The sequence below is a fragment of the Danio rerio genome, chromosome 19 (assembly GCF_049306965.1).
Source record: "Danio rerio strain Tuebingen ecotype United States chromosome 19, GRCz12tu, whole genome shotgun sequence".
Classification (NCBI taxonomy): Eukaryota; Metazoa; Chordata; class Actinopteri; order Cypriniformes; family Danionidae; genus Danio; species Danio rerio.
Window position 1 is genome coordinate 15223453 of NC_133194.1, and position 72089 is coordinate 15295541.

Sequence of the window (72089 nt, forward strand, 5' to 3'; positions counted from 1 at the left end):
AGGGTGAATAAATGATGACAGGATCTTTCTGTTTAGGATGGACTTTCCCTTAATGCATATTAATTGTAAATAAATCAAAGCAATAATAGTATTTGTAATTTATATTAAAGTGCTTATGGATTATAAAAGGATAATATTTTGGATTTGGAAGTCCCCAACGACAGGCTGATATGCATGCAAGCTCAAAACACTTTAGATGTTTTATAATACACTACCTGACAAAAGTCTTGTTGTCAATCCCAGTTTTAAAAGCAGCAAATAGTAACTTGACTTATTGGAACCCACATGGACTTAACATTCTCTGACTTATCAGTCAAGATTGGTGAAGGATAAATCATGGTTTGGGGTTACATTCAGTATGGGAGCGTGCAAGAGATCTGCAGAGTGGATGTCAACATCAACAGCCCAAGTTATCAAAACATTTGTGCTAGCCATTACGTTACAAACCATAGGAGAAGGAAAATTCTTTAGAGGATAGCGCTCCTCATTCTTCAGCCTCCACATTAAAGTTCCTGAAAGCAAAGAAGGTGAAAGTGTTCTAGGATTGGTCAGCCCAGCCACCAGACATGAACATTATTGAGCATGTCTGGGGTAAGATGGAAGAGGGGGCATTGAAGATGAATCCAAAGAACTAGTCCAGTAAGAATGCTTTTTTTTGTCATTCCATAAGTTAAACAGATGGGAAGTAACAAAGTACAAATACTTCATTACTGTACTTAAGTCGATTTTCCTGGTATCAGTAATTTACTCCACTACTTTTTTTTTCACAAATTTTTACTTTTACTTCTTACATACTTACACAAATATCTGTAAATAACTTAAATAATTTTCTACTCCATACATTTTTTAAACCATGGTCGTTACTTTTGTTTTCAGGTGGCTCGATCTATATTATTTCTTGTCATTGCGCACTATAACTGCATTTTTGATGCAGACAGTCTATCTTTCCTCATTGCGCACCTGCGTGATGCACTGCGCGGCCTTTTCAAGGCTATCACGCATCGTACGTGAAGATCTTCTGAAGATTACAATGAGAAAGGCAAAGATGGCTATGGATATGCAGAATGAAAGGAAAATTTAACATGACTAATGCTGTCCTGTTTACACGTTAATAAGACACCTTTTGCTCATTTGAATCATAGGTAGGCCCGAATTAAGAACTCAGGGGCCCCTGGGCACATTATCTTGTAAGGTCCCCTACCCGGCCGCACCCCTATAGATCATTCATACATTCATTTTCTTTTTGGCTTAGTCCCTTTATTAATCCGGGGTTGCCACAGCGGAATGAACCACCAACTTATCCAGCATGTTTTTACACAGCTGATGCCCTTCCAGCCGTAATTTAGCCTACCCAATTCACCTGTATTGCATGTCTTTGGACTGTGGGGGAAACCGGAGCACCGGAGCTCGAACCAGCGACCTTCTTCCTGTGTGGCGACAGCACTACTTAAAATAAATAATGCAGCGTATACCCCTATAGTTGAATAAAAAAATAAAAATAATATAATCATTTTTAAATAAAATAAATCTATAATTTACATATTTAAATAAATTTGACTTTATATCACATTTGCATTATTTAAAAAAATTCTTTCCTAATAAAAATAAATATATTTCCAATCTAATATGTAATGGGGAGAGAAAAAGAAGCGCAAGTTCAGCAGATGGTGGATTCGAACCGAGGCCCCTGGGCCTGTGCCCATAAGGCCCATTGGTTAATTGAGCCCTGATCACAGGTAAAAAAGAGAGATGCATTCAAGTGCATTCAAGTTCAAATGCTTAAGCCTTTTATCCACTTCTTATCATACTGCACAGGCTTCTCTGGTCTTTCAATCCAATAATATAATATTTAATAAAAAACACACTTAAATAGCGGGTTATGTATGAGAGCTGCTCTATGAAGAGAATAAGCAGCTTTAGCCTGCTTAATGCAAAAAAATAAATAAATAGTTCGCAGTCAAATATGGTAAGTATTTATTTTCGCAAAAGAAAAAATCAGTATATTTTGGACAGAATTCAGTGTATTACAATTATTTTTTAGTGTTTCAACATGGATGTCAGCTGTTGCCTTTGCAGAGATGTAAAGATGCAATCGTCCAAGCTCATGGGAGTCATACACAATATTCATTCTTTCTCCACTGCACCATGACTTTATATTCTATACGCTGCATTATTTATTTTAAGTGACAAGACTTTTGTTTTAGAAGTCAGATCTTACTGTTCTAATTAAATAACTAAAAATCAAGGCATGATCATATTTTATTTTGGTAAAATAAGTGTAATCATCTAGAGGCCTTTACCTTTCATATAAGACACTTCTGATACCAAATGATTAACTAGAAGTCAAGTTATTATTTTTTGTTCCTAAAACTTGGATAGGTGACAAATCTTTTGTCAGGTTGTGTATGTGTTTAATTTTACAAAATTATTTATTTATGTGATACTGATATGCAGTGATTGGTCCGAAGGCCCAGTCTCTTGTGATTGGTCAACTCAAAATTGGTTCACCCAATTAAACTGTAGTTCTCAATGCTTTAAAGTTGGATGTTTTAATTTGCCTAGAGCTGTGCTACACACTGCATTTTGCAAGAACTTAACTCGATTTAGGTTGAGTCAACTAAAAAAACTCTGCACCAAGTTGTCTTACAATTTTAAGTTGAGTCAAATTTTTATTTCACAGTATATGAGCTGTTGGACAACTGGACAAACCAAATAAACTCGGTTTCCTCCAGGTGCTCTGGTTTCCTCAACAGTGTCAAGACAAGAGCTATAGGTGAATTGAATATACTAAACTAGATGTAGTGTATGAGTGTGTGTTTATGTGTGTTTCCCAAAACTGGGTTGCAGCTGGAACTGCATCCGCTGTGTGAAACACAGAGGTCTGCTGTGGCAACCTCTGAAATAGAGACTACGCCAAAGGAAAATGTATGAATGATTATTTAAATGTATTGTTCATGTACTGAAATATGTAGTTAATACAGATGCACCAGCCATTTTGACAAATACTAATAAGTCCACACCGTGGTGCTGAGATTATTTTGTTTACTGAACAATAAATTAAAACAAGACATGCTTTGTTCCCCTTCGGTTGGGGAACTTCAGTGCTATTAAGTGGATTTGATCTTTGAAAATCCACGAAATGGGAGGATTCGGTTCAGAAGCCGCTTGTCTGAAAGAGTATTGAACGGGCCAATGAATGCAATGAATTGGCAGCGTAGGCTTGCACAGGTGTGCTTCATTGCCAATTATCCCAGCATATAAGCACACCTGGAGCGAGCAAACGCCATCCTTTTCGCTTCAGAGACTTTCTGATCGAGTCGATGAGGGTTCCTCCTGCTGTGACCAGCGATTCTGAGCGAACGAGAACATTCTCCCGGTCCAGAGTGTGTACACGCAGTGGCAGACGGTCGAGCTGGGTTTCTCCCTTGCCTGGCGTTCTTTGGGTCCGGTCCTCCAGAGCGGTGCGTATAAAGTTGCAAACTTCACAGAAAGAGCAACACAGTCGTGCAGCATCTTCTCTGCATTTCTGGATACGGTGGTTTCCTGTCCTCGGTTGATGGGCACGGGCATGGGCACTGCGTTACATGCCTGGGGGGTCCAGCATGTTAATGCGCTGCTCGCGGGCAGTTCATGTCCTCATTGCGATGCCATGACTGTTGCGCAGTAAAGATCGTGGCTAGCCTTTGCAAAAGGGCGAACCACCCCAGTTGTCCCCTGCTCTGCAGCGTGCACTCGGGCAGATCTGAGGGTTTCAGCGAGAGATAATCCGTCGCCCACGGGCTCGCGGACCTCCCGCTCCTCTAAGCGCTCCATCCAAGCTTCGGGCGGGGGAAGCGATCCGTCTAACAGATGGTAGCCCTTACGTCCGATGACAACGGAGACCAGACGTCCACCGCGGCATCGGAGGGTGGGCTTTCATTGTCCGATGATGATCCAGACCCGCTCGCCCCCTCCGGGCTGGTGAGCGCTGTCACTACGGATCCTGAAACGGACATGTTAGCCGTGCTTTCCCGGGCTGCTTCGGCCGTGGGTTGGAGATGGTTTATCCCCCAGCTCCGCGGCCGGACCGACTAGAGGGGCGTTCCCTTCTTCCCGGAGGTGCACAGTAGGCTCACGCGGTCTTAAAGAGCACTTTTCTCTGCTCGTGCTGTGTGTCCCTCCACCTTCACCACTCTTGATGGTGGAACAGCCAGGGGGTATGTGGCGATTCCTCAGGTTGAGTGTGCGATGGCGGTCAATCCGCGCGGCGCCTCTTCTTGGCGGGGTCCGCCTCGTCTCCCATCCAAAGCCTGTAAGTTATCTGCCTCCCTCGGAGCTAGAGCTTACATAGCTGCGGGCCAGGCTGCTTCCGCCTTGCATGCGTTAGCCACCTACCAGCGCTACCAAGCGCAGGCGCTGGCCGAGCTGCACGAGGGTGGGTCCAACCCAGGCTTACGAGCTCCGCACCGCCGCCGACTTAGCTCTTCGGACTACTGAGTCCGCTGCGTGTGCGTTGGGGAGGATGATGTCCACATTAGTGATCCAGGAGCGCCACTCCTGGCTGATATGCGCGAAGTCGACAAAGTCCGCTTTCTTGACTACCCCATATTCCAAGCCATGTTTGGCGACACCGTCTGTGAATTCACCCAGGAATTCAAGGCGGTGAGAGAGCAGTTGATGGGTGATGTCTTATCGGCGGTCGGTAGCCCGCTCTGCCCGTCGTGCCATTCATACCTGCTCTTCGCCGAAGGCGCCCGCCTACGAGAGCTGCTCCGCCCCCGCACACGCCTCTGGCGAAGCGAGCACGTCGGGCACCTCGGAAGCAGGCAGCCCCCCCTGCCCAGAACGCCGCTACGTCCGGCAACGGACCGCGAAGCGTCCCTGGGACAGGCCATCTGGAGAAGAGGGAACTTACTCTTTCCCCGCTGAAGGGCGGGGCCCCATTTCCAACGGCACTTTTTATTACCATGAAAACATCATGAAAGAGCACTTTTCCACTTCCCCGGATGTGACAGCCCGAAATCTGCCAGTCTGGGACGCTATGCTTTCTAGCTTGCAGATTCGGTGCGTTTCGCCAGTGGCTCACGAGGGCTGGGAGGACGGTCTCCTTTCTCCCACCCCTCGAGCCTCCCCTCCGGAGCTCGGGTGCGGAGTGAGATCAAATATCTCACCTCCAGCTTTTCCGTGGGACCCGCCTGCTTCCCGGATCAGCACACCCACTCCGCGCTGCCCCACTGCTGGTACGTCATCGATTGTAGCAATGAGTCCATTAGCGAGAGCTCTGCCTGCCTGGTTAGCGCGGGCCAGCTCTTCGCGGTGGCTCATACGCACAATCAGACTCGGCTATGCGGTTAAGTTCGCGAAACGGCTCCCCAAGTCACGGGTGTGTATTCACCAGGGTCAGCCCCCTGTCCGCCCCTGTCTTGCGAGAGGAGATTGCTGTCCTCCTGGCGAAGGATGCAATGGAGCTGCTCCCTCCAGCCGAGATGGAGAGCGGGTTTTACAGCCCACACTTCATCGTGCCCAAAAAGAGCGGTGGGTCAAGGCCAATCCTAGATCTGCGCGTTTTTGAACCGCTGTCTGCACAAACTGCCGTTCAGAATGCTCACGCAGAAGCTCTTCCTCGCCACCGTCAGTTTCTGCGGTTTGCGTTTGAAGGTCGAGCTTGGCAATACAAAGCCCTCCTCTTCGGGCTCTCTCTGTCTCCGCGGGTCCTCACCAAGCCCGCGGAGGGTGCCTTAGCGCCCCTTCGGCTCGCGGGCATCTGCATACTCAGTTTTCTTGACGACTGGCTGATTTTTGCCCTCTCTCGGAGCAATTGATTATGCACAGAGACAAAGTGCTCTGGCACTTCCACCTGTTGGGGTTTCAGGTCAACCGAGAAAAGAGCAAACTCGCCCCCGTGGATTACTCTATATGAGACCACTTCAGCACTGGCTTCACGATCGAGTCCCCAGACGCGCATGGCAGAGTCTCTGTTACTGCGCTGTGTCGCCGCACCCTCAGCCCTTGGAGCGACCCCTCGTTCCTACAGGCCTGGGTGTCTCTAGGACAGGCGTCCAGTCTTGTGCGTTGCGGGCATGCGCCTGCGGACCTGTGGAAAGGTACCCAGTTGCATTGGCATATCGCCTGGAGCTGTTGACAGTGTTCCTCGCTCTCCACCGTTTTTTGCCGGTGCTGGAGCAGCAACACGTGCTGGTCAGGACGGACAGTACGGCGGCAGCGTATATCAGCCGTATGGGGGGTATGCGCTCTCGCCGCATGTCTCAGCTCGCCCGCCGTCTGCTCCTCTGGAGTCATCCGCGGCTGAAATCGCTGCACGCCATTCATATTCAGGCAAGCTCAACCGTGCAGCCGATGCACTCTCACGGCAGCCTTACGTCCTGGAGAATGGAGACTCCACCCCGAGTCTGTTCAGCTGATATGGGCGCGATTCGGGGAAGCCCAGATCAATCTGTTGCTTCGCCCGAGTTCGCTCATTGCCAGTTGTTCTTTCCCTGACCAAGTGCTCTCGGCACGGATGCACTGGCTTACAGCTGGCCTCGGGGCATGCGCAAATACGCGCTTCCCCCAGTGAGCCTGCTCGCGCAGTTACTGTGCAAGGTCAGGGAGGACAAGGAACAGGTTGCTGGTTGCGCCCCTCTGGCTCAACCGGACCTGGATGTCAGAGCTCTCCCTTGCGATAGCCCTCCCCTGGCAGTTCCCTTCGAGAGAGCACCTACTCTCTCAGGGACAGGGCACCATCTGGCACTCTCGCCGATCTTTGGAGGTCCTTAGACGCGAGGAAGACTTATGTAACCTCCGATTGCGGTGGCTATTACCTTCACTCGGGCTAGAGCCCCCTCCCCGAGCGCGCCTATGCCCTGAAGTGGAGTCTGTTCACTGAATGGTGTGTCTCTCGCAGAGAAGACCCCCGTAATTTGCCAGATCAGCGTTGTGCTTTCTTACGCCGAGAGAAGCTGGAGAGCAGGCTGTCGCCCTCCACACTCAAGGTTATGTGGCTGCCATCTCCGCTCTCATGACGCGGTGGCTGGCAGCACCGTGGGAACGCATAACCTCATCATCCGGTTCCTCAGCGCCGCTAAGCGAATAATCCACCCCGCCCCCTCTCATGCCCTCTTAGGATCTCGCCCTCGCTACACAAGTCGCATCAGATCCCTTCGATCCTCGACTCAGTATCTTTTTGTCCCTGAAGACAGCTCTGCTGGTCGCGTTGATATCGATTAGAGGGTCGGGGACCCGGAGGCATTTTTCGGTCAGTGACTCGTGCCTGTAATTGGGCTGGCTTTCTCTCACGTCCTGATATGTGCCCAAGGTTCCTACCACTCCGTTTTAATACTAGGAAGTGAGCCTGCAAGCGCTGCCCTTGGAGGAGGCAGACCCAGCCCTTCTTTATTGTCCAGTTCGCGTTTGCGTATTATCCGTACCGCACTCAGAGTTTAGATCATCTGAGCAGCTCTTCGTCTGTTATGGCGGTCGGCAGCAGGGAAGTGCCGTACCGAAATAAGTTTTCCCACTGGATTGTGGATGCCATTCTCTCGCTTATCAGAGCTGAGGTGAGCCGCGTCCCCCGAGAGTGCGTGAGCACTCCACTCGGAGCTTCGCATCCTCTCGAGCGCGCGCATGCGGCGCCTCTCTAACAGACATCTGTAGAGCTGCGGGCTGGGTGACACCCAACACATTTGCAAGGTTTTACAATCTACGAGTGGAGCCGGTTGCCTCAAGGGTATTAGGTAACCCTTGGTGATTGAGGAGACAATTCGGTAGGGTGTTGAAACACGCTTGCTGCGCCATTCTCCCTAACACGGAGGTGCGTGCGCCTTTTTATCTGTAAGTAAAGTTCCCCGTCAGGTGAGCCCTGCAGATTCCTCCGTGGCCCCCAGCACTGACTCAGCGGAGGATTCACTTGCTGGCCCACTACGTTGTAGGTCTGCCCTCTGGTCAGCTCGCGTTTTGGGTATAGGTGCCTGCTATGCGTGATCCCCACTAGGCGATCCCATATGCTTATTCCGCCACGGTTAAGTCCCCCCCCTGGGCGGACCCGTGTCTTCCCTCTCCACTAACCACTCTTTGCTATGCGTACTCCCCCTTTTTAGGGCTAGTCCATATGTAAATTCTGCCATCTATCCCCCCTTGGGTAACGGATGGCCTCTGCAGCGTCCTCCCTATCGGGATTGCACGCTTCCCAACGTCGTATTAGAATTATCTAGACGCTCACGACTTCCCAAAAAATATATCTAAATCCGTAAGACTTCTGTTGAAGTAGGATAAATTAGGGCCAGGGACACGTTGGAGGACCGCGCCTCCAATGATGTGGGTGCGTCACGCTTGCTTGACTATCCCCTCATCGGGGGCGTTGGTAAGGTGCAGTCATTATGGCGCTTTACATAGTTCTCCCATTTCGTGGATTTTCACAAAGATCAAATCCACTTAATAGCACTGAAGTTCCCCAACAGAAGGGGAACATTCAAGGTTACAGAAGTAACCCTTCGTTCCCCGAGGAGGGGAACGGAAGTGCTATACTCCGTCGCCATAATGACTGTCCCTTAAGGCTGATTTATACTTCTACGTCAAACACCGGCATATGCTACGGCGCTGACGCATAGCCCTTCGCCGTGGCCGTCGCCATCACTGACGTGCACCTCTCAAAAATTGTAACTACACGTCGCAACAACACGTAGCGCAAGCTCTGTGATTGGTCGGCTTGCTAGCAACGACGAGTCTGGGCGGGACCGAGAGCCGCGCGAATGGCGCGAGCGATTGTTTACAAGTGTGGAGTCCCGTGAAGGAGCTCCGGATGGAAAGTTTTGTTCTGTGTTTACCTCATGGTTAAAGTTGTTGCACGTCTGCCGGTTCCTGCCTCAAAATGAGCGAGTTTGAGTCACTTGTACATCCAGGAAGTGTTCAGAATAGCAAAACAGAAGCGAAGAAACTCAACACAGAGGAAAATTTACACCCCACTGCCCACTAGCGTTTCGGAAGTGTTAATGCAGACCAACAGAGACAGCGCACAGAAGTATAAATGCACAGCTGTGCGCGTTGCATGCGCCGTGAGTTGCGCCAGTCACTTGACGCAGAAGTATAAACCAGGCTTTAGCTGTTTGAAAGTCTCTTCAGCTTAAAAGGATGGCGTTTGCTCGCTCCAGGTGTGCTTATATGCTGGGATAATTGGCAATGAAGCACACCTGTGCAAGCTTACGCTGCCAATTCATTGCATTCATTGGCCCGTTCAATACTCTTTCAGACAAGCGGCTTCTGAACCGAATCCTCCCATTTCGTGGATTTTCACAAAGATAAAATCCACTTAATAGCACTTCCGTTCCCCTCCTCGGGGAACGAAGGGTTACTTCTGTAACCTCGAACGTTTAGTGCTGATTGACAAACAGCAAGATTATAGTAAAGTGCTTAGGGGAAATGTTTTGGGAACATTAGGTGAACATTAGAAGAACATTATACACTGTAAAACATGTCATGACACCAAATATATTTGTTATGTTAATTTATTTTATGCTAATCAGTTTTTTTTAATACTATTTTAAGTAATTCAATGTTTAACTTTATACTTGATTGATTTAAGTTGAAGTGATTGAAAAAAATCCTTTTCACAGAACAACTGTGTGTGTTTGTGGTTGTTCAGCTAAAGCATGGAACTCATACAGATTTGGAACTAGTTGAGTAGAGTAAATGATGACAGATATTTCATTTTTGGGTGAGTCTAGATCATTTTATGCCTGCAAGATGTTGTAAATCTAATGATTTCATTGTGGTTACAACAAGATTGCATTACGCACTTTGTGTTCTTCTGGATGGATGCTACATGCTAACAAAAAATAGATTTTTTTACAAAGACACATAAATTATCTAATTCTTACTAACTTATGCTATTTTAGAGAAAGCGCAGGCCAGGTGCACATGAAAGCTGCATGCAATGCTTTTAATGCACGCACCTAAACCCACCCCTCAAAATGATGTTACTAGAGTGTGCATGTGTATGTGACTGCATGTTTGAGACTGCATGTGCAAGTCAGCAGGCAGATACTATAGTTAATTCAGCTGCAGGCACTGTAGAAAGTACTGTTTCACAATCTAAAGCTGTGACCGCTGGACTCTCCTCCCCATAGACTTCCATTCATATGCACGCGTAAGTGACCGGAAATTCAAGGTCATGCATCAAGATTCGTAGGTTGTTGCGGTGCAAAGTTCAAGCTTGGTGAACTCTGACCTGCGAAATCGCATCACTTGACTGCTCCAATCGAGAATCAAAACATGACCTCTCTGGACAGAAATTTAAAACATGGAGCAATCGCTCACTTTTTTAATGTCTAATAATCTTGTTTAATCCCGCCCCTTTGCGCACGACAGAACTTCGCATTATCAAACTCTAGTGTGACCACAGCTTAATTTCGAGAAGAGCACGTGATATGACTGATTGCAGCTGGTCCCACATCTGTAATCAATAATAAGCCAATCAGATCATTCCAAACTCATTATAAAAAGCCAGACAAGCATAACTCTCTTATCTTTGTTTTCGGAAGAATCCCCCCATCCACCCCATCTCACCCTTTCCTCCTTTACCAGGTGGAGTTCTCAAGAATTTCCTGATCTCATACCCCCTCACATGCTCATTGACCAGGCGGGAGTCCTGGGCTCAATTATCTCCGAGCTCAGGGTTCTCTCCCAGGACAGCATACCAAACCTGCTATTATTATCAAGCAATACCTATGTGTGAACTCTTGAAAAATCCATTATTTTATAGGGTTTTTTTTGGCAGCTAGAGTGCTAAAAACCCCATAAAATAATGGCCATTCAATTACAGAATATACCGTAAAATAACATACGATAAATTACAGAAATTTACTGAAAATTTTAATCTAAGGACATTTCTCTAATTTAACGTTTGTTATTTTAGGTTTTTTTCCCCTGGCACTTCAGCTGCCAGAAAAAAGGTAAAATAATGGATTTTTTTTACAATGTGTGTCTGTTTGGTTTGTCCAGTTGTTCAACCAGGTCATACACTGTAAATAGTTGGCTCAACTTAAAATTGTAAGGCAACTTGCTGCAGAGCTTTTTGAGTTCACTCGACTTGACTTAGGGTGCTTTCACACCTGTGAATTAATTCATTTGTTGCGAATCAGGGATTAAAATTGTTACATTGTTGCTCGTTGTTCTTGGTGCGGTTTGCTTTCACACTGCAAAGTTTCGAAACGGACCAAAATAGCTAAAACAAGTCATGTGTGAGTAGTTTGACGGTTTATTTAGCAGAGTCCTGCTCAGCTTTTGGGGTGGTGTTTGATAGGGTGTACGCAATGTGTCTGAAGAGCGAGGAGGGATGCGTTGGGGAGGGGTGAGAAGGGTGCGCAACGTATTTGAGGACCAGGAGGGAGACGCGTAAAACTTCCGGGAGACTTGGGATGTCTGGAATGACCTCCTGCCCTACTCATAATTCTCTCTTCATATAGCCGTATGCCTATTACATATCTCTCATGCTCTTCACAATCGATCCGCTCCAGAGTTCATTTCAATCGAGCCGAGACCCCCTTATTCAAGAGATCTCGGACTGATTGTTTTGGCGTGGATCCGAGCGCGATTGCTGGATTCACTAACGCCAACCGCGCCAACTGGGCAAATGAGACAGGTACTGAAACAAAAGTCTGGGTGTGAAAGCACCCTTAAATGCAATGCTTCGACTTAAAAGTAGAGTCAACACAAAAAAGCTGTGCAGCAAGATGTCTTACAATTTTAAGTTAAGTCAGAATATTTTGTTTACAGTGTAGACAATAGACATGTATCCCAGTGGTGGTGTCTCATTAACCAACCAGCTGAGCTTCAATGGGTGATTGTATTTGAGAGCTTTAGTAAAGTGGGCTTATTATTGGTAGAAGTACAGGCTCCATTTATCATTTTCAGTTATTGGTAACAATCATCTCACACACAAACACACACACACACACACACACACACACACACACACACACACACACACACACACACACACACACACACACACACACACTCTCTCTCTCTCACACAAATATCCAAGTGCATTCCCAATGACAGATGTGCTGATGTATGCTACATACCAGATTAGCTTTTTCGTCCCATGGCCTTTCTGTGTATAATTAGATAATCATAAGCAAATAAAGTTGAAGACATTATTGCCACATTCTACACTGTGTAATATGCTGTGCTGCGGGAAAGAGGGTTTAATAAAGGTCAATAAATCATGTTTATTGTTCATTAGCATGCAGTATGAGCCACGAAAGGCTTTCAAAGCTGTCAATAACAGAGAGTAAATCTCATCGGGTTAATCTCATGAACATTCTGGATATGTTTTACTCCAACATCAAAAATAAATATTTCTCCATTTTCTCAATCATAATTCTTGTTACATCAGTACAGTAATCTTTTAAAATAGTTGCACAATCAGCACAAATATAAAGCAGCATAAATAAATAGATGTATATACGATTAGTTTTTACAATAATAAGAATGTAAAGGCAATAATGAATAATTTTCTTGCTAAATGAATAAAATAAATAATAATAATAATCTAATTTTATTGTTTTGTTTTGTTTTTTGACAACCAAAGGAGTGCACTATTACCTGTCCAAACTAATAAAATATTAGTACACCTTTTAAAATGTGTTTTCCCCTACAGATGCTTCAGAAGAATCAAAGCTGGGTTTGGAATCACAGCATTACGAAATTTTATTTAAAGCTAATAAATATATGAAAAAAAGACAAAGGCACAATACTTTTCTCAACAACTTTCCTGAAGAAAAGAATAGCATTGTGAAAAACATAATCCAGATTAAATGTTACTTTTTTTGACAAACAGTCTGGATCCAGAAGGCTGAATTTTTGGACATACTACAGTTCATTTAAAGTCGCTATGAAAGGTAAATTAAGATTGTTCCTTATTTTTTCTTCCATTTTTATCATGATCTACATTCGCTTGAAACAGTCCTAAAATAAAAAAATCATTTTTTTTTTTAATTTAATGAGTTTATACTCAACATTTAATGAGAATAAGCTTGAATAAAACCTTATTAACTTTATTCTCAAAATTTAAATATATTCTGATCTTGAAATTTGAAAAGTTCTAATATTGTTTTGACATTAACCTGAAATGGGTTTTATTTTTTATTGCTTGGCCACTAATTATTTTTAGAGGAATTTGAGTTGAAACACTAATAACACTATTTTGATGGTCCCTATTGTACATTTTGTTGATTAAAAGTTGCATTGCAACTACAAGCCGAATACTTGTCATTTAAGTATTAGTAGACTGCTTATTATCTGTTGCTACTGCTCCTTCAACATTTAATGGACACTAAGAAACTTTGCAAGTACTTGTCAACTTACACTAACCTTAACCCAAACCTAACAGTCTACTTAAAATCTGATGAGAATTAATTGTCATGTAGATGCAATGTAACTTAAATTCAACAAAATGCATTAAAGGGACAATATTTACCGCTGCCTATTAACTTGAAGCATCGCTAATGATGTATTTGTCTTTTTTCCTCTATTTTTCATCTTTTGCTCTTTCCTCTCATGGTGTACAACCACTTGAAACGATCCTGAAATTAGAAAAAAAAAAATGTGGGACAGCTCATGATTCTGTCCTTTGGGAACTGATTGATTTGTTGCTGAAATAATAATAAAGAAAATAGATTGGTAAATAAATGAAGGCAGAGCACAAATGAGATCTGATTTCAGAAATCTGAAAGGTAGTCATGTGACCAGAAGAAAAAAACAACGTTGTTTTGAGGAGGGAGAAAAGGTTATAATATGTGATTAAATTTTTACAAAATAATGAAATTCACAAATACATCGCTTAAAACAAGAACTATATAAGAAGAGGAAGAATAACATTTTGATTTCATTGCAACTTTAAGGTGTTTTTTAAAACACCTGCTAGCAGTGTTGCTGTCATCAAGGAGTGACAAATAAATGTGTTTATGAAGTTTTTAGCATGGAGCTAATTCTATCAATGTTCTTAAGGTAAAAAAAAAAAAAAAAACTTTCAAAAGTGTTCTTGACATTAAACTATTACCCCCAAATTCTTTATTATAGAGTAGACTGAACCTTCAAGATAGAGCCATACTAACTTATTGTTAAAGGTTTGGTTTTGTGTATAAGTTGTATTGAGATCATTTATATACTGTAATATGCCCAGATGTTGACCAAATTCACATTTAGTGCATAGTTTTGTTCTTTAGGGAAAACATACACATGTTGATGACTCATCCTGCACACAAATGTTTGTCCAAACTAATGCTCTCTAGAATTAGAATGACTTTGCTAACAACATCTGCAACTGGTTAGCAAAGAGCAAACAATGGTTGATGTGACGTAACCCAGGATTTAAAAGATGTTCATCGACATCTAACTGATGGGAGGTATCTAACTAACGTGAGGGATTCCCAGGGCTCGAGGATCCTATAAAATCAGGGCTCTTCCCCAGGACAACATACCACAAACGCTTATTTCCAATCATCAGCTAAGTGAGAACTCTTGAAGAAAATAATAAAACAACAACATATATGTTTCTGGAAGAAGAAGGCCTTCAATGATTTCCTGTTACATTTTTGTTGAGTTTAAAGTTGTCATGCTCAAGTACAGTATAGGGCCTTGCAGCGTTTGGCACCTCAATATCTCTCAGAGCTTTTAATGCTGTTCTACCCTAGATTTGATATTTATTCCTCAGAATCTGGTTATAATCTTAATCTATAACAAATTGTTCAAGTCTTCTGTGTTCTATGGCTGACTACGCTTCCGTCTCCATTTGGTCCAAAACTCTAGAACTCACTCCCCAATAATATGAGACATGCAGAATCTTTTAGGGTGCTTAAAACATCAGTGAAAACCCATTTTTAGACTGCCCTAGCGGTGGGGTATGAATTTTTAGTGTGTGTTTTGATGTTTTAAATGTTTTGACTCTTTTTTTTATCCCTGTACCTTTTAAACATAAATCACTTTGAAAATTAATTTTTAAAGTCACCATATTTTCTATTATATTATATTATATTATATTATATTATATTATATTATATTATATTAAAATATAAGTCTTCCTTTTATTTGCAAAAGTGTAATAGTATAAATTGTGATTTAATCTGTTAATGTACTAAATAAATCAATCATAATGACTGCAAGCTTGCAGACCTCTCTACGGCACAAAGCCTGACTTCTTCATGGCCTCTCACACAAACAAAAAGACTTAATGTGGGCCTGGGATTTAAATTAAAAACAAATGCATGTGGAACCCAGTGACCCCGGATCCAACAATAGGATAATGTCTCTGACATCCCAAACAACAAAAGAGCCATCAAAGCGCTTTGATCTCTATACGCATCCGTACTGCATTCCCTTAATGCAGCACAGTCAGGAATTATATCATCCCTCTGGGTTTTCCCTGCCCTCTGCCCAGCTGTGGCTGCTGTTATGTGGGTTTGTTTCTTGTGTTTCCTCCCTGTCTGTTCGTGTGTTTGACTAGGAGTTGGAACAATTTCTCGTTGTTTGGTTCTTGTCATCGTTTCTGGGAGAAGAATGCCATTGGTGGGGTTATGACAAATTGTGTTGGTATGAGGACAGCTTATATGAGAGTAACTGTTGGTGATAAAACCTTTCATCACCATGTCAGGATATGAGTGTATCTGTCTACAGTATCACAGCATGGTTTTGTAATATGTATTTTCTGTATGTGAGTCAAAACCACATTAATTTACAACACTGTTCTAGCATTGATCTTTAGCGTTCTAACATTGATCTTTAGTGAATTAATCTAAGTGTGCATGCCTGGGGAAAACTTGGGAGGCCATTCCATTGAGTTTAATTTCAGTGTTTACAGGCATATTTACAGGTGTGAGTCTCAAAATATCTTATTTACAGCATATATATACAGAAACATGAACCAAAACTTTGGTTGGTTAAACTGTCAATCATATAACATAGTGGGTGGTCCTAGTCTTTAATATTGCAATATTCAATTCACTTCATCTTTATTTCTATAGCGCTTTTAAAATGATTATATCAAAGCAGCTTAACATAGAAGTTCTAGTAAGTTCATACTGTGTCAGTCCAGTTTTCAGAGTTGAAGTCCAGTTTAGTTCAGTTTTGTGTGGTTTAGTTTTCACTGCTGAAAGTCTAAACACTGAAGAACAAATCCATTGATGCACAGCTCGACAAGTCTCAAACCAAGTGAGGAAAAAAACTTTATCAAAAGTGAAAGAAAAAACCTTCTTGTGTAGAGCTAGAGTTTTAAGTATAGGTCACTGCCGGCCTCTCATGGTCTCTGCTACTCCATGACCACCACAGTATCTGCTCAGGATACGGCCTGGTCCAGTATCATGGATACTTTAGCATCATCTCTTCACAGATCTTCACATCAATGGCGCTGCACAATCTCTAAAGGTCTCGGGATGTGTGTCCCCAGGTGGAAATACAGAATAAAGAAAAAAATGAGTGTCGCTGCTGTTCATGGTATATTTAAACAAGAGATGCAAACATAAAGTGTTATGAATGAAAATAGTAGTTATATAAACAAACATTTTCCTAGATATGGTTTGCAGCTTGAAGGGCATCCGCTGCGTAAAACGGTTTATTCTGCTGTGGCAACCTCAGATTAATAAAGGGACTAAGCTGAAAAGAAAATGAATGAATAAACAAACAGAAACAAACATGTAAAGCATTTGAGCATTTCTAACAAAATGTTAGAAAGAGTTTGTCCTGTAGGTGGTTTGTCAAAACCACTCACCTGCCTGGAGCACACTCATGCATCATACCATTATGTGATGCTTTGCATGTATGCTTTACTAAAAAGATAGGTCATTAATCTAGTTTTAGACTAAAAGAGTGTGTCTGAACCTTGGACATTATCAGGAAGGCTATTGCAGAGTTTAGGAGCCATAAATAAGAAACCTCGACCTCCTTTAGTAAACTTTGCTATTCTGGATACTACCAGGAACCCTGAGTTTTGAGATCTTAAAATATCACAAAACACCAAAACACCTTTTTTGAGATGTTGACAGTCATATATATGTCTGACATTGCTATAAAAAAAACACGTAGGACACAATTATTTTACAAAAAAAAGTGAAAATTGGGTTTTTTTGTATTATTTCGAGCAAATTCGTTCTTCCGGTTTGAGATCATGAGATTATGACATCTTTGCGTTTTCATCATTAATTCATGAGAAAAATTTGGTTCACAACAAATCAGCGCACTCTATTGTGAATGAGAGGAGTTATTGTCAGTGTTCAGATGAGATGCCACGTTGTGTTGCCAACTTTAATTAAAACAAGTGGAAGAAAAATAATTGTTCGGAGACATGGGTTGTCAGTGTTGTGTTCATAAATGTGCCGCAACCAAGGTGTTGTTTCCATTTTACCGCGATGAGAGCACAGCTCAAGTGGACCCACATGTGTGGATAACAGTGGTCTGCTAACATGCAACAAAAATATGTTTGTAAGGAACATTTTTTACTCGAGTGCTTTTCGCATCTGGATTTGCCACTCAGTTCCAATTTGTGTTGATTGTCATGTCTACAGGTGTGGTTAATGTGTAATCAATGTTCTTTGTTTATGTTTATTCAGATGGCAAAGTTAGTTAGTATCATCAACAGTACTCTTTCAGTTTTTAAACACTGTAAATTCTGCTTTCCGAATTTAAATATGTAAACACCTTAATCAAACTATTACCGTCATGTAAGATTTTCAACGCATTTTGTGACAGGCTATTCTTTATACACACGGCTGTTTGAAGCTATTCTCAAGTCAGTGAAAGACAACAGACACCTGCATCGTGAAATCCGAGGGTTTAATCTCCCATTTGGTGTGCGGTATCAAAATCTATTAAAACTACACTCTTCCAGCAGTTCCTCGCATCCAGTATCTTGTTTGTCCCAGGATAGACCTAGTAAGAACTCTGGCAGCTGCATTTAGCAGTAACTTAAGTTTATAAATAGAGGATGCTGGTCAACCAGCAAACAGAACATTTCAGTAATCCAGCCTAGAAGTCATAAAAGCATGAACTAGTTTTTCCGCATCTGAGATGGATAGCACACTTCGTAACTTAGCAATATTTCTCAGATGAAAGAAGGCATTTTTTGGGACATGGGAGATATGATTTTCAAAAGTTATGTTGCAGTCTAATGTAACACCAAGATCTTTTACAGTAGAGGTAATAGTAACATTGTATCCCTCTAATTGCTGGTTGAGTTGTGAGATCTGCTGTTTACAGGATTTAGGCCCAATAAGTAATAATTCAGTTTTGTCTGAATTTAAAACACTTTACATCTTAATACACTCAGTTAATACACTAAATCGATGTGGTCGCAGTGCACTTTTCTCTTACTTTTGCTTTTGAAAACACTATTAGTTGGGTTTCGGTCAGTTTTCTAGTCCAGGTAATCTGTATGACAAAACACAACTTTTCATGGACATGTATGAGAAGAACATGTATTGGTAACATTAAAAAATGCACTATAAGTAACATCTTTCAGATTCACATAAACGCAGACAGCATCCTCTTGTGGAGTTATTGTTTGAAACATGCAACAAAACATACCTGGAGCAATGTCATTTTACATTTAGAAAAATGTAGGTCCTGCATATGTTTCCAGTGAAAAAGAAAAAGATAGATAGAGAGTAGATGTGGCAACAACTAGTAGAGGGCATCTAAAGCTAACCTGCTAAACAAAATCAAACAAACAGATAAATCAATGTAACTAACACTGTTTAATTAGGTCTCATCTGACCACTTAGATGTACGCAGGGGATGTTTTACCATGTTATTAAATCTGCAACAGCATTGGTTGTAATGTACAGGGAGTGCAAGTTAAATGGAAAACAATTGTTATGAAGATTTTTTGATGGATGAGTCTAATGAGAGGTGGGCGTGTCCTTCTCTATAGGTAATTTGACCTTTTGTTCCCACTGAGCTTTAATCCCATTATGACTCAAGTTATTGTTATTACGTACATTATTCAAGATGACCAGATGCCTGAGCAGGAGGGGGGCTCTAAGTTCTAAGAACGTTCTAGAGGTCAGAGGGCAGATGCTTCCAAAGGGAAGACACCATCTGGCCCACTGCTGACTCATGTCGAACTCACATTATGATCTTAGAGGTTCTTCCTGTCAATGGGAAACATGACAGATTGACTATGATCAATAGTCATGTCAGACCAGTGCATCATCATACAGCTTATTATAAAAGAGCAAGAGGGCTGAAATAACAGCATGAAGACACCATTAATATTGATCTTGCATATATTTAAGGTTTGCGATCAATCTTAACATGCAAGACGTGACATGAATCATGTGGCTTGACGAGCGTGATATTACTTTTCTAACTACTATTTATAGATAAAAATTGAACACAGATTGAAAGATGGGGTGACTAAAGATGCAAATAATATTTACTCGTATTTTTGTTAGTTGATTGCAGGGATGCATTGTTGCTGAGAGCTGTGATTTAGATTATCCAGGAAGCATATCTTACTAGAATGGAACATTTATCTGATTTAAGGTTAATCAAAATATAAAATAAAAAGATTTCTTTTTTAGTAATCTCAATTTAAGTTTTCTTAAAGGTATAGTTCATACAAAAACAAACATTCTGCCTCCATTTTCCACCCTTGACTTATTCCAGTTTGAGATTTTTGTTCTCTTGAACACAAAGGGCCCTATCATACACCTGGCACAATGCGGCGCAAGGCGAGATGCAATTGTTGTTTGCTATTTTCAGCTTGGCGCAAGAGTCATTTTAACGTTTTTCGCCACGCTGTTTAAATAGCAAATGCATTTGCGCTCATATGTGCGCCCATAGGCGTTCTGGTCTAAAAAAGGTGGCATGTTGTGGCGCATTGCTATTTTTAAGGAACTATAATAGACTGTTTAATAGAGCAGATCAAAACTGGTCTGTAGTCCAGCGCAGAGCGCATTAGTTGTGCGCCCCGCTTACTGCTTAATACACACAGAATGTACTGCTATACACATAAAGAATTAAAGGATTAAAATATTACAAAACATATCATTTTCTAGCCTACATAAATACAAAAACCATACTTTCATGCCCTCTTCATATTGGGGGGGCTTTTTCAGTTTATTCATAACAATTTGCTTTTGTATAATGTTATTATTATTAGCAGTATTATTTATTATATGCATTTCTATATTTGCTTTATTAAAAACAAGCTAGGTTTGTCCACCTTTCAGGTTTTAGACCATATAAGGCATATCATGTGTATTAGGATTTAACTCAGTTTTTTGACCACACTTTGTTATTATTGTTCATTTATTAGTTTGCTGGAAATTAGAACTGAATTTAGAAATAGTTTTGAAACAAATCTTTGCGCTTAATAAACGAAATTAATTATTTAAAGGCTAAAGGATGTCTGTGCGTACAACACGTTTCCCTATTCACGATAGGAGGCTCATCTCTCATTCTCGCGCTGTAGATGCTCTGTTTAACTGTTTTCTCTCTAGTAAAGTATTCAGTTTTTCCACTTACAAAGTCTGTCATGTAAATAGCAAATGCGCTATGGAACGACGCAACTGACTCTTAAAGGGAATGGGAGATGAGACCCTGATTAGTTTAATATCGAAACACAACTATAACTCATTAAGAGAATAACCTCAACCCTGTTAGACCATGCGCCACGGTGCAAAGCGGATTTTTCCATCCTTAAAATATCAAAAGTGGAATCTGACACGCCCTTAATTCTTTTGCACCCTGCGTATGGATCGTCAAAATAGAGGCCAAAATATTATATTTTGAGAAATGCTGGAAAACTGTAATGTAAATAAATATTAATTTAATCATTAAGTCATCATTTATTTAGAAACTTACACTGATAGTATTTCACTTTGGGTGCTATCTTGTGGTCAGATGATGATATTCATTCAGTTGATGAACTCTCACAGTGTATATAGGTATCTGTTTGCTTTTGAGTGTACATCAGTTGTTTACTCATTATCGCAGGGCATTGTGGGACTAATTCAGTAAACCTCTCAATATTCACTATGGATTTGAACACTACACATGGTCGCCTTGAAATTATAAGTTTCTATCTGCGTTCTAAGTGATTTTGAGATACTAAGCTTCAAAGTTTTTGCATTCCATATAGCAAACAATATGTGCATAACAGTTCTCTTTTATACATTAACATGACAGAGATCCTGAATGTACTCTAAATATAAATGATCAAAGTTCTTATAAATTGGCAAATTGGGGTAAAAAAAAAAAAAACAGGGCAAATGCAGATAGAACCTTCTAAAAAGTAATTTTCCTATTGGAAATATAAGGTTCTATCTGGCAAATCATTATTGGAACAATACTTAAAAAAATCAGTCTGCTTATTAATTTAGTTTAAAAGATTGTGTTGTAACAATATGTTGATGCTATATATTCATAGCATTTATTTATTGTTTTGAGATTAATATGTTTTCTTGTTCAAAGTAAGCATACAAGGCTGTGCTAAATATTTTGTCCAGTGCAGATGTTAACTTAACGTAATTAATATGGTCATATTTATTTAATTATATGTTTTATATGAATTATTGAATAATATTTATTGAATTATTTGCCTCATAAAGTAAGTATTTGCCCTTCATGGCTTAATATCCAATTTTAAAAGAAAAGTTTAATAAACACTGAAAATGTTTCACTGACTATATCTACACAAATAGAAACATTTCACATTTATTATATATTACATTTTTTCTTTTTCAGGGTGACACGGTGGCTCAGTGGTTGGCACTGTTGCCTCACAGCAAGAAGGCTGATTCAAGTCCCGGCTGGGTCAGTTGGCATTTCTGTGTGGAGTTTGCATGTTCTCCCCATCTTTGCTTGGGTTTCTTACTGGTGCTCTGGTTTCCCCCACAGTCCAAAAACATGCGGTATGGTGAATTTAATAATCTAAATTGGCTGTATGTGTGTAAATGACTGTGTTTCCCAGTACTGAGTTGCTGCCGGAAAGGCATCTACTGTATAAAACATGCTGGATAAGTTGATGTTCATTCCCCTGTGGCAAAACCCTGATGAATAAAGAAACAAATGAATGAATGAATATTTCTTTTTAAACAGTGTTAAATTTAACATTTCGTCACAATGTAAAAAAAAAAAATGCTTCCAAATCATCACAGTGTTGTACTAATAAGTCAATCATTTTTTTGTTTCTTTCTGGTCTTTCCTGCTGTCAACGGAGCAGTCCGGTGGAATGATAAAGAAATATTTTAGATCAATTGATCCCTCTCTTTATATCCCTTAATAATGACTGTATTCTTTAATGACATCAGACATGAGTGGCAAATTTGGATTTCACCAGTGGTGGAAAGAGTACTGAAAAAACATAATTAAGTAAAAGTCTCTTACCAAAAAATGTAGTGCAAGTAGAGTAAAAGTATCTGTTGTAAATATTACTCAAAGTATTAGTAAAAAATAGACCTTTCAAAAGTACTCAAGAGTAATGAGTAGTGAGCATTACACTGTTAAAAGCTGATGTGTTTCCATCTAATTTATTTCTGTGTGTAAACGTAACATTCTGTAGTGGATCTTGTTATTGCCCAGCAGGCACACAACGCCATATGACGTTATTATGTTAGATTTAGGTTGTGATGTCAGGTGATAAAAATTTAATGTCTGGCCAATGTCTAAGAACAACGTTACTTTGATGTCAATAATGACGTGAAATGATGTTGGTATTTGGTTGATTTTAGGTTGTGTTAGAAAGTAACCGAAATCCAACATCTTAAGCCCTGCTCACACTGTGAGATTTCAGTCACAATTTTGTCATCTGTGACAAATTTGGGAAATCCTAAAAGATTCCTGAAATCCTAGACTAAAATCAGTGATCTTTGATCATTGGTCTGACATGTTCATTCATTTCAGACATTTTTTGCACTATGACAACAGCTGCCATAAGTGTCAATCCAAAAACCAATTGGAGCTCTGAATTTGATTATGCAATCCATGCAAAATTTCAAATGACCGCAGAGAAAGGTCAAATAATTTTTTTTCTTCCTGGTTTTATTATTGAGACACGCTATGTGCAAAATTGCTGCAACAGATTGTTTCTGTTTGCTGTGGGGAATCATTTCAGAATGCAGGATAGTGAAAGTGTCATGCGTGGATGACGTCAAACTCCAGGGGTGTTATCTGTCATATTTGGCTTCAATATCCTTCAGTCTGACTTTATGACAGCTGAGATCTAACAGTGTGACACGGGAGGTATGTTCATGCAGTCTAACATTCTACAATCGTTCAGGATTATAAAAAAAAAAATCGCAAGGGCATATTGACATCAAATACTGGCATTTATTTTTCAGGTATGGCAACCAAAATGCCACATCTGATAGACATCATAGTGGTAACGTCCACATAACATCAAGATGTTACATCACGGATCACCAAACTTGTTCGTGGAGGGCCGGTGTCCTGCAAATTTTAGTTCTAACGCTAATCAAACACACCTGAACAAGCTAATCAAGGTCTTACTAGCTAGCCAACAACATCCAGGCAGGTGTGTTGAGGCAAGTTGGAGCTAAACCCTGCAGGGACACCAGCCCTCCAGGACCAAGATTGGTGAACCCTATGTTACATCATTAGACATTGATTTTTAGTTCATTTTAGTTTGGATGCTGGACATTGACATCGGCCTGATGTCCCAGTTCTGATGTCGACCTGATGTTCATTTTAAAACAAAATGCAACGTCTCCTTGACATTGGAGTACGGTTCCACGTTAATCTGACGTCATGTTGACATCTTGTGCCTGCTGAGTGTTTAAGGCTGTTTCGTTCATCATACAGTAAACATCTTATCATTGACATGCATCTAATCAGTCTCTGGGTCAATGTGTATAAAGATTTTGGACATCTTCTTGGAAGCTTTTAATGCTTCCAAACAGTTTGCTGAAATTGTAAATCGCCCTTGTCTTGAGGTAGTTCATTATGATGCCATTTATCTTCTATGTGCGATTTGATTGGACAAGAATCACAGGACTAAAGAAAAATAAAGGAGAATGCTGTTGTATTTGCACTGACTGTATTTTGCACTGTCTGTATTTTGCACTGTCATTTTATTTGCACTGTCTGTATTTTGCAATGTCTGGAGCCAGCACCTAATCTTTTAACTCATCATAGCACACGTGCTGCTGATGATGTGACAATAAAAGTTATTTGATTTGATCATGCATATTAATGAAGTTGCACCTAATTCACAATAGAGGGTGCTGATTGGTTCGAACCAAGTCCTTCCTATGAATTAATGCTAAAGACTCAAAGACGTCATGTTGCAGTCTCCATCACTCTCATCACCGTGATGCAGCTTCAAAATTTCTTTTCAAACTGAAAGTACAAATTTGCTCGAAATAACGCTAAAACGACCAATTTTCACTTTTTTGTCTATGTGTCCTGATAATGTTTTTTAGCAATGTGGGACACATAAATGACTGTCAACATCTCAAAAAATGTGTTTTGGAGTTTTGTGAACCTTTAAGTTATCTTATTTTGTGTTCAAAAGAAGAAAGATATTCAACTATTCCTTTAATAGTGTGGCATATGACTAGGCCCACACGGAATCTGCGCGCACAGAATCTTGCAGATTTCTGCAGATTTTTAGCCCATCATTAATTCTGTTTATTTACTTGAGTAAATGTGTGTGAATCTAAATTTATTTAGTTTTTTTTACTAATTACAGTAATATTATTGACATATGAAAATGTTTATTTGTTTATGTACAATGCAGTTTGTACAGTAATATTTTCTGTCTTTTAGTAGAGATATTATATGAGACACTTGCTTTGTTTACAAAATAAAGTGAATCTAATTAGATTTGCAATTTAATCACGTTAAAAAGATATTACTTTTAATTTCACTAATTAAGGTTTTAGTTATGATACTCCCAAAATAATTCCACAGAAATCCACAGATTTTTACCAAAATTCTCTGCAGAAATAGCAAAAAATGTCCGCAGATTTCGTCTGGCCCTGCTTATGACCAGCTTTTGTACATATAGACATACACTGAAATGTGTGTATTGATGGTGGTGCAGAGTGTAAGACTGATGGGAAAACGCAAAATCTACCTCGAGCTTTATAATAAGAATCCCTGAACGTCCGATGATGAATAGTTTCACGCTACACCTCACAATAGGACATTCTCTCCTGTATGTCACTGCTTGCTGAGGAGAATCTGCTGACGGTGGAATTTGCCAAGTGTGGCTGGCCATTACTGAAGCTTATTCTCAAAAACATCCTTCCAAATGCGAACTAAAACAAAGGATTTTGCCGGACTGATGAGGTGTGTTTTCCTGAATACATGTTTTCTGATTAATGAGGCTTGTTGCAGTTTTTTCCCTATTGTTTCCATAGAGAGCCACTTTATTTGTGCCACTATGATAGTTTCTGATGATGCTAGCAAGAGAAAAAAACAAGCTTCTTTTTTAAACTATTACAAGTCGCTTTTTTTTTTAGATCTGTTGCCTGTTCAGGCATTCGTTTTATCAATTCCGTTCCACAAAGCATATTAACAGCCACCAAGTTACCTTCATACATTTTAATGTAAACCTGGCTATTAATCACAGTTCCGTGTAAAAGGTCACACAGTTGCATATCCATAATGGCAGATGAGGAGCTCATAAGGGATTCGGTTAATATGTAGGAAATTACTCTTTTCCGATATTCCGACTTGGAGGAGTAAATGAAGGACAATGTATAGGATGAAATGACATGCCAAGGAAAAGTAGGCCGGCATGACAGATCTCCTCAGCACTTAAAGTACCTGGTATCAGGAGACAGACGGATGCTTCTCCTTCCTGCTGACTGCAGGAGAATGACACTAATGATCTCTATCTATCAAATGTGCACTGGTGGGAATGGGAAATTGTCAATGTGTGTGAGTTTGAGGGAAGGCTATGTATTAGGCTGCATTAATGGCTTTCATACGTCCTTAAGGTACTGTATGAAACCTGCAGTGTGAACACACGTCTGTTCTCCAGCTTGATGCTTTAGAAGGCTCTTCTTCGAAAGCGCTCACTTTAGAAAGGTAGGGATGTACCATTTCTGTATAACATACACAATGATTACTTCACGACCCTCTGAACTTTAACACAAGTGACTGTAATTGTACACATAAATATGATACATGACTTCATGAAACAAGCATGCATGGTGTTTTATTGATGTGAGTCATGATGAAAATGTAATTAAGGTCTGAGGTTGTGCAGGAGGTCTGAAAGTATATTAATCACAGTCTAGGAAATGAGGTTAAACTCATGGTTTCCTCAGGCTTGGAAAACATAAATAGCAGTTAAATATAAATTGCCTAAAATATAATAAATCCTCTTTAAGTCATTAGTCAAAGTTAGTTTTTTTATATTTTTGTTATTTATTATCCATAATCAGAAGTAACTGATATGAATAAAAAAAAGGGATGCAATTTGTGTTAAGAGTTTTAGGCAGATTGAGGACAAGTGAAACTGTGCAGTTGTCAGCAACTTCCTACTGACCTCTCTAAAAAATATTTTCTTTGGTGGTGTACTCAGAGTAGCGTATGTACCTTAAAATAGAATACATAAATGTAATATTAATAATAATATATATAATTTATAAATAAAAATATATATAAAAACATTTTTTACTACTCCAAAACAGGTTTGACTATTTAGTAAAGGGAAAATTGGCAACAGCTGCAGCTAGCAGGTATCCTGCTTTCTGATTGGTCAAAGGTGAAGACTAAAGTCTATAAGAGACTTCCACTGAGGAATGAGCTGAAAGCTGAAGTGAGGGCATCATAAAAGAAGCTGCTGCTCACTTGGTTTTTGTGGGTGTCTTAACAATGGGTTCTGGATTCTGTTCAATGTAAGCATTTGTCTGTCTGCAGCGGACTTGAATTGTACATTGGTCAACACAATGTTTGAAACTTTGTTTGCTTTCAGATTTCTTTTTGCCTTGTTTCCTGCTTATGTAACCTGTTGGGGGAATTATGAAGGTAAGACCAACACACTGCTATTGTTTCTCCTGAACATTGCTACCTTATACTGTATGTGTCTATTGTTTTTACAGGAAGCATGCCAGATGGTGATGTTCAAAGATTTTTAACACCTACCTTACCAGTGATTGGTTCTGAGGTGAAACAAAAGGCAATTTGGAATGAACTTTCCTATGGTTCTGTTCGTCAGCCATATTATCGAGGCACCCATGAAAGTTATGATGCCAAAGGAAGTTTGTTTGTGGGCTCAAATGCTAAATCATACACAAAAGACTGTCAGGCTCCAGCTAAAAGTGGCAATCGAGAAAATATGATGAATTTTAATTCTAATTCACTATCAAAATATGGTGGCTCAAGTTGTGGTCAACCCTCTACTCAATATGAGTCTCGTACAGATACTAATTCCCTCAAAAATGTCCAGGTTGGTAGCCGACTTGCTTCAGCCTTGTCTCAAAGTGGGCCCACATTGAGAAAAACCTTGAAAGTACCTGAATTGAGTAGTTTAAAAATCTCTAGAGGTGAATCTAGTTATGGGGCAGGTCAGAGTATTAACAATGTCCAGATAGCCAGTAACAGTTTTGGCCCACTGCTGAAAGGATCGCCTGTGCAATCAAATATAAATCCAGGAAAACTCTCTCAGGGTGGACCTTCAGTTGTTAGTTCGGGACCAGTCTTTGTAGTTCAAGATAAAGAGAGTGCCCAAGGTCAAAATGGCTTTCCAGATTATGGAAAACCGCCTGTTCATAGACTCATTAAACCCTACAAGGGCAGTCAGACCTCTAGAGATGGTAGCTTGTCTGCTAGCAGTCTGGGAAAGGCATGGAAAAAGACACTTCAATACTCCAAGAGTGGAACTCAATACAATCTCGACACAGAGTTAAGAAAACCTTCCAAAAATGATTGCAAAGACAATCCTGCTGAGTCAATTGCCAGCTCTGGTGAGGTTCTTCGAAAGACCCAAGAAAGTGCACTGAGAAACATGTTGCCGCCTCGTTATGAAGCAACTATTCCCAAATTTCAGCAAGTTCACAACAGTCGTGGACAATCAAATCAAATGTTTAAACCCATGTACCCCCCTCAAAATGGGGCTCAACAGAATGTTGGTAGAAAGTCCACAACTGCCAGTTCTGGGTTGATCCTGGTTCAGCAGGCTCCTACAGATGCTCTGAGTGGGAAAGAATCCAATAATCGTAATGTGTATCCTAGTTTTTCAGAGCGTGAAGTAGCATTTGCCTCTGGCCAGACTTCTCATCAATACCAACCTTTCAAAGTGACCCAGAATTCCAGAAATGCCCAGCCAGCCACTGACTCTTATGGTAGCTCTTCTAAGACTGGATATCAGACCTTCTCTTCTTTAAAGGGAACTTCATACAAACCAAGTTCAGGCTCCTCAAAGTCCTCTACAAGTGTGTTCAGTGCCACCAACCCCAATTTTGCTGAACCTAATGAGATTAACACGGTCCATGTAAGGCCTAACAAACCATTTGCAAGCAGCTTTGGTCAAGTACAGAGCCAAAGGGCTTCTGGTGACATTAGCAGAGGTGCTTATCAAAGTTCCTTACCTTCCAGTTACATGGGTCTAATGCCTAGTAAGGAGGTACAAATATCTGCTAGTTCCTCAGCTCAATTTTATGGTTCTAGAAACCAGAACCAACTTGTTGAAACTCAAGAAGACACAGATGATATCAGATGCATTACAACCATTCCAAGTGAATTTGGCCAAGGTGCCATTCGAAGACTTTCTCCTAAGCTTTCCAGCAAATACAGACGAGGTTTGCTTCAAAGTGCACCATCATTACAAGATCATTGTATGTTTGAAATGTGATTGTTATAACATACTCTTCTTTCTTCCTGCCACAGTTAAACAAAATGGACAAGAAAGACTGGATTTTGTAGCCCCAAAATGTTATTCTAGTCTTGGTCAAAAGGGCTCAGTCAATTTCCAGGAAGTGAACCGGTCTGTCTAAAAGCACTTCAACGTCTGCCATAATGTAAGTACAGTTGCTTTACCTAGAGTTTAAACTTGTATATTTGGATGAGCAGGAAGTAATTTGCCTTCTGCAAGCAATATTCAACTCCAATTGTTGAATGGTTATTCATTTAGAGCAAAGATGCCCAAACTCTGGCCTGTGGGCCGAATTTGGTCTATGTAAACCTTTGATTTAGCCCCCATGATGATGAATGCAGTTGTACTATTTGGTAATTTGATTTAGCCCCCCTTCTGCTATTACATCTAAATCTAGCAGCAGCGTTTTGGACCAGCTGAAGGCGAGAAACCTGGGATTTTGACATGCCCCAGTAAAGTGCATTGCAGTAGTCTAATCGTGATGCACTAGCGTGGACAGCCATCTCTAGAGTGGTGGGATTTAAAAAGTGTTTAACTTTAGAGGGCAGACGTAGTTGATTTAAAAAAAAAAAAAAAAAAAAAAAAAAAAAACTGGAGCCAGTAACTGAGCTAATCTGTTTGTCGAGTTTTAATTACTCATCAAAGATGAAACCCAGCTTTTTTCAATTTTAGTTTAATGTTACTCGTTTGTTTGACTTGTTAAAAGCTAACTGAAATTAAAAAGCTTTGCTTAAATGTGCATATTTTCACTGACAATGCAAAGACTTTAGTGATCAAATCAAAGATTTTACTTGGCTAGAGTATTTAGCAAACTCCACTGTGGTAACATTGTGACTTCTTTGTATTTATTGCAGTAAGTTATCATTTAACTTGTAATGGTAATGTTTATATATATAACTTTTTTTTTTTTTTTTTTTTTAAGCCCTTCATACCAAAAACTTTGGGCACCTTAGATTTGGAGAATTCAAATAATTGTTGTCTGTTCATATGTGTGAATAAGGATTTTAGATAGATAGATAGATAGATAGATAGATAGATAGATATTATTTATTTTTTCCTTAGTGTAAAATTGTTTAATAACAATGAACAACTGAGAGCTGCACTGTCGTTGCCACTTGCTACATTACATACATAAATGTCACTATTTTGAACAGTTCAGTATTAATGTTTGATAATATACAGTAGTCAACAGTTGAAGTCATCTGAAAATCTGGGATTCAGTGTATAATGTACATTTTAAGAATTCAAATTGCTACATTTTCCATGTACGAATCAGCGTTTAAAGCTTAAATACTCTAGTTTGTGGATTTGCTTTTTTGATCATTTTAGTATGTCACTGGTTTCTTTTCAACTTGCAGCCTTGCCTGGGTGTGCATTGGGGAGGCATTCAGTCATCAGGCTCAGGTCTCTGCAAGGACTAGGATGCTGTGACTGATCCAGTGCTGAGCATTTCAGTGATTTGTTGAAACCGTGGACACAGGGGATGGTCCTGGCAATGTATGATTCTTCTATGTAAAACCCTTTAATAAAACATCAAATGTTTCAAAACAAACCTCCTTTTTCTTCCCCCCATACTTTGTTCACCACAGGTCATCACAGGCTGTGATGTAGCTTTATTTGTATTTGTAGCACATCCGCATTTCAAATAAATGCGCTTTTATACGATTTGACATGTTTTTAAAGGTTGAAAAATTTAGAAAAAAAAGTGAAGTATACAGATTCAAACATTTGAATGTGCTGTAAAAATGAACAATTGCTTTATTTTTATGTTTTAAAGCTGATTTGGAAATTTTGCATATGAATGTTTGGGTAATTGTTTTTTTCCAAAATGTATTAGATTGATTCCTCAGATTTAATTATCCATCTGTCTATCTGAAGAAGATAATGCATGGTGTAGACCTATTATAGAACAAATCAACTGTTGCATTTTTTTAAACACAATTTGGGTTAAGTTGGGTTTATTTTCGCACTTTCTGACTTGTAATATTTCAGAAATGTATTTGCTAATTCTAAACCGTGATTAGCAGTCATGACTATCACAGTACAACGTCGCTCTATGTACAGTATCATACTTGCATGTGATTTCAGGCCTAATACTCAAAGTACCTTGTTAATATAGGGAGCGTGTCAAGTTATCCCTGAATGTGTGCGCTCTAAACCAACTTGTCTCTGTTGTTACACTAGTGTTAATAGTAATGGTATGCTTAGAACTCGGACGTTGCAATGCATGTAAATCATTTGACCTTCAAAGTACATGCAATGTTGCAAAAACGGCCGTTTGCGTGTTTTAAAACGTTCGCATTGCAAACAAGCAAGTAATTGTATTTATACCTTTTTAATTAAAGGTATTTTATATTTCTATATTAACTTTATAATTCATAACGAAATACATTTTTTTTTTTTGCTGAAACCGATTGATGGTATTGTGGAACACTGACGCCATCTGTTGGTTTCAAAGCTTTATGCTTTTGCAGTCCACATGAAAATATAGGTAAATGAACAAACGTATTATATTACATATTTGTATTAACGTTAATTTAGCCCTACCTTGGTTACAGACGTTTTCAGATGTGAATAGCACTGAATGAAAACAAAATGGTTTTAGTCTTGGCAAATTACGTCACCAGTATCCATATCCTGGTGTACCTGTTAAATCAGGTAGCTTACTAGATATACCTGTGGGTTCAGACACAGGGACGACGCGCATTCAGGGCAGTCGGCTTGCTTTCGGTTTAATTTAGTTTTGCCAAAGTTTAAGGACAGCTGGTAAAAAAAAAATCAGCAGGGTACAGTCGTGGAGCAAGGTTAAAACCAGGTCGAACAACCTTTTTGAGCTGTGCGGACTTCCGGAAGAGATTCGTCAGACAGACCGCGACATTTCCCCCATATGGTGTGAGTAAAGTCAACAACAACAAAGTTTGTTCTCTTTTAATTAATATTGCTCCATGTCTTGCGGTTTTTGACGTTTTCCCGCTTTGGTAGATAGGCTAGTTACCAAAAGATGTTATTTGACTTTACTTCTAGAGAAAAGAACGGCATGTTTGTTTGGCGAATGAACTTTGAAGCTTTTGTGAAATTAAGTAATCACTGGCTTCTATTAAACAGATAATAAAGTGCGCTTATGTGATTTCCTCTATCCCATAATAACTTTTTCTATCTAACGATTAATAGTTAATTTGGAAATCTTAGTTTACTTTTTAAAGCTGCAGAAGTATTGAATGAAATTGTTTAATAATAAATATTTACCAGTATTTCCTTGTTCTTGCTCAAGTTGCATATGTGATTCACTTCTAAAATGTCAAATAAAGCTTTAGATATTTATGGTTAGGCTAGGTATTGTGGTAAAATGTATATAGTTTGAGGTTTTCGTCTCCCTTTGTCCTCTGGTTTTCAACAGAAGAAAAAATGATTGATTGTTAGGGCAATGGTACACTGTAAATAATTTTTCACTTGGACTGTTGTAAAAATCCATAGTCAGAAGTGGAGTTTGTGATGTACATGATGTCACAAGATTTAAAAAATGTTCATTTTACTGTAGAGTATTTCTAATGGATCACAATAATGTTAAATGTGCCAATCTTTTTAAGCTACTAAAGTCTTTCACTAAAATGTTTTACTGTGTTAGTGTATTTTTTTATAGTATTGGGGAAGACCTGAATAACATATAGCTGGGCCAGACAGAATCTGCGGACATTTGTTCCTATTTTTGCTGAGAACTTTGTAAAAAAAAAAAATCTGCTGATTAATGGGAAATGATTTTAGGAGTATCATATTTAAAAACTTAAAATTGATAAATAATAATAAATCTTTTACTTATTTAATATTTACATTGCAAATTCACTTAATTGGTATAAAAGCAAGTCTCTAATATAATAGATCTACTTAAAGGCTGAAAATATTACTTCATAAACTATTGTAAATAAATATATTATTACTATTATTATCACAATAATATCAGTGAAATTAATTTAAAAACTGAAATATAAATTAGTACACATTTAAACAAGTAAATACATAGACTCAATGATGAGCAAAAAAATCTGCTGATTTCTGCATGCACAGATTTCGTGTGGGCCTACATATTCCATATTTAATAGAAGTTGTTTTATTTCACATACACAACAGTTTCTAGGTGCTTATGTAATTGAGGTACATTTTTACTTTCATTATTTTATTAACATTGACAACAGCCAAGAAGGCAAACTCAAAACAATTCTTAAACTGGTTGGTTTACATCTCTAAGGGAATTTCACTGCAGTTTTGTTACTGTTATTGGCTGAAAGTGTAAGGTAAAACCTTCATACCTTCCCAGTTTTCCCCTATTATGTCTTTTTGTCTTTAACAGTCCCTGAGGGCTCCATTTAGCATTAGGTAACCAACAAAGCAGACTACAGAGGACGGTCTGGGTCGAGTGTTGTCCCTATGGAGAACAACCCGTCCTGGACCAGTGGTCCCATTGAGGAAGGGCCATACCAAGAGCGCTCTGTTGACCCTGTGGAGATTGAGATCCAAAGCTATGGAGTACGACACAAAGTTAACAAGGATGCCAATGGAAATACAACTGGGCCAGAGACTGTAAGCTTTCTCCCTGCTAAAGAGGAGCCCGCATCTGGGTCATGTATGTGTGGACCTTGTGCTTCTGTGGGTAGCTGCAGAAAACTTTTTTGTAGTGTATTGACTTGTGGACTGTACCGCATATGCCAGCGTTTGCCTTGCCTTGTTTCGAATGAAAGCACAGCGGTCACTGCGCAGACAGAGATCCAGCCAATCTCTTCACAGGTTCAGGAGGGCTTCTATCCTGACATCCGCATTGCGGGGGTCAAGGTTGACCCATCTGTGATTGAAGATGTCGATGGCTTTGATTCTGTTTCCCCTTCTACATTTGAAATGAATAGTTTAAATGTGAGTGGAATACTGGAAGATGATTTAGTCAATGGTAATAAGATGGAAGATGTGGATCAACTCATCACCCAGAAACTTATGGAGGTCTTCTCTGAGTTTGAGATCAACGAGTTGGCCAAGTGCACCACAGACTCCATGTTCCTGCGGCGGTCCCGGGAAATCAGTCAGCTGATCTCGGATATCGTGGAGGAGCACAAAATGGAGGAGAAGGAAGCCGAGTGCAGGCTTGTTCGAGAGATTATTCGCATAAGTACTCGGAAAAGTAGGAAGAGGCCACAAATCAAGCAGCCGGAATTGCAGCGGGACAGTGGCAATGACACCTGGAACAGCAAAGGCATCAGCCAAAAGAGCAGCTTCAATTCCATGAGTGGTCAAAGTGAGTGCAAATAACATTTCCATTTAATTTCCTCTCAGTCTGGTTTTAAAGTTTGTGAAAGTTTGTTTAAAAAAAAAAGCATGATCATTTGCTGGCCATATTTGAAAATGTTAAAACATATCTAATGTAAAATATGGCTAGTTGCATCCCAAATGACACTATGCGTCTTGCATTGATTATTGTTGTTCCAAATAGAACGTTTATGTTCTTTCTGACTGGGAATTCATTCAAACTGTTTTTCAGTTGACATTCAACTGTTCCCAAATTAGTTAAAGAAATGTTCATTAGTTAAAATCAAACTACCAAATAGTACAACTGCATTCATCATCAGGAGGTGGAATAACCATCTCCATAAATGAAATTTGCTGGCACAACTCAAAAAAATATTGAAATTCAACTTTAGTGCCCAAAACCTCTCCCTGTCCTGTTATGCGAGCAAAGCTGCAACTGCTGAGTGTATTTTGTTCAACATTCCACACTTTTTTTTCTGGTTGAATAATAGGGGTGTGAGCGTACACTGGTATCATGGTAGGGGATCAGCTATTATAATTAAAAGATTCATATCATGGGGCTGCACGGTGGCGCAGTGGGTAGCACGTTTACCTCACAGCAAGAAGGTTGCTGGTTCCAGCCTCGGCTGGGTCAGTTGGCATTTTCTGTGTGGAGTTTGCATGTTCTTCTTGTGTTGGCTTGGGTTTCCTTCAGCTGTTCCTATTTCACCCACAGTCCAAAGAAGTGGTATAGGTGAATTGGGTAGGCTAAAATGTCTGTAGTGTATGTGTGTGAATGAGTATAGATGTTTCCCAATGATGGGTTGAAGCATCTGCTGCGTAAAACGTGCTGGGTAAGTTGGTGGTTCATTCCGCTGTGGTGATCCCAGATTAATAAAGGGACTAAGCCAAAAAAATAAATAAATGAATGATTCATTCATATCACAATGCAAATGATCGAAAATGCACTTCGTCCTCAATTTTTTATTTACTTGAGGTTTTAATTTTATTAATAAAAACAGTCGGATATATGAACCAAACCTTTAATTGTTTTTGTTCTTGAAGCCTGCTTCATGGATGTATAAAACATCAAATAAAATAAAGATGATGGCAACTTCAGCATCGTGTTCCTCTGCTCAGTGCATGGGAGAGATGTTTTATTTACAATGTGTTGGGGGATATTGGATTTTACAGTTCCATCAATGTGAGTGGAAGAATGTCCCAGCAAACTCGAAAGCAGCGAAATGTGCCCAGAAGATGTAGGCTCTTAAAAATAGTTAGAGCATTTTTATTACTTGCACATGCATCTTGCCTTGCTCACCATTGTATACTACCCACGTCCCTTACCATAGTATGCTACTACAACAAGTGACATCAGAAAACTGTCAGTACATCATCATATATAACTGGAAATGTTCTGTTTCTAAAGCGATAATTCATTTCGACACTTCTATTGAGTAGGTACATCACTACTTTTTGTGTTTTGTCTTTACATTTTCAGGATGAAGTCACTACTTAAACTATTTATTCTACAAAATGTTGTTGACCAGTGCATAAGTATGCCATTTGGAAAACACGTACAGTTTGTATTATCAATAAAATTCTAATGTACAGTATCTGCCATGTTTTCACGGTGACGATGTCAGTTGTCACTTGTCACGCTATTCACGAATCCTCTCTTCAAGACTTGCATTGTAATATTTAGTTGAAATTCAATCATCTGCCTGCTTATTGCCTATTGTTTTATACTATGACTTCAGATATACTTTTTTAACTCCTTTTTTACTTCTGATATAGATTGGAGGTACAGTATGCCTAAATATTGGAAATATTTTTAAGAATTCCACATAAAGTGATGTTTTTACTTGACAGAAAGCCAACACTTTAGACAGGAAGAAAAATTTGCATGTGCAGTCCTACTAGTGTCGGTCCATCACAATTTGCTTATTTATTCATTTTCTTTTGGTTTAGTCATCACAGCAGAATGAACTGCCAACTATTCTGCCATATGTTTTACACAGCCGATGCCCTTCCAGCTGCAAGCCAATTCTAGAAAACAAGCATACACTCTCATTCACACACTATAGCCAATTTAGTTTATTCAGTTCACCTACACCGCATGCTTTTGGACTCTGGGGAAATTAGAGCACCCGGAGGAAACCCACATTAACACATGCAAACAGAAATGCCAACTGGCCCAGCCGGGACTCAAACCAGCAATCTTCTTGCTGTGAGTCAACAGGTCTAACCACTGAGCCATCGTGCCACTCACAATTAGCTATTTTTATTTTGTTCACACTGAAAATTCCAAAAGGTAATGTCTAATAGACATCTAAACATAGTTTTCTTGGCTGAAACGAGGCTAAATTCTTATAGATGTCTATTAGACTTTCACTGACAGCTCAAGTTTAGCCTTGTTTTAGCCAAGGTGTCTACGTTTAGAATAGATGTCTATTAAACAAAGTTGTTTGTTGGTAAAAGTGCACTTTAAATACTCTCAAGATACACTTATATAGCATGCTTAACTGTTGAGATGACGACTGATGAAATAACCCTATAAAGTTCATTCATTAGACGGCAGAGTCCATAGTGCATTTACTATAAAACACAACTTACCTCTCAGTACACTATTTGTTTCTATAGTAACTATATTCTTATGGTAGCTGCAGTCACTGCATTCATTTTGATTGGCATTTCACAGTTTCTCTCTATTTCTCTAATTTTTATCTTCTTTTATTATTAGAAAGTGCAACATTTTGCTGTATATTTATACACCCTCAACAATCCAAACCTGTGACAATCTTTTTTTTTTTAGTGAAACAAGAAAGGCTGGTTTTATGATATTAAAGTTGAATGATGTTAATTTCCAAGCTTCTAATCTGTGTCATGAGTTCTTGAGAAATAGTTTTTTTTCTATATTTGGATCCTGACTTAACCGGAAAATAACTCCTTGTCATTTGTTGAACATGGTGACATTCAAAAGTAAATAAACCTTTTCTATTTTTTTCTTAGACTTGCAGATTTCTATGGAGAGGTCTGATGACATAGAAGCCAGGAAATTTCGCAACAACAGTAACCAGTGTAAGTATCAACTATTGATTTACCAAAAAAAAAAAAAAATGCAAATGAATTTGGCTCTAGGAAAAATGTTTAGTATTTATTTTACATTTCAAGCATTATTATTATTATATATATATATATATATATATATATATATATATATATATATATATATATATATATATATATATATATATATATATATATATATATATATAAACAAATCCTTTTATAAAATAATTTATTATAATTATAAAAGCATTTATTTTATAAGAAATGTAGACTCATTTACATATTGAATTAATGAAAATGGACATTAAAGACGATGCTGCTCTTCTGAAGTACAAAAAATAAAAATAAAAAAAGCATTGTTTCCACAAAAATGTTTAAAAAATAGCAAAACTACGACTTGAATGTTCAAAAGCTATGTTTCATGATCAAATCGATATAGGATCGATTTGTTATACAGATCATGTGATTGAAGAATAAAATATTGATTGCTTCAATGTTTTAAAACAACAAAAATAAATTGGATTTTTAATTGTATTCACATTAGGGCTGCTAAATGTATCATTTTAGCATCGATATCGCAATGTGTGAATCCACCATTGTTACATCACAGGACGTGATTCAGGATTTTGACCAGGTACAAGAGTTCAGAACAGAGATTTTTAGAGTCATTTTACTTTGAAGTGAAACATTCATGAAGTGAAAGTTGATCAATTGCTTGTTTTCAAAGGGCACCTATGATGACAATCAACTTTTGTAAGTTGTTTGGACAGAACTGTGTGTAGGTAAAGTGTGTCCACAGTCATAATGGGGTGATAAACTATAAGTCTTTTTTTCTTTCCTGATGTTAAAATAGTATCCAAAGCCTGTGCACAAAGCAACTGGGACGAAAAAGATCAATTCAGCTCTCTGTGATCATCAGTCATCATCAAATTTGATTAAAAATGAAATTTGGAAGTTTTTAAAACATTGAATTACAGGGTCTTTATTTTATCACCACAGCTGCATTTCAGTACAATTATAAAATAAGATGCTTCGATCCCGGTTTGTGGACGTTAAATCAGGGTTATTTTGTACATTAACATAACTGATATCCATACAGCAGTGGTTAAGTGAGATCTGCCTTCATGTCTCACTGTTCTGTTTATCGAAGGCAGCCAGAGACACTTTGACAGGCATGTGGGAACGGAAAGAACTAGCATTAAAGGCACAGGCAAAAAAAAAAAAAAAAAAGCAGCTACATTGTGTTTAGAGCAGAAAATTCCAAAATTCTAAAAGGTCTAATCAATAATCTGATGGGTGTTTTGAGATGAAACTTTACGGACACATTCTGGAGACACAAAACACTTACCTTAAATCTTGAAAAAGGGGTTAAATAGCCCTTTAAGGCCTGTGACTGTGTAAACATTTTAAGCGAGTTTAAAGCATTATAGGCCACAAATAATTATTTCATTTGTAGATTTAACAAACAATAATTGTATTTAATAATTTATTCAATGAAGGCTATGCAGCTTTATTTATTATTTTTTATTTTCATTATTTTTCACTATGCTTGTAATTTGTTTATTATATTTTACGCAGATTCACTCCCCTACACAATCACCTAAATTAATAGAAAATTATCAATTGTTTCGAAAGAGAACTATCCAAAATTTTAAGTATCGCAATATAAATCGTAGAAATTCAAAATATTGCAATGTACAGTTGAAGTCAGAATTATTAAACACCCCTAAATTATTAGCCCCCGTTTATTTTTTTTACCCCAATTTCTGTTTAACGGAGAGAAGATTTCTTCAACACATTTCTTAACATAGTAGTTTTAATTACTCATTTCTAATAACTGATTTATTTTATCTTTGTCATGATGACAGTAAATAATATTTGACTAGAACTTTTTCAAGACACTTCTATACAGCTTAAAGTGACATATAAAAGCTTAACTCTGTTAATTAGGTTAACTAGGCAGGAAAGGGTAATTAGGCAAGATATTGTATAACGATGGTTTGTTTTGTGGACTATCAAAAAAATATAAAGCTTAAAGGGGCTAATAATTTTGACCTTAATGTTTTTAAAATAAATGCTTTTATTCTAGCCGAAAAAAATCAAATAAAGAAAAAATATTATCAGACATACTGTGAAAATTTCCTTGTTCATTTAAACATAATTTGGGAAATATTTCAAAAAGAAAAGAATTTCAAAGGGCGGCTAATAATACTGATTTCCACTATTTTTTCCCCAATATCTTGCAGCTAAAATTCAAATAGAATTTTTAAAGCATTTTAAAAGTATTTACAATATTCTCGATTAAAAGGAGCTCTTAAATAGAGAATAGCTCTTTTTAAAAACAATTAAAAAAAAAACTTTTAAACAAGAGTCTACATTTTAATAAGGGTGATTTATTTATCTTTTATTTATATTGACCTTATTCTCCGCCAATGAGCGGGCGCTGCCATTTGAATCTTTTTGGCTCGAGACTTCCGGTCTCATTCACTTCCATTCATTTTTAGACATTAAAAACTGCTCATTACGCTGCTTGATGTTGCAATTTGACATTTCCTTGTTATATTATTCTACTTGGTCTGTATAGTCATGCAAACATTTGTTTGTAGAGCAAGTAGTTTGACCGTTTTCTGCCGTTTATTATTCCTAGTCATTTCTCCCATAGGCGACTGAATCGGAAGTTCTAGGACAATCGCGAAAACAGGTGCACTTCCGCATTTTAGAATAAGGTCAATATAATGTATACAATTTTACATATATATATATATATATATATATATATATATATATATATATATGTATATATATATATATATATATATATATATATATATATATATATATATGTATATGTATATATATATATATATATATATATATGTATGTATATATGTGTATGTATGTATATATGTATATGTATGTATATATATGTATGTATATATATGTATGTATATATATATATATATATATATATATATATATATATATATATATATAAATAAACTAAATTAGATTTTATATTCTAAATTCATATATGTATATGTATGTATATATATGTATGTATATATATATATATATATATATATATATATATATATATATATATATATATATAAACTAAATTAGATTTTATATTCTAAATTCAAATAATATAGTGTAAATTTAAATAAAATATAATTTGCAGGTGGCGAAACAAAACCCTTTTTATGCACAAAGTACAGTTTCTTATTTTTTTTGTTTTTGTGGTGAAATTTGACCTGGGCTTTCATAAGATTGGCCTAGAGTTTGTTTTGTATAATCTAAGAGAAGACCTTAACTTAACCTCAAATAAGCTGGCAGCCTGAGCTGGTTCTGTACATTAGCGTAGCAGTGCTGTTTGCCGCTCCCTGCATGTATTAAAGGCTGTTGAGAGGCTGCATGAGCTCCGGAAGAATGAGAGGGGTGTGTGGCGGGTTTCTCTCTCATGAGTTTGAGGGGCTTGTGATGTAACCAACCACATTGACACAAACAATGCTCTTTTGTCTGGAAGCCATCTGATCGGTTACTCTCCTCTGAATTTGAATGTCTCTCTTTTCCTCATCAGTGCTGATTTCTCCCTCCCTTTCTGTTTGCTTGATGTTGTTTTCATGCTCTGCGATGTTGGCAAGCAACAGTTGGATTTTATTGGTTTTGTCTTGATGCCATTATAGAAACATTTGCAGGAGAATAACAGCGTTTTGCATGTCGTTGGGAGAGCACACTTTTGTTATTTAAGCATTAACATACGTGAGGTATGACATGTTTTATGCACCATTAGTTTTCTTCCCTGTTTGCCAGACACTGTAATAATCACATAATCACAGTCACCTTCAAAAATATGGCCACAGGCTTTATGCTTATGTGCTTTTAAAACTAAGAAGCCATGTAAATGTGCTATTCACATTAGAAATGAGATGCAAATGAAGTGAGAAGAAATTTATTCACACGCTGGGGGTTTTCTGTCTGGTCAACATGAAATGTTGTGTGCGTAAGAAATAAACTTAAGTGGAGTAATTCTGTTTTTTTTTTTTTTAACTATGTTAATTAAATGAATACATTTTATAGGTACATTAAAGGTGCCAAGAATGAATATCTGCATATACAGTTAATTTAAAAACATTCACAATTATAAGCCCTCCTGTGACTTATTCATTTATTTATTTTTCTGTTTCAAATATTTCCCAATTGATGTTTAACAGAGCAAGAACATTTTCACAGTATTTCCTTTAATATTTTTTCTTCTAGAGAATTACTGATTTGTTTTATTTCAGCTAGAATAAAAGCAGTTTTAAGGTCAATATTATTAGCCCCCTTTTTACACTGTAAAAACTTAAACTAATTACTTAAGCAACTACATGAATTAATTAGCTTCCACTTAATCTATTACGGTTTTCATTAATAAATAAGTTGGAAATGCTTCATTCTTTTAGGTGTAAGAAGTTGAAGTTATTTATTTAAGTTGAAATGAGGCTTTATTTAAGTCAAATGAGGCTTTTTTCAGTGTGTAATTTTTCTTCTTTTCTTTTTTGTATTTTAAAGAGCCCATATTATACATGAAATAGGGTCATATGTTGGTTGTAAGGGTCTCCAACAACAGTCTAATATGCGTGCAAGGACAAAAAAGACTTTCATGGTCTTATAATCTGCATTTATTTTTACCTAATTATCCCAGCGACTCCTGTATGAATCGTCCAGTGATTCATTTGTTCCCAAACCCCTCCTTAGCGCGAAGCTAATCTGCGCTGATTGGACCGATGACAGTCTGTTGCGATTGGTCGACACTGACTGCCTTCACCGAGAGACAGAGTGAAATGCCCAGCAGCTAATCAACAAAATAGAATTAGTCACAGTGCGTACACGCTCGATAGTGTGAGGCGTAGAGCTTAGCTGCCAGTGGATGAATGCAAATACAGACGATGGACTTGAATATACAGACGACTAACTATTTTATTAAGCAAAAACTCCCAAGAACTGCCGAGATCTCCTAGTTTGTCACATTCTGCTCTTTTCACAGACACACACACACACACACACACACATATATTGCCCTTGTCCTCGCGCATGCGTTCACACACACACACACACACACACACACACACAACCCTCCACCAGACGACATCACGCACGCACACACACATATATTGCCCTCGTCCTCGCGCACGCGTTCACACACACACACACAACCCTCCACCAGACGACATCACGCACACACACACACACACACACATAACACTTCTCCGGACAACAACGCGCACGCACAAACACACCAACACAGACACACATTACCCTCCTCCGGACGACAACGCACGCACACACACACACACACACACACACATTACCCTCCTCCACGGGAGCGTAAACAAAGCGGCACGCATCGCGTTTTTAACGTGGCTTTGCACGCGATATGAGAATATAGCGAGTTAACCTGAAACGGTACACGCGGTTACAAATATCAAATCACAACTAAATACATTTGCAAGCTAGAGTAAACGTGGCAACAACTTTAATTGCACGTACTTACACTTGAGAAATGGAGGAAGAAACCGATCCATGTCCTAACCTTTCCATAGTCTTAACTGATGCTTCCTTTAACTAACGAAGTATTTTTTGTAGCATGTAGTTTCCAGAAGTTTCCAGTTGTTTCCAACTGTTTAAGGCAGGGCTTATGCTGAGGTTTCATCTTTGGGTAGAGACTCAATAATATCTATCTGCAGTGTGACCGGCATGTTTGTGTGTTTGTGTGTGTGTGTGTGTGTGCGTGTGTGTGGCTTATTCTGTGTTAGAGGGCGGGGCCGGAGGTTTTAAATCTCCCGGGTTTGCACGTGCGCATGAAAAACTTCGTTGTCACTAATGACTCGTTATCAAGATGACTCGTTTGAAGCACTATGATTCGACTCTTTTATAGATGAATCAACAGTTTTAAACACTGTACACTAACAGATTTAAGCCTTAGCTGGATATTTCACTTTACTTAGAGCTGTGTTACACACTACATGGAAGGGCATTTTCAAAAACCCAAAATATGGGCTCTTTAAAACAATTTTAGCCTCTTTTGTTGTTATCGGCTAATGGCTACTGAACAAATAACCCTTGTCCAATGATTTGCCTACCTAACATAATAACCTAGCAAAGTCTTTAAACTGCACTTTAAGCTGAATACTAACGTCTTAAAATATTTGCACTGTCATCGAAGCAAAAACAAGAGAAAATAGCTATTAGAAATTAGTTATTTATAACTTTTATGTTTTAAAAATGTGTCTCTCCATAAAAGAGCAGGCTAATCATTTTGAGCTGCGTATTTATTTTGTATTAAGTCTTTTTTTCTCTCTCTGTCTCTTTCCTTACAGCGTTCTCTCGGAGTTTCCAGGAAACTGGAGTGCCCATTACATCAGATACTCCTTTACTATACAGCCGCATTCAGGCATGAGAATATCCTTTCAGACAGTACATATGTAATTATTTTCAAACGTCCATTTACAATGAATCCATCTCTGTGAAGAATATATCCTCTGGCTTCCCCTGTAGTGAGGATGATTTTGAAGTATACCCTTAAAAATTGTGATTTCATGGTCAGTTTTTTTCTCTCAAAACGTAGTTGTATTTATGCTTGTTATTCATATTTTTGTCCTTTGCTTTTTTGTTATGGATGTGTGAAGGATCTGAATGTTGCAGGTGACACAACTTTGCTTGAGTTTTGTGAAAAACTGTATGACCTCTTTCTAACCAACATATGAATATATACTGAACACTAAAAAATTCTGTGATCAATTAGTTCTGTCAGCAGATGTTGTTAGTTCATTGTAACTTATTAAACTAAGTTTATCAGGTTTTAACTTAATTTTATATGTTTAGTTTAGCTTAACAATATAAGTTCAATGAACTTATTAGGTTAATTTGATTCCGCTTAAAAATTTGACACAACCAGGATTTTTTTACTGTGTAGGTCTATTATTGCCGTCATAGGCCTGATTCTTTCATAATGATTTGATTCTACACTTTTCTGCCTTTTTAAAGAGTTCGATCACACAAAATTGAAAATTCTGTCATTTACGCTTGTGTCATTTCAGAGAGGTATGGATTATATCATATAATGAAGAATACATTTTTGAAGAACTTAATGAGTTAATGGAGGCTTCAGTTGTGCAGTGGTGTTGTTATTTCCTGACCACACATGTAAGAAAACAATGTTAGCCTAAAGAAGATGTAATATAGGGAACAAGTCATATGGACAGCTGTTGTACAGATTATTGTTCAAGAATTCATTGTTTTTTTTTCACTGAAGAAAGGAAGGATTGTGTTCAACATCAGCTATGTTTCCATGGTGCCATTTATTTTTATGCGCCTTTTGGAATATTGTGTTAAAATGCTGAATTTCAGTAGCAATATGCATTAAATGCATTAAAAAAACATGCGGACAACTGAGTAAGAAAAACCTTACTCGATAAGAAAAAACTGAGCGATATACAGTGGAAATGTATGTACCAAATACATTCCAGCCTGCGCATCAAAGTAATTTTGTTCCACAAGAAACAGGATTATTGGACATAACAGCTGATGAACCACTTTGTAAAACATCTGAAATGTTGTTTTGGTCATATCCGCAGATCCATAAAGTCTGTCATCTAAGTGGTCCAGTATTATTTCTTGAATATCTAAAAGCCAATTATCATTGCTTTTATCTTTTGATGCACAAGTAATTTATTATATATTCAAATGTATATTAAATATTATTATATTCCTACTGCAGCAAATTACATTTTCCCTTTTGATATGTGCCACCAGATTATTTGGAAGTTTCCATTTCGTTTGATTCAAATGGCTATTTATTTACAAACCTTTTATATTCCAGTGATATTCCATTTTTGCACATAAGACTAATTCGCATCTTTGGATTGAAACATGGCTAATGTTTATACACTACCGGTTAAATAGTTTTTTTTTTTTTTTTATGTTTTGTGTGTGTGTGTTTTTTTTTTTTAAGTTATTCTGTTTAACAAGGCAGCATTTATTAAATGTGAAAAAAAAATGTTAAATTGTTAAATATTTATTAAAATGATAAATAGCTGCTTTTTTATTGTATGTACTTTCAAGTGAAATTATTAGTCCATTCATTATTAATTTTATTGTTTTGCCATTAATAATAATAACAATAATAATTTATATTAGAGTGATTTCTGAAGGATCACGTGACTCTGAAGACGAAGCTGAAAATTCATCTTTGAAATCACTGAAATAAATTATTAAATTATAAAGTACTTTTGAACAGTTATTTTATAGTGCAATAACATTTCACAAATACACAATTTGTACTGTATTTAAAATACATGTTTAAAGCATATTTAAAGCGGGATAAGCTTATTTTAAAGCTTTTAAAAATCCTGCAGTGCAAAAAACGCTTTTCTTACTTAGATTTTTTTTGTCTTGTTTCTAGTCCAAGTATCTAAAAGTTCTTAAATCAAGCAGAATTTTCTAGACAAGCAAAGCATACTGTCTCGATTTAAGATATAATGTGCCAAAGTTAAGTGAGTTTTTTCTTAAAACAAGTTAAATAATCTGCCGATGGGGTAAGCAAAATAATCTTAAATCAAAAGGAGAAATAAGATTATTTTGCTTACCCTATTGACAGATTATTTTGCTTGTTTTAAGGAAAAACTCAATCAATGTTGGCATATTAATTCTGAAAACAAGACAATATGGTTTTCTTGTCTAGAAAATGTTTCTTGATATAAGAATTTTTAGATATTTGGACTAGAAACAAGACAAAAAAAATCTCAGTAAGAAAAGCATTTTTTGCAGTGTAACCCCAAACGTTTGACCGGTAGTGTATATGTATTTATTTATTTTTTTTCAGTGTACATTTCTTTTCTGCCTAGTTGGTGAATGTATTGGCATATAGTTGGTGCTTCAAAGTTTGCCTGTGTGAAGTTTGTTGGAGCAAACAAAAAGCTTTGAGCCGCAGTGAATGTTGAAGAGTTATGAATGGGCCCGTCTATCTGCTTATTTAAATGTACATAGAAAAAATATCTGCACTTCAATTTCATACGCAAAATCTAGGATAGCTTTTAATGAATTGCATGTTTGATTTATGAATTATGTGTATATTTTAATGTTGCAAAAGTAATTTGTTAGCAGGGGGATATGTGTCCCTTAGGATTGCTTTAATGACAATAAAAAAACTTGAATAGATTTCATAATAAATATGCTTCATGTTACAGAGCATGTTTGTTTCAGTCTGTATTTCGCATTTGCATGTGTCTCGATGGAAGAGATTTGACATCATCCTGTATATGTAAATTCATAACCAGCTTAATGGATAAACCAGAACCAAAATTTGCAGTTAATTTATTCACCCTCACGCCATCAAAGATCTGTCCTCTAGTCTTGTAGAAGATTAAAAGATTTTTTAGCTGAAACTTTGATCCTTGGTCATTTATACAATCAAAGTCAACTTTTTGAGAGATGGAGCAAAAAAATATATATATATATATACACTATACCTGACAAAAGTCTTGTTGCCTTTTCAAGTTTTAGGAACAACAGATAATAAATTGACTTCTAATAAGAAGTGGCTATATGAAAAGCAAAGGTCTCTAAATTACGCTTATTTTACCAAAATAAATTGTTTCCACCTTGATTTTAATTATTTTATTAGGACAGTAAGGTCTGACTTTGCTGAGACAAAAGTCTTGTCACTTAAATAATGCAGAGTATAGAATATAAAGTCATGGTGCAGAGGGACAAGAAGTAATATTGTGTATGACCCCAATGAGTTTGGACGACATACATCAGCATTCATACATTTCTGCAATGGCTCAAATAACTTAAAGGGCCATGAAACCCCCTCGTTTCAGCAGGGTGTTTTCACACCTCTACTTTGGAAAAAGTCAGAAAAGTGGGCGTATCCAGCTCTGTTTAGGGGGGAGTGTCGGAGGAAGAAAAGTGGGATGGTGTGGAAGTGTCTATTTGGGCACGCGCGAGTTTCAGAGTCAAAATACACACACACACACACATACAGGAGAAAGTGATGGTGTTTAACCTACATGGACATCTGTAGTCTAATTATTTGCCAAATTATTAAATGGTGGACTTTAACTGCAGTTTGGCTCTTTCATTCAGGGAATTCATTTATGCCCCTCGCGACACACGAGATATTTGGTTCGAGGAGCTGCTCTAAGCGTGTATTTTTCATGCAATGTTTGATACCGCACGGCGAATGAGAGAAAAAAACCTCCGCATTTCCCAGAAACTTAGATGCACACGACAGGTAGTGTCAGAAAGCTGCGCGTGTTATTCCGGTCACTAAATGCGGTAAAAACCCTACACGAGGTTAAAGTTTGGTTGTGGTGCTAACGTGGTTACAATCTGTGCAATAGTTTGTTAGATACGAACAAACTGAATAAACAAAGAGCACTGGTCGCTTACTTACCAAATCTGTAGAGACAGGACAATCACCAGCAACTAGAGCCGCGTCTTTATGAAGAGAATACTACAAACGAATCCAGATCTCAGCGTTTGCAGATGAGAACAGTTCTCAGGTAAACAATAATCCTCCTTAGACACGTAAGTTATTGTTGTCACGCGTCGCGTACACTGTTAATCCACACGTGACTCTGAGCTCTCACAGAGAGAAAATGAAAACGAAACTTGACTGCAGCAAACAATAAAAGCAACACTTCACGCTTGTTTTGCCAACACAACGTGGCGTCTCTGTCCTGAAAACGCGGTGATAGTAATGAATATTAATGAAGTTGCACAATAGAGCGCGCTGATTGGTTTGAACCAAGCCTTACTAATGCATTAATGCATCACACTGTAAGACGTAATAAGACACACTCTGGCACAGACGCCCAGTCTGCACGCTGGAATACAACGCTATTATGTCATGACCGTGACGCAGCTTCAAAAATTCTTTTCAAACCGGAAGTACGAATTTGCTTGAAATAACGCAAAAACAACCAATTTACACTTTTTAGTGAAATATATGTGTCTTAATAGTGTTTTTAGCAGTGTGGGACACATATACGACTGTCAACAGCTCAAAAAATGTGTTTTGGTGTTTCGTGACCCTTTAAAAACATCCTCTGAAATGGCAAAGAAAGCATTCTTGCAAGTCTCCCAGAGTTCATCAAGATTCTTTGGATTCATCTTCAATGCCTCCTCCTCCATCTTACGCTAGACATGCTTAATAATGTCCTCCATCTTACGCTAGACATGCTTAATAATGTTCAATCTAGTGACTGGGCTGGCCAATCCTGAAGCACCTTGACCTTCTTAGTTTTCAGGAAATGTGATGTGTAGGCATGAGAAGGAATGCTATCCTTCTGAAGAATTTATCCTCTTCTGTAGTTTGTAATGTCATGGCCAGCACAAATGTCTTGATACCTTGGGCTGTTGATGTTTTCATCCACTGCAGATCTCTCACATGCCCCCATACTGAATGTAACCCCAAACCATGTTTTTTCCTTCATCAAACTTGACTGATTTCTGTGAGAATCTTGGGTCATATGGGTTTCAACAGGTCTTCTGCAATATTTGTGATGGTTGGGATGGAGTTCAGCAGATGATTCATCAGAAAACTTTACCTTCTGCCACATTTCCAAATGATGTTGAGATCAAGTTATTATTTGTTGCTCTTACAGCCGTGATCGACGAAAAGACTTTTTTCAGGTAGTGTAGGGTTAAAGAAACTCTTTTATGGCCCGTTTTAGTAATGGTAATGATAAAGTAATGTAAATATGATTTGTGATTCGGTTGTTGGTCTGCACTTGTAAAACAAGTTAATTTAATATTCTAATATTTTGGTATGCATGTAAACATGGTTAGCAAATTCAGTTTGTAAATGCTTAAGTTTTTGCAACCTTTACATGCTCCCTCTAAGCCAAAAAATGAGAAAGAACCAAATCTCCTACCACAGCTATGCTGATGACACTCAGATCTACCTAGCCTTACTGCCTAATGACTACAGCCCCATTGACACCCTCTGCCAATGCATTGATGAAATGAGCAATTGGATGTGCCAAAACTTTCTTCAGTTAAACAAAGAGAAAACTGAAATGATTGTGTTTGGAAACAGAGATGAGGTTCTCAAGGTAAATGTGTACCTTGGCTCTAAAGGTCAAATGACAAAAAATAAGGTCAAGAATCTTGGTGTGACTCTGGAGTCAGATCTGAGTTTCATTAGTCATGTCAAAGCAGTCAGTAAATCAGCATACTATCATCTCAAAAACATAGCAAGAATCAGATGCTTTGTTTCTAGTAAAGATTTAGAAAAACTTGTTCATGCTTTTATCAGCAGCAGGGTGGATTACTGTAATGGACTCCTCACTGGTCTTCCTAAAAAGACAGTCAGACAGTTGCAGCTCATCCAAAATGCTGCAGCCAGAATTATAACCAGAACCAGAAAATCAGAGCACATCACACCTGTCCTCAGGTCTTTACACTGGCTGCCAGTTACATTCAGAATAGATTTTAAAGTATTATTACTGGTCTATAAATCACTAAATGGCCTAGGACCTAAATACATTACAGATATGCTCACTGAATACAAACCTAACAGATCACTCAGATCTTTAGGATCATAGAAACTAGAAGTTCCAAGAGTTCAGTCAAAGCAGGGTGAATCAGCTTTCAGCCACTATGCCCCTCGCTGCTGGAATCAGCTTCCAGAAATGATCAGATGTGCTCCAACATTAGGCACATTCAAATCAAGACTGAAAACACATCTGTTTAGTTGTGCCTTTACTGGATGAGCACTGTGCTGCGTCCGACAGATCATGTTTTTCTCTTCTTCATTCTTTTATATCACATTTTACCTGTTTTTATGTTTTGTTTTGTTTTTTTATTATTTGTTTTTATTTTTATTTTACGTGTTTCTTTTATTCTTGTTTATGTAAAGCACTTTGAATTGCCACTGTGTATGAAATGTGCTATATATATAAAAAAAAAAAAAAGTTGTACACCATACCTTGTACATATCGAAACCATAAATCTCCATGTAGAGAATACCAGGAAACTGTCAAGCAGAACTTGATATTTGCTTAAGGTGAAAGGCAAAGGGGAATTTGTGCTTCAACAAATACTTGAAACTGATCCTTTGTTTCTCATTTGATATTGCGAATATACTGAATAACCTTTTGACTCATTACACTTTCGGTTTCTGCCTCAAGGTTAAGTGGCAGTAAAAGTGTCATGTTTGAGCACTTAGCAAATGTGCCTTAAAAAAACGGAGTAGAATTCCTGAATCCTTCAGGCATTAACTTCAGCCTTTTTTCAGTGTGTGCTGTATACACATTTTCATACATACGCACACGAGTACATACAGTGTATACTTGTTAATGAGGACAAATTTGTGTCATGACATGGGTTTGAAGTTGGTATGACAATGTTAAGGAGGTTTATTACATGCCTTGTGTACTCATAAATCAAAATTAGCATACAGTGCATCCGGGAAGTATTCATAGCACTTCACTTTTTCCACATTTTTTTATGTTACAGCCTTATTCCAAAATGGATTAAATTAATTTATTTCCTTAAAATTCTACACACAATACCCCATAATGACAATGTGAGAGAATTTATTTTTAAATGTTGCAAATTTATTCAAAATAAAAACCTGATAAATCACATGTACAGAAGTATTCACAGCCTTTGCCGTGAATCTCTAAATTGAGCTCAGGTACATTCTGTTTCCACTGATCATTCTTGAGATGCTTCAGCAGCTTAATTAGAGTTCACCTGTGGTAAATTCAGTTGATTGGACATGATTCTAAAAGTCATACACCTGTATATCAAGTCCCAGGGATGATAGTCCATGTCAAAGCACAAACCAAGCATGTAGACAAAGGAATTGTCTTGAGGTACAAGGCTGGGAAAGGTTACAGAAACATTTCTGCTGCTCTGAAAGTACCAATGAGCACAGTGGCCTCCATTATCCATAAGTGGAAGATGTTTGGAACCACCAAGACTCTTCCTAGAGCTAGCTGGCCATCTAAAGCGGAGTAATCAGGGGAGAAGGGCCTTAGTCAATAACCCGATGGTCACTTTGTCCTAGCTCCTGCGTTCTTCTATGGAGAGAGGAGAAGCTTACAGAAGAACAACCATCTGTGCAGCAATCCACCAATCAGGCCTGTATGGAAGAGTGGCCAAACAGAAGCCAGTCCCCGTCTGGAGTTTGCCAAAAGGCATCTGAAGGACTCTCAGACCATAAGAATCAAAATTATTTGGTCTGATGAGACTAAAATTGAACTCTTATTATTAGAACTCTTATGGCGTTACATTTGGTGAAAACCAGGCACTGCTCATCTCCAGGCTAATAACGTCCCTACAGTGGGCACGGTGGTGGCAGCATCATGCTATGGGGATGTTTTTCAGCAGTATAGAGGGAAAGATGAATGCAGCAATGTACAGAGACATCCTGAATGAAAATCTGCTTCATAGTGCTCTTGACCTCAGACTGGGGTGACAGTTCATCTCCCAACAGGACAATGACCCAAAGCAAAGGTAGCTTTTTTAAAATAAATTTGCAACAGTTTCAAAAAAATTTTTTCACATTGTCATAATGGGGTATTGTGTGTAGAATTTTGAGGAAATAAATTATTTATCCATTTTGGAGTAAGGCTGTAATATAAGAAAAGTGGAAAAAGATCTTCTGTTAGGGTTGGCAGTGGTTACGCAGGGTCTTAAAAAAATTAGGCCTAAAAGTCTTAAACTTTCTGAAATATTATGTTGTAGGTCTTAAATCCTTTTTTTTAAACTCGTCTTAATTTTTCTTTGTTCATGGATAGCTACCCAATTTGGCCAAACAATCACCAACAATGCATCTCAAATTTTCTTTCATATAAAAATGTCATTTAAACTCTATTTATCATAATGGTTTAATTATTTTCTCTACAATAACATTTGTTTAAAAGTGCTTCCTGTATTTACTGCTGAGGTTACCAACCTGGACAGATTGTTGTGCATAGATTTATTTTAATATATCTTTTAAAACGTTTTAACATTTGTTAGTTTTTTTATTTGAATGAGAGTTTATGTTGGAAAAACAGTGTATAGAAGTAGAGCTTGCTTGTTTTTACACAATACTTAAAATATTTAGCTAAGAAATATCTAAAATTGTATTTGTTATTATTAATTTATTATTTTATTATTAAATGTATTCAATTACATTTTTTGATAAGGCATATATAAAAATTCCTTAGCCTTTAGACCTTTAGAAGTCAAATTTCATTTATAATGGTCTTAAAGTCTTAAATTTAACTTGGTGAAACCTGCAGAAATCCTGGGTTGGGTTTGGGGGTAGGGTAAGGCAGTATGATGTGTTTGTTTACAGTATAAAATATATTGCTTTTAATATACAAGTATAAAACCATTATTTATAAATTCTGTTTGGCAACATTTCTTTGCTACTTTATATGGATGAAATAAATGCAGCATTGGCAAGTACAAGAAACACATTTTTAAACAGTTATTTTGCAGCATGCATTTGTAATGGTTTACTCTTAGAAGCCAATTCATATTTAAACTATTAGTCAATGTGCTGTTTCCATATGTCATCAGTCTTGAGATTTAGCTCTTTATCTAGGTTATAAGTGACACAGACAGCTGTTAAAAATGCCCTAGATTATTTGCAGAGGCATTATGATATGTCATCTCTATATTACATGTCGTGTTAATGTTTTTCACAGATTCCTAGATAATGAGTTCTGCTTAAAAAATGCTGGTTTTTGGTAGTCGTTTGCTAACTGTGCAGAAACATGCAAACACCAAAGTAATTTGCATGATGGAAATGTAAAACTTTTTAGCTCTGTATTAAACCAGTGATTCATAAAAGTGGGGGTGGTGATTTCCAAAAATGTCATATATGTTATTAAATTATCAGAATTATGTGGGGTTCCATTTGTGCCAAAATTCCCAAATTCCGCCACTGCCTCGCATGGTTCAGGATTGGTAGAGCTACGCATCGATGAATTGGCTCTTCAGTGTTTGAACTCTCAGTAATGATTAAATCACACTGAACTGAGCTAAACTGAACTGAACTGAACTTAAACACTAAAACCTGAACCACACTGTTCCAGTTACTGAACCACACTGTTCCAGTTACTATGACCATTTATGTGAAGCTACTTTGACACAATTTACATTGTAAAAGCGCTATACAAATAAAGCTGAATTGAATTGAATTGCTTTCTGATTTGTACTTCACATTTGTCTTTGTCTAATCTCAAATCAGCATTGTTGTCTGTTGATGTCGTCTTAATCTGTTGTCCTGTCGGTTTTTCTTCTGCTTTGTACTGTCATATTCTATGGGATATTCTGTCATCTGATCTGTTGTCTTTTAATGTTGTCTATTCATCTTTACTGTCATCCTTATGGATGTCTGTTCTGTGTAAGGACGACAGAACAGACAACCATAAGGACGACAACATATAGAATGGTAAGGATGACAGTAAAGATGAATAGACAACAATAAGGACAACAAATCAAATGACAGAATAGAATATGACTACATAACAGAGAAAAACCAACAGGACGACATGCGGAACATGCGGGCAATGAGAGTAGACAAAGACAAATGTGAAGTAGAAAGCAGGCATGGGAATTTTGGCACAAATGGAACCCCATAGAAATACAGTATTTTTTCCATAACCTTCAGAAAATAAAAAAAAATATTATTTAATAGTTACATAAAAAACAACATGCAAAAAAAAAGTCTTCAGCATTTCGATTATTTTTCCATTGGACTGTGACCCCTGGGGTTTTTACTCTAGATTATTGACACAGCATTAGTGTTAGTTGCAGCAGATTGATTATGCGACACAATGTTAAACTATGACGCCTTTACGGCACACACACATAAAAAAAAATGGCCACGACTGAATATAGAGGCTCCAATTGGCGGTCTCCAAAATCAAACCAAGAATAGTCTTGTGCTGTAAACATTAAGTGAGGTTAATCACAAATGAATAATGACTAAAATATTATATGGTTGTTAGACTGTTCTGACTTTTTTGTGTTGTCAATAAGCTTGTTTATTTAGTTCCTACTGGTGTGTGTGTTTATAACCACCTCCGAGGAGAGTGGGGGTCATGAGGGACAAGAATTTTTATTTTGGGAGTCACCAGCTAAAAAGTTTGTGAACCCCTTTATTAAACAAACTAGAAACATGTTAACACACTGCTAATTTGGGCTAAGTTTCAATCATGTTAAAGACATGCTAGTAATGCGCTGATTCATATTAGCGTCTTGAACAACAATCTCACAGCAATTCTTAACTTTTTCATTTAGTGGCTAATTCGTAAGATCTAATTCGTACAATTTAGTACGATATGCTCATCCCCCGATGACGGTTGGGTTTAGGGTGGGGTTTGGTGCCACGCCTCCTTTTTAAAAACGTACAATTTCGTATGAATTAGCCACTTAACTAGCAAAATGTAAAATACTTACATTTCCTCGTGAGATCAGGCTGGTCTTAAAACATTAAACTGTTTAAAAGACTTGAAGTGTGCTAGCAACATGCTTATTCATGCTAGTAATGCACTAATTCATGTGGGTGTAGTATTGAATTAAACAATGTTAGCTGGTTTAAAGTGTGCTAGCTACATGCTAATTAATGCTTGTAATATGCTAATTCACGTTAGTGTACTGAATTAAACTTTGTTAATCGGTTTGAAGTGTGCTAGCAACATGCTAATTCATACTAGTAATGTGCTAATTCACATTAGCGTAGTATTGAAACATTAAACAATGTTGGCCTAAAGTGTGCTAGCAACATGCTAATTCAAACTAGCTAGGAGCTAGGATTGTTGTTATAAATTCATACATTTAATTTCTTTTCAGCTTAGTCTCTTAATTACTCTGGGGTTGCCACAGCAGAATGAACTGCCAACTTATCCAGTAATTATTCATGCAGCAGATTCCTTTCCATTTTCAACCCACTGGGAAAACCCCATACACTCTTGCATTCATACATACACTATGGCCAATTTAGCTTATTCAATTCACCTGTACCGCATGTCTTTGGACTGTGGGGGAAACCGGAGCACCCTGAGGAAACCCATGCAAACACAGGGAGAACTTGCAAACTCCACATAGAAACACTAACTGGCTCAGCCGGGGCTCGAACCAGTGACCTTCTTGCGGTGAGGCGATCGTGCCACAATGAATGCCATAAATTGTTATTTTAAATATTTAATTGATTAAAACTCTTCAATGTAATCATTCATATGTGGCTTTAAACCCAAAATGAAAGTGTATTCAATAATAGTTCACCTATAAATCTAAACAGTCTGTGTTTATATTGGTTTGACCACAATCCATTTGTTTTTTTGACTCTTCACCTACATTCACCGACCCATAAACCAAATCTGCGGGACCTCTGGTAAACTATTTCTGCCTGTATGACCACACTCTTGGTCATGTGGGTTGTAATTTAATCTTGTTTTGTTTGAAACCAGCAAGAGTCAACCATTTATGAATCTTTTTGATTCTGTCTGTTGTTGGTTCAATAAGAAATAAGTCCAGAGATGATTAAGCAGCATCATGGTGTCATTTCATTTGGACTCGTTTCCACTTTACACAGACACAGCAGCGGCATTCAGTGTAAATACATTCAGTTTAACAACCTTGTTTAATGATACCTCCCCAGGGGGTTTTGGAGTATGTCTGGGGATAAGAGGGTAATTTAAGTGTTTGTGGAATGTACCTACATCCAGGATGTTCTATGAATCATCAGGGCTATGATTCATCAATGGCTTACCGTCGAAACTATTGAAACTTGTCTTACCTGATTCAGGTTCAATAGTTAAATCACATTATGCTTTTTTTTTTTTTTTAAGGAAAATGACGTATATGAATAATTTAACATGAGATGAAGAGTTTGTTGGAATAATGCATGTGTTTGCTCAGTACATGAGCCTGCAGACATAATTTTCATGCGTCTCATATCAGTTCTGGTGACAGCCAACAAACAGAACAGGTTTAACAAGCTCAGGTAAAGAATAACAAAACTGCTGTCATATTGGTGATAAATGGGTGTTAGTGGATCAAGCCATGATGCAATTTTTAGCTTTTACATTAAAAAAAAAGTAACCTTTGGGAATATTTAAGTTAAGGTTAGATACTGTAAATCATGATTAAGCCAATACTGCTAGGGATAAACTGGTCATCTCTATAAATAGGGCTTTACATTAACACCCACCAACCTACCAAATAGATCTCAGCGGTGGCGGGTAAGACAAAAACTTCCACTCGTCACTTTGGCTGGTTGAAAATCATATTCCCAGATAATAATTCTTAAAAGCAGGATTCGACAATAAGGATGGTCTAATATGCATGCAAATGCAATCTTAGAATTGAGAAGCAACACGACTGACAAAAATTATTGCGCAAGCAAAGCAGTGCGCGCTCCCGTTTCCTTTCGTGAAGCAACTGTGTCTAAACACCTAGGGTGTAGGTTTGCACTTGACATTGGTGGGGACTGGGGATGAGTGAATAAAATCCCCCCACACCCCCACCAAGAATGAATATTGTTTATATATATATATATATTGCTATTAATTATTTAACTGTTATTTAAATATATTAATAAATTAGTCCTCTCTTCATATAATTTATTAAGTTAAATTAAATAGACAGGCGCATGGGGGTTCAGGTGGTTTGAAAGACCAAAAGTTGGATTTTTATATTTGAATTTATCTTATCATTTAAATGGCCAAATTCCCACTGAGGAAGGTTGAATGTGCTGGCCAGTTTGTTATTTGCCTATAGGCTTCAGTTTTTAATTTAAATCAAGTTTTAACCGATTTTCCAAAGAAGATTATGATAAAAATGTTTTTATATTTTCATATTTCAAGAGTTCAGATGCAAAAACCTCTATATGCCACTTAATATTTACTTCTAAAATTAGCATTTTTCTCCAACTTCTGTGTGTGGATTTAACTTTTATAGTGACAAATATGTTCTTTTCATTGCCGTTAAAGAGAAATACCTGAACATAAAAATACGAGGCTGAGAAAAATTGTCATTTTACATGGAATTTTGAGGTTTTAGTATCTGAACTCTTCATTTCTTTATTCTTATTTTAAAGTTCTAATTTCTAATTCTAAGTATTTTTATTATTTATAAAACTGTAATAAAACGTACAGTTTAAACATTTGTCCATAGTGGACACCTGGACCATCTTAATGTAATTAATGACATAAACATTTGTAAATAAAGCAATTTGACAAAATGGTAGGAAATATTTTTGGTACATCAAAAATATCCAATAATCAAACTATCCAACAAGATAATCCAGCATAAATTAGTTCTTAATGTTTCACTAAAATTTAATATTTATACCTTAATTAAACAGAATGAATAACTAATCAGGTGAATAACTGCAAAAAGGTTCAGTTTTTTAGAAAACAAATAATCCCTCCTTTCAATAAGCTGGCTACAGGCCTGGAAGTGTAATGTTAAACTTAAATTGTTAATTAACTGATAAAGAGAGAGTTTAATAAACACTTTCGTTTATTTTCGTACAAATTAAATATGTCTCACAGTATTATAAATAAAAGATGGGGCACAGGCTGTAGTTTTTCTGACAAATTGTTTCACCCGAACTTGGAGATGTTACTCTAGAAATGAGGAGAACTGGTATGATCATTTACGTTTACAGGTGTTTATTCTGCAGCTAGTTTTCAGGGAATGTTGTTCACAGACTATATCAGTCTGCTTTAACGTTAGACTGAACGTAAAAGTGGTGAAAACACTAGCAAATAGCGGCATTATCATGATGGGCTCAATCAGTAGCGAACTTTATGTGTCTTACACATTTTGCTGAAAAACTCTCTTTATGTCCACATTTTTTGCTACCGCCATCCTTCTGCGTGTCACACAACTCACACACATCGGGAAATTCCCCCCGCGCAGTTTTGCCGCTGCTTGCATCTGAAAGCAGCCTCTCACGTGACAGCAGGGAAAGGTACAGCCAATCACAATGTTCATATGTGTTTGGGGGCGACTCGAGGAGAGAATGTGATTTAACCCTTTTATACTGGTTTATACTGACAGCGCAATATTTTTAAGTGAATTAAATTATTGGTGGGGATATTTCAGTAGTTGGTGGATATTGGTGGGGACACGTCCCCACCGTCCACCCTAAATCTACGCCCCTGCTAAACACAACTGATTTGATCAGTTCTTTTTCAAATAGACTAGACAAAACGTGATGAACATGCACCCACTGTCTTACTGCTTTCAAGATTTCCAAAGCTGACTAATTGTAAGTAGCGCCAGTTGCTTTCACTTTAACCATTCTTTGAACAGATTATTTATGGGTCCAACACTACCCGTGTGTGTGATCATTCTTTCATTATCACACGGTGTGTTTTTACCTGCTTTCTTTTGCGTTAATATGGTTTAATTATAATTTTTTTTACAATAACATTGCTTTAATGGGAGATTAACCCCCCCATTTAAGTATAGTTAAGCGGTGATTATGGATTACTATGCATATGTTTTGTTAAATAAAAAGTATATAGTATACTATAATTTGCTTTGTTTTGACACATTTAAAATTTGTGGCTACGAAATAATTAAATGTTTATGTTTAGTGTGGTTAGAGATACATTTGGTAAATCTTTTATTTTGAGCTCTGGAAATTATGTGAAATAAAAACTAGTTGTAATACCATGACTCAATTGCTTATGAACATTGAGCAAGCTCATACATGACACATACTGTAAAAAGTGAAATGAATGAGGACTAATGTGGAGATAACAGAAAATCTAAATCAAGTAATTGTAGCATGTCAAAGTCATATTTATGTGTATAAAATATAATTTCCCAACAATAAAATTGTGGCTAGTGAAAATGGAGAGTGGCTAGTTATGTTGGAAAACTACTAGCTGCAGTGGCTGGTAATCAAAAAAGTTAATGTCAAGCTCTGTCTATAATACCTTAAAAGTTCTAAGCCCATTTATATTTCTTTCTTCTGTTAACGCTTATGTGATTTTTTCAATTCTACTTATGTAGTTTGTCCTAAAGGTCAAAAATAGCCTACACTGTAAAACGTCTCTGTTGATTAACAGTTTCCGTATTTCTGTGATTTACAAGTGTTTTTAGTTTATTTAGGTGTGTTTATTGCATTATGGGACCTTGATCTCTGCTCTGTCGATTTTTGATGTTGAAAATTAAACAGTTTATCAAAGTGACTTTAGTTGACATATTAATCAAATAATAGAAATGAGCCAGTTAAATATACGGGCAGATACTGAAGATACTGGCAAGTTATATACAACAACAACCCAGACAGTATATTATTAAAAAATGTTAATAAAAGTCACTTATGCAATTCAAAAAAAAAAAAAAAACATGAATCCCAAAAACATGTAAAACTGCTAATGATTATTATGTGATTTTTTTTTTTTACAATGCACCTTCATTGAACCTTTAAAATAAAGCAGCTAAATTTAGTTTCAATCTTTAAATATGGTTTGCATGAAGAAAGTATTTCATCACAAAATCTGTGAATGTGTAGGTTTTTCCTCATCAGTATGCAGTTCTTCATCAATGTTTAATCGGTGCTGCTTATATTTTAACTAAAGGTTTATTTTGTTTAATGCTATAAGTACATGCATAGATTTTAGCAAGACTGTATGGGAGATAAAGCAGCAGATTCTTATTTTGTATCTGCAGGAGTGTGCAAAAGGCTGTTTAAATGTTCACAGGTCATGTTTGACACTTTGTCCTTACAAGTACATTCACTGTCCACTTTATTAGGTTCACCTGTTCAACTGCTCGTTAATGCAAAGTTCTTACCAGCCAATCACATGGCAACAACTCATTGCATTTAGGCATGTAGCATGGTCAAGACGATCTCATCAGAATGGGTAAGAAAGGTGAATTAAGGTGAATTAACTTTGCACTTAGCATGGTTGTTAGTGCCAGACATATTTCAGAAACTGGTGATCTACTGGGATTTTCACACACGACCATCTCTAGGGTTTACAGAGAATATCAGAAAAAGAGAATATATCCAGTGAGTGGCAATTCTGTGGGCAAAAATTCCTTGTTGATGCCAGAGGTCAGAGGGGAATGACCTGACTGGTTCTAGCTGATAGAACAGGACACTGAGACTACAGTTTGCACAGCCTCACCAAAACTGGACAGTAAAAGAATCGAAAAATGTTGCCTGGTCTGATAAGTCTTTATTTCTGCTGTGTGCTTTGTATGGTAGAGTCAGAATTTAGCGTCCACAACATGAAAGGATGGATGAATCCTGCCTTGTATTAACGGTTCAGGCTGGGTGTGGTTGATATAATGGTGTGGGGGATATTTTCTCGGCACACTTTGGGCACATTAGTATCAATTGAGCATCGTGTCAACGCTACAGCCTGCCATTGTGTTGCTGTTGGCCATGAACATCCCTTTATGATTACAGTGTACCCATCTTCTGGGCCCGGTTTTTCAAAAGGTTTAATCTGGATAAAATTGATTTGGATTTAGTAATCCTGTTTTTGCGATCCATGATCAAGTAATCCAGCTTAATTTTTGAGCCACTTTTTTAAAGCAACATTGGATTGAATCAATCTGATCCGGATATGAACTTTTCAGGATCACTAAATCTGGATTACCAGTGCTCAATCACAATGTAGATGGACAGATAGGCCTATGTAAAGAGCAACAAGTAGAATAGCCAGTGTGGGGTCAATAAAACTTTATTTTTATTTGAAATGAAAACACACACACATTTAAAAAAAAAAAAAAAAACACCCCATCCTCTTCCAGCAGTCCCCTCATCTGAGACTTACACCACAAACACTGTACATTGAGGATATTTATAATAAGTTTCAAATATAGATGTAAATAAAAAAAGACTTAATGTCAAAAACTCCACAATAAGTTCAGACTTCCTCATCTGATGTGGAGAGATCAGCTTGCTGAGCAAAGCCTTTAGGAGGCGAATCTCAAGTCTGGCCTTGGTTTTCTGCAGTTTGGTCAGAGTCAGTTGTTCCTCTATCAGATGAAGCTGTGCTTCTGCTCTTTCAGTCTCTTTTTGCAATTGTTGAAGGTGATTTCAAAAATCAGTGATTGCCATTCTTTGCATTTTTTTTTTTTTTTTGGTTATTCTGTAATCATTGCATGCATCACTAATAAATATTCTAAAAAGAAAAAATATTTTCCATTGTGTTGAATAAAAAAAAAAAAAAAAATATATATATATATATATATATATATATATATATATATATATATATATATATATATATATATATATATATACAAAATAAAACAACAAATAAACAAATAAAATTAAAACTTTATGAATAAATAGTATATGTCGTCTGCCCTGTTAAACAAAAAAAAACAGCATATGCTGGTAAGTTTTAATGCTGGTATGTGGTCTTGCTGATTTCAATGCTGGTCTCGATGCTGGTTGGGCTGGTTTCAGTGACCAGCTCTGAAACCAGCAAGACCGGCATCAAAACATACCTTGCCAGCTGTTTTTTTTTTCAGCAGGGTGAACAATAATGGTATCTTACAATTTTATAACAGACAAAACCCAGTTATTAAAAAATCAGCATGATGCTTAAAAATTATGTGAAAATATATATTTGTATAAAATTAATTTATACAAATAAATTATAGAATACATCCTGGGCTTTCTAGTGATTTGTAATTAGATTGGCTGGCATGGCACTTCTTACACTGCATCCAAAATGGCCGGCATACAAACAAGCACATTTTATGGGAAGGAGAGAGGCATGTAAAATTTTGCTTTTTAAATGTTTTTTTACTATTATTTTTACATATATATTTATTTATTAAAGTGTCAAGAACTATACATTTAGCTTTCAAAGCTGTTTACTTGTTTGAGTTTCAAAATATCATCCTTTTTTAAATGTCCACCATAGTGGACACCAGGACCATCTTAATGTAATTAATGACTGCATGTTGTAGGGGGCAGAACTGAAGCAGAGAGGATTCTTTATAAGATAGTTAAGGGAGACTCTGATTTAGAGTCTAACTATCAGACAGAGAATTAGAGATTATTAAAAAATGAAAATCAGTTTTTAATCGCTTTTATGTTAAATTTGTTTTGGATTAACATCACTTCTTTCAGGAATTTCAATACAAAAGGAAAAAATGGCTTTTGTTTATTCATTCATTTATTTTATTTTCGGCTTAGTTATATTAATCTGGGGTCGCCACAGTGGAATGAACTGCCAACTTATCCAGCATATGTTTTACGCAGCGGATGCCCTTCCAGCTGCAACCCATCTCTGAGAAACATCCATACACACTCATACACCTCAGACAATTTACCCAATTCACCTGTACTACATATCTTTGGGCTGTGGGGGAAACCGGAGCACCCAGAGAAAACCCACACATAGGACATGCAAACTCCACACAGAAACGCAAACTGACCCAGCTGAGGCTCGAACCAGTGACCTTCTTGCTGTGAGGCGACAGCACTACCTACTGTGCCACCGCGTCACCGGGGCTTTTGTTTAGTTTTTGTTAAATTAATTTTGGTTTAATATCCATTTACCATATCCTCTACAGTTTTGTTGTCTGAGTTTGGCGGTCGTTTCAAACTAAAATGGTCCTGTGGTAAAAAAAAATATATAAAAAATTCTAAATTGTAGATTTTTTTTAACCTAAAGGATGTAGGAAATCACAGAAAAAAAAGAAAAAAAATTATTTGAATCTTAGGTTTATACTTCTGCGTCAAGTGACTGGCGTAACCCACTGCGCACGCAACGCGCATAGCTGTGCATTTATACTTCTGCACGCTGTCTCTGTTGGTCTGCATTAACACTTCCGAAACGCTAGTTGGCAGTGGGGTGTAAATGTTCCTCTGTGTCGAGTTTCTTCGCTGCTGTGTTGCTTTTCCTGAACACTACAGGAATGTACAAGTGGCTCAAACTCGCTCATTTTGAGGCAGGAACCGGCGGACTTGCAGCAACTTTAACTATGAGGTAAACACAAAACAAAAATTTCCATCCGGAGCTCCTTCACGGTACTCCACACTTTTAAACAATTGCTCCATCAGGCTCGCACCATTCACACGGCTCTCGTTCCCGCCCAGACTCGTCAGCGCTACCAAGCCGACCAATCACAGAGCTTGCGCTACGCGTTGTTGCGACCTTTACTTACATTCTTTGAGAGGTGCACGTCAGTGACGCCGACGCCCACGGTGAAGGGCTATGCGTCTGCGCCGTAGCATACGCCGCCGTTTGACGCAGAAGTATAAATCAGCCTTTAAGCGAGCGAGCCAGGGAGAGCCAAGGCCAGTCGCGTTTCCACTGTCACTTCCGGGGCCTAATCGGGCCAAATCGGGGCTTTCTTGGGGCCTTTTTTCGGCCCGCCGAATACCCCTAGGGCCAACTGGGGCTTCGGGCCAGAGTAAAAGGAGAGACGGGCACAGTTTTCCGATCGCACACAAGTACATGCGCCAAACACATAAACAAATAAATAAATAAGGGAAAGAAAACATCTGCAACAAATTATAGGCTGGGGTCTTTTTGCGTATGATCACCCTTATGTTTCTCTTTTAAAAGTAAAGCCTGGTTTATATTTCTGCGTCAAGTGACCGGCGTAACCCACGGCGCATGCAACGCGCGTGGCTGTGCATTTATACTTCTGCGCGCTGTCTCTGTTGGTCTGCATTAACATCTCCGAAACGCTAGTTGGCAGTGAGGTGTAAATGTTCCTCTGTGTCGAGTTTCTTCGCTGCTGTTTTGCTTTTCCTGAACACTTTCGGGATGTACAAGTGGCTCAAACTCGCTCATTTTGAGGCAGGAACCGGCGGACGTGCAGCAACTTTAACCATGAGGTAAACACAAAACAAAACTTTCCATCCAGAGCTCCTTCACGGGACTCCACACTTGTAAACAATCACTCCATTGGGCTAGCGCCACTCGTGCGGCTCTCGGTCCCGCCCAGACTCGTCAGCGCTACCAAGCCGACCAATCACAGAGCTTGCGCTACGCGTTGTTGCGACGTGTAGTTACATTTTTTGAGAGGTGCACATCAGCGACGCCGACGGCCACGGCAAAGGGCTATGCATCAACTCCGTAGCGTACGCCTGCGTTTAACACAGAGGTATAAATCAGCCTTAAGGCTGTTGCATAAAATAAAGTAGTTTTAATTTATAAGTGACTTCTTTGCTGCATCCTCCTTGATGTTTCAATAATGCATAATAATCTTTACACCATATTAAAGACACAGCAGACAGTAAAGGTTTTCGAGAGTTTCTGTCAGGTTTAAAAGGTGTGTTTGTGCGCGTTTAGATGCCTGTATGTGTGAGACAGAGGAAAAGAATGCTCCCTTCACAGATCTGTTGATGCCGCGAGCGGCTTTTTTCTTTTCTTTTTATTGTTTTTATTTATTTTGGAGATAATACACTATGAATACAACAGAAAGACATTGAACTTTACAATTTTCGTGTCCACTTTTGTAAGCTCAAAACAATATATTGTCATATCTAGATAAAATAGCCTAAGCTATATTGAAATAATTTAAAGAATTACAAATATCAGATATAATAAAATCACAATAAATAAATAAACCAATATAAAACTAACAAAAGCTAGCTATAACAATCAAAGCCATATTAAACTTTCATTTTTCTAAAGCCTCTCTAAAAAAAAGATTTTAGACATTTTCTAAAAACAATAAACACCGGAGAATGTTTTAAATATTATTTATAAAGTATTTGGAAACGATGATATTAATCAAATCATGCAAACAGAGCATTTTCGGGGTGAGTGAAAGCAGAAACTAGGCGACCTTTTTTCTGTCTTCCAGCTGCGCAGCACTTTACAGACACATCGGGGAAAACTGCAAGTTCAAAATGTGTTCTGGGTCCTCAAACAAGTGTGTATGTTTTCATATGACGTGGTAAAATTAAAAAAGGAAATTTTAAATACATAAAGAGCTTTGTTAGTGCATAGCTGCTGAACGCAACACAATATAGGCTATAATTTATTATGTGCTGCTCTTATGTGCTGAAACACTTAACACTTTCCTTTACCTAAGATATAATAAGCAACATCTTTACATAAAGGGAATCACCTATTCAGTGTCATAAAGCCTATAGGGAAAAGTTCATGTTTCAGTTCTCTCCAGACCATTTGGGCTGAATGTTGGACAGCGCCTGTCTAACTGAGGATGTTATAAAATACATTTTATATCGAGTTATTAACGGAGAATTTTATATATATGGTTGTATATTATGGATGTGTGCACTCCCTGCGCTGGGTCCCTCCGTTAGTGGCAAGACCACTGGATTTCGATGCCAACAGCCGGTCGGCGAGTAAATGAATATGATGAATGAGAACACACAGGCATGTGCGTATAGACATACATTGTACTGCTGTACAGTAACATGTGATTTGTTTGTTTTGGTTGTGCTAATTTTAATAGTTTTGTGATGATGTGATGGTGTGCTTTATCTGCCTGATTCCCGCTGAAGTGGGCGGATTGAGTGACGTTCGATTCGGGGGTTTGCGTGACGCGCTGCGAGCTACTAGCCCGACAGTCGAAACGCAACATGATTTCAGCCTCACTGCTCAACCTCCCGAGCAATTGGCCTGGCCTGGCCCGATAAAAGCCCTGGCTCGCACTGGCCCGATAGTGGAAATGCGCAAAATATATATATACACACACACACAAACACTAACACACAAACATAAGGGTCATTATCACTATAAAGTGCCTTTGATACGTCAGAATTACAAAAAAAAAAAGAAAAAAATCTTTTTTTAATTAAACACACAGCTGTTGCAATAATTAGACTTTAGGCTGTAAGAAATGAATGTTGGTCGAGCTCGGGCCCTTTTTATAAATAAACTGCAAGCAAACAAAGAGTAAACAAACCTCAAATTGTGTCAACCATGTCATGGACAAAATCTAAGTAGTTTAAGTATGTTTTCATTGCAGTGTGATTGTAAAATGTATCTTTTCAGAAAGGACCCGTGTCTCTTTACCAGCACACTAAAAAACACAGGGTTAAAAACTACCCAAATTGTTGTTTTTAACCCTACTGCTGGGTAAATATGGGACAGAACAAATCAGGGGTTAAATTAACCCAAGTAATTGGGTTATTATTTTTAACCCCACAATTGGGTTGTTTTTTCTACCCAATAATTGGTTATTTTTACTTAAATAATAGGTTGATTTGATTTAAAAAATAGGTTATTTTTAAATGTAATTTTTTTTTCTTTTAAAATCATTAACCACATAAAAACAACCAGGTCATCGCCACTGCGTCACCCTAGTTAAAAAAGTATTTATTTAAATATAACAATTTGTTTATTTTAAAAACAGAATTTCTTATAGATTAAACCCCATAATCATATTTAAAATTATTTAGATTTCATGTAGATGATGTTCTAAACTTAGTTAAATAGTGTACATACAAGAGAGTAACTGATGACAAAGTTTTTAATTCCACAGTGATAGTAGCAATGGGCATAGCAGCAAAAAAAAAAAAAAAAAAATTAGACATACATGCCAGATGAGACAAAAGTGAAAAAAAGCGAAAGGCGGTGGCTTGCCACCAAGACAGTTTAGTGTGGGTCTGAATTAAAATCTGGAACAAAGACAAAATGTATTAAATCTTTATTTTATTATATCAATGCAAAAAATGCATTCATACTCACAAGAGTTGAATAAACTCAGAATGATAAAACTCCATTCTTGAGGAAAGTTTACAAATTTCTTTTAGAAAGAAGTTTATTTTTTCATATTCATCTTAACTATATTTAATATTGAATTTAAATAGATATCACTATTCTCCCACCATGAGTCCCACCAAAAACACAACTCAACAAATTAACATGCAGTTTAACTGTTTCTGTGAAAATTGCTGCAGTCTATTATTACAATAGAACAGTCTACGAAATGATTAAACAGGGTTTAATGACTAATAATAATAATAATTTAATGACTAAGAATAAACGTTTCCTTGAATGAATCTAAATTTAAATCCATTGTTTTTACCTCGAATCACGTTGTAATTTATTCATAGTTAAAGCATCACACTCAAAAAGGTCATTTATTCTGTTGTGATCGTTTCTGTATGAAGCAGAACATCTGAACAATAAACATAGCTTTATGGTTCATTATTTTGAGTAGTTTGTGATGCGGAGACGATGGGCTGTCTCTAGCAGTTTGCTGACTTTTCTCTTTTGTCGCTGAGAAATGTTCACGTGTGCTTATCGGTATTCGGGACCATTGCAAGGTTACAGCTGAGTTGCAGTTCAGCGAGAAATTTGCAGCTTTTTCACCAACCAGTTCCAGACAAAGTACATTACCAGTTCAGCGTTCGCTTGGGGTAAGGTGCTCAAACTTCACGCAAAGCCCGCTCTGACGCACCTCTTTAGCGGGCAATGGCCGGCGAAACTAACCGCGCTCGCCTCAGACGCAGCACGGGCACTCACGAACCGGGCAGCGGGCACATTACAGAGCGCCTAATGTGACTACACCCTTGATGATGCGACTATAACTTACATGGTTTACTCGAGTGATGTTGTGGACTAAAATCATGTGCGGTTAACATTAAATAGATCCACTTGTTAGACCGGGACAAAAATATAACAACGTACATGCGGGTCACACGTGATTCGCGCGTGGGCCGCCTTGAATAAAGCTAACCTTGGATTATAATCTCTATGATTTATGAGATGATACTATGATGAGAAATGATACGAATACAAATACAAACCTTTATTTGGCCTGAAATGCCGAAGACAGTCTGCTCTCAAATGTGCCTTCCTCCTCCTGCCGTGATCCAAAAATGCCCGCGAAAGATGACCCAGCAGGTGGGTTGTTTTGACTCAGCGTCACTGAAGTATGGTGGGAGATGTGCAGCTTTGATTACAGGTGTACAAAAGGTGGTAGTAAGAAATTTGAAAATTCAGAAAGGTCTGACCAAGGGCTACTATGGGCATAAATCTCATTTTAATTATATGAAAATGCAAGGAATCTGCGTTTAATTTACACTATTTTCATTGCATTTAAACAAATTAGTATTATAGCTGTCAGTATTACATTACGTCTATAAATGTTTGGAAAATTATATATATATATATATATATATATTTAATATGTGGCATCCTAGTCAGCCCCTGCTGTGAGTTGACCCAAGAAGCTGGCATGAAAATAACCCAGAAAATAACCCAAGTTTGGGTTACATAGCACTACCCAAAAACTACCCAAGACTGCAAAAATAACCCCCAAAAATTACCCGAACGCCTTGGGTAATGCCTCACATTTGGGTAGAAAAAATAACCCTGGAGCCCAACTTTACAGATTATGGATTATGGATTATTGTCTATATACAATAATGAAATAATGGACGAAACATTTATTTCCCTATAAAATATGCAATCGTTGCACGATCTTTTCCAAATAAAACCCAAGATCTAAAATACTTTGTCAAACTTTCAAACAATATTAACTGGCCCGTATTGGCTAATTAAGAAATCACACAAGGTGTTTTGCAAATATGCAAATGAATGGGAAGTTCTTTGTAGATGGTTTGTAACTTATAGTTTAGATTTCTGACTTTTTTTTATTACTATTTGACTATGACAGGGTGGACATGTTAACCTTGACAACATTCAATTTCAAACACAACATGAGGAAAAATAGGAAACATAAATGTAGTTACTGTGTCACAGCGGATGTTTTACCCTCCTCTGAAGGAAGGGAAAAACGGGCACAGGGATGCCAATGAGTACATCAGACGGTTTCTTAAAGGGGCATTTACCACATCGTGACAGGGTGGAGAGCAATTTCAAGGGCACATTCAAAATGAATAATACTGTTAAGAAAACAAAATAGTTATTAAAATTAAGCTTTTTTTTTGGTCAAATAACTTGTTAGAGACAATGAGAATTTTTTAAAATCTTTCTTCATTTGATCTAATCGACCTACATTTTGTACTCACTGAAGTCGGCTGAGCGGTGTGACATGGAAAAATCACATCCGTTTATTGAAAGAACATGGACAGATTGACAAAAAACATATTTCAAAACACATTCAATTCTACCTGCGTGTGTGTGAAGGTTTAACCAACCATATTGAAACATGAGAGTTTCATTATTTCGCATTATGTTCATAAAGGATTGATCCCGTCTTGTGGGACATCAAAAGCACTTTATAGTGATAACGACCCATTTGCAGTTATTTTGTCAATAAATGCAAAAAAAAAATATCTTTCTGGTGCAACTTTTTATTATTATGAACAAGTTTCATGTGCATAAAAAAGATGAACTAGATCAAAGCCAAATTCGGTTTGTTTCCTTCAAGAGACTGGGGACTACTACATAAGTTTGGAGAACATCGTTAATAAAGAAGCAAAGAAGATTTGTAATATTCCCAAGGACAGACTGCGGAGCGTGTGTTAGGCTGGGGAAGGCTTGGCTTCCCCCTGGTCAGAGACCACGGAGATAGCAGCAAAGGAAAAAACTGCACTGAAAACACGACAACTTCCGCATTGAAGAATAAAGTCACTACTTGTATAAGTATACCGATACCCCATAATTCAAACCATAATTCAAAGCACAAAAAGACGAAATATCAAGCAAGACAAAAAGTGACGGATCTACGAAACAGTAAGAGGGCGGATTAATCGTTTGCATGCCTGGGTCTCTGTTCATGGTCCTCGGGCCGTGGTCAAAGCATAGCGGCCGGATCATCTGTCAAATAAAACGGCCAACGGAGGGTGAGTTTGGGCGAGTTGTACGTGTCCACGGCCCTTTACGTGTCCCCCAGGCCCACCTCACACTCCCACGTCCTAGTACACGTTATTGTTTGGCAATCTCGACATGATTTCCACACAGAAGGCAGAAAAGACAGGTCTGGAACGCAGCAATCCCCTTGATTGGTCGTTCATTGCCGCAATGCATTGTGGGAAGCACACTTCGCCCTTTAAAACAGCTACAAATGGAATAAAACTAAGATTTAAACAAGCAAAAATTACAGCACGTTGCTCGAAGAGCTGGGTGGCGTCTACCTTTGCAGTCTAGGCGACAGTTGAAAATGTGGCCTACCATCGATGAGAAACAGCGCTCCTACTGCCTGTATAAATACAAGTAGGAGGATATGATGAAGGTGGGATTTCTGAGTGATACTACTTCCAGCCACCAGGGGGGCAATTAATTTATTTATTTATTTTATTTATTTAATTTTTTTTTTTTTTTTGCTTAAGTTTTCTGCAGTTGTCCAGACTTCAGTTTACGTCTTTCTTTTTAATGAATGTCACGTCAAACTTTTTTTTTTTTTTTGTCTGTTGATGCTATTAAAATGTTTGAGCATGATATTAGCCACCTAGGTCATAGGTTTAATCTCCATAAACTAATAAATGATCTGTAAATAAACAATTTACTCAAACAATTTACATTTTATTCCAAACTCTAGACTGACTTTCACTTTCCTATGGAGCATAAAAGATTTTTGACACCTTAACGAAAAATTAAGCTTATGCTGTGACTGAACTTTCTTTATTTTATTAGCTTTAGGAAATTAATAATAGTTTAAGAGAATATATTTATTATATTTTAAAGGGTGTGTTTAATATCTTTTTTCAAAAAGGTATAACAACAACTCTTGGTATAAAGTATTTTGGGCTTTTATTTGTAAAAATGTAATATGCATATCTATGCCAAAAAAAAAGACGTTGTATCTTTTAGTTTGTCAAACATTCAGTTAAATGTGTTTATAATCCTACATTGTTGTTGATAATCTCATTGAGAAGTTCCTGGATATCCATCTTGCCCATGATGGGTCTGAAAAACAGTTCTGTCACCATGCTTCTGGCCTCCATCTGTAAAGTGCAGGCTGTAAACAAAACGTCCATGATTGTCCAGTGTTCTTCGGAGCGCTGACGGGAGAGAATAAGCATGTGCAGGTCATGTGCAAACTCCTCCTGCAGTCCTGCTATCACTAATGAGCTCTTCAGTCCAGGGCTATCTAAAACTGATGGCACAAAAGTCACATATACATCATAATGTGATGATCACTTCCACATTTTAAATATTATATTAATATTGTGTAAAGACAACCCGAAACAATATAGAATTAATGCTACACTAAAAAATGCACATTTTTAAAATATGTGCTATTTTCCTGTAGCTGCACAGTTTTTTCTCCATTATTATAAACCATTTCTAAAACATACATTTTCATTAACCTACAACATTATTTTTTAAAAGGTTTTCTGATGGATTTTGAAGGAAATTAAATGTCATTAGTCCATAGTTAGTATTTTTCAAATCATATACGTACATTCACAGTTTTGGTTCTGAGAAGCTGTGAAAAGCTATGTTTGTTGATGAGTGTGCTATAAGTGTTCATGTGCCTATGCATTTCAGCATCCAGACTGTTGGGATTCTTTCTCTTATTGCTATAGTTATACATGGTACACTGGTTATATATTTTTTAATATTTAAATGTTTAGGCAAACCACAAGGTCGGTTACATGTGAATAAGTGACCAAAATCAGCTGCAGCAAAAGTGTCTTGTATGGGGCAGAACACTTTAGAGCCTAGAGAGAATTTGCTTTATCAGACCATCTTAATAAAATCCAAACTAAATCTGTTGATCCAGATTTTGATCCAGTTAGAAAATGCTAACTTTTAAAACTTTTAAATGTGTATTTTGTCAGCGTTTTGGGAATATAGTTTATAAATTCATTGCTAACATAATGATACTAAAACACACACACACACACAAAAATAATTTTGATTTCAGAGGGACTTAAAGGATTAATTCACCCATAAAAATAATTCTGTCATCATTTACTTATCCCTGTCTTGTTACAAACCATTATGGGATAAGATAAAATATTTTAAAGAAAGCTGTAAACTGATAACCATTGACTTTCATAGTATTTGTTTTTCCCATAGAAGTCAATAGT

General features: G+C 37.5%; 3 protein-coding genes across 5 annotated transcripts in view; 2 read left to right on the forward strand and 1 right to left on the reverse strand.

Moving 5' to 3' along the window:
* Positions 1-26752: 26752 nt before the first annotated feature.
* Positions 26753-30373, forward strand: zgc:175136. The gene is made up of 5 exons (NM_001114581.2): positions 26753-26843; positions 26921-26973; positions 27048-28745; positions 28834-28964; positions 30178-30373. Exons 1-4 carry the CDS (start codon positions 26821-26823, stop codon positions 28938-28940), a joined length of 1881 nt encoding a protein of 626 aa, NP_001108053.2. The 5' UTR covers positions 26753-26820; the 3' UTR covers positions 28941-28964; positions 30178-30373.
* A 1106-nt stretch (positions 30374-31479) lies between these two features.
* Positions 31480-46391, forward strand: kdf1b (keratinocyte differentiation factor 1b). Of its 3 annotated transcripts, XR_012394970.1 has the most exons (5): positions 31480-31711; positions 33165-34097; positions 37100-37168; positions 43522-45082; positions 45997-46391. XR_012394970.1 is itself a non-coding variant. In XM_005173776.6 (4 exons), the coding sequence occupies exons 2-4, from the start codon at positions 33242-33244 to the stop codon at positions 43599-43601; spliced, it is 1005 nt and encodes a 334-aa protein (XP_005173833.1). In that variant the 5' UTR covers positions 31480-31711; positions 33165-33241; the 3' UTR covers positions 43602-46391. The 3 variants fall into 3 exon arrangements, 1 of the variants encoding a protein (XP_005173833.1); XM_005173776.6 differs by having other exon boundaries at positions 43522-46391; XR_012394971.1 differs by lacking the exons at positions 43522-45082; positions 45997-46391 and having other exon boundaries at positions 33165-34879; positions 36068-37168.
* Positions 46392-70769: 24378 nt separating this feature from the next.
* The window catches only part of nr0b2b (nuclear receptor subfamily 0, group B, member 2b), a 2634-nt gene continuing 1314 nt past the window's right edge, over positions 70770-72089 (reverse strand). Inside the window, exon 2 of the mRNA NM_001386343.1 lies at positions 70770-71149. Coding sequence (NP_001373272.1) covers positions 70890-71149 — 260 coding nt within the window. The 3' untranslated portion in view covers positions 70770-70889. The remainder of the gene's footprint in view (positions 71150-72089) is intronic.

Coding starts and splice junctions, on each gene's coding strand:
- zgc:175136 (NM_001114581.2), top strand. CDS start 26,821: ATGGGTTCTGGATTCTGTTCAAT. Junction 26,974..27,047: donor CTGTTGGGGGAATTATGAAG/GTAAGACCAACA, acceptor TTGTTTTTACAG/GAAGCATGCCAGATGGTGAT. Junction 28,746..28,833: donor TTCCAGCAAATACAGACGAG/GTTTGCTTCAAA, acceptor TTCCTGCCACAG/TTAAACAAAATGGACAAGAA.
- kdf1b (XM_005173776.6), top strand. CDS start 33,242: ATGGAGAACAACCCGTCCTGGACCAGTGGTCCCATTGAGGAAGGGCCA. Junction 34,098..37,099: donor CAATTCCATGAGTGGTCAAA/GTGAGTGCAAAT, acceptor TTTTTTTCTTAG/ACTTGCAGATTTCTATGGAG. Junction 37,169..43,521: donor TCGCAACAACAGTAACCAGT/GTAAGTATCAAC, acceptor CTTTCCTTACAG/CGTTCTCTCGGAGTTTCCAG.